The 66,611-nt window shown below is 51.4% G+C and overlaps 4 protein-coding genes across 4 annotated transcripts; 2 read left to right on the top strand and 2 right to left on the bottom strand.

The window, feature by feature from the left end:
* Window positions 1–865: 865 nt before the first annotated feature.
* On the bottom strand, window positions 866–1,717 carry LOC120658628 (MFP1 attachment factor 1-like). Its single transcript, XM_039936901.1, has one exon. It carries the CDS (start codon window positions 1,626–1,628, stop codon window positions 1,134–1,136), a length of 495 nt encoding a protein of 164 aa, XP_039792835.1. The 5' UTR covers window positions 1,629–1,717; the 3' UTR covers window positions 866–1,133.
* Window positions 1,718–53,252: 51,535 nt separating this feature from the next.
* LOC120658643 lies at window positions 53,253–53,836 on the top strand. Its single transcript, XM_039936914.1, has one exon. The coding sequence runs from the start codon at window positions 53,388–53,390 to the stop codon at window positions 53,652–53,654; it is 267 nt and encodes an 88-aa protein (XP_039792848.1). The 5' UTR covers window positions 53,253–53,387; the 3' UTR covers window positions 53,655–53,836.
* Window positions 53,837–54,501: 665 nt separating this feature from the next.
* LOC120658637 (zinc finger SWIM domain-containing protein 7-like) lies at window positions 54,502–55,718 on the top strand. Its single transcript, XM_039936909.1, has 4 exons — window positions 54,502–54,740; window positions 54,849–54,954; window positions 55,053–55,160; window positions 55,309–55,718. The coding sequence occupies exons 1-4, from the start codon at window positions 54,646–54,648 to the stop codon at window positions 55,408–55,410; spliced, it is 411 nt and encodes a 136-aa protein (XP_039792843.1). The 5' UTR covers window positions 54,502–54,645; the 3' UTR covers window positions 55,411–55,718.
* Window positions 55,719–57,149: 1,431 nt separating this feature from the next.
* LOC120658623 (zinc finger protein 7-like) lies at window positions 57,150–58,161 on the bottom strand. The gene has a single exon (XM_039936895.1). The coding sequence runs from the start codon at window positions 57,833–57,835 to the stop codon at window positions 57,299–57,301; it is 537 nt and encodes a 178-aa protein (XP_039792829.1). The 5' UTR covers window positions 57,836–58,161; the 3' UTR covers window positions 57,150–57,298.
* Window positions 58,162–66,611: the final 8,450 nt, after the last annotated feature.

The raw sequence follows: 66,611 nt of genomic DNA, 5'->3' as shown, positions 1-66,611 counted from the left end.
GTTTGTGTGATTGAAGGTGACAGTTACATCTGTAGTACTGGCATGGATATGATCTCCCCCCGACATACGCAATGCTTTAGCTAATACAAGGAAATGCATACCATGATTTTTCTGTCTATCAATAACTGCATTACAAAAGCAATGCTCTAACCTCTGAGCTAAGTGGGCTCACATAACAGAAATAGTGTAACAAATAGAAATATATATAGGGAATCTGTAAAATGTTAGATCTTAATTATTAATCTTAGTTTGAAGATTTGAAATGGTGTTCCACAAAGTACTACGAATTTCGTACACCTCATCTAGATTCTAGAAAGTCAAGTTTTAACTACAAATCATGAACTATGCAAATGCAGCTATCAAGTACTCCCTCCGTTCCAAATCAAATTATAGGTCACTTTGGCTTTTGTAGATACATAGCACTTGTTATGCACCTAGATATATACATTATGTCTAGATAAATAAGAAAACCTATGTATCTAGAAAAGCCAAAACAACCTATAATTCGGAACGGAGGGAGTATCAACTAATTGTCCTTGCAGTTAGGTATTCTTCATTGAAATGCCAGCTGGTGAATGTTAGCTATGTACTAGATCAAATAATACTGTTCTAACCCCCACAAGCATCATGTCCAATTCACAACAAAAGATTAACTTGTTTAGATAATAACTGCAACCTCCCTGTAATTGTGCGCTTGCAAAATAGATGTGGTTGGGTTTGATTTTGTAAATTAGAGGCAATATAGATTAACAAACCTGCGTTATTCATTGATCAAGAAAGCAATCACTCCTAGAGCCCAATAACTGATGCAGTTCAAGTATAGTCATAAATCCTAATGATGCAATCATTCTTGAGCATTAACCACTTCACAACCAGGAAACAGGAATAGATGAACTCATGCAAACATGCACGCACAACCTTTACATATGCAATGGCAAGGATTCACGGTTTATAGCTTAATATCATAGCAGCATACCAGGTCCATGAAACAAACACCAGTTCCTCCTCTCACGCGCATCTCTAATAGACAATGGATACTACTAGCCAGAGGCCCAGAGCAAACCACGGATAATTTCCATCGAAATGCCAAAATAACAGCAAACTTCGGTGGATCAAAGCGCGGGGCCAGCGCCTTACTCCTCGGAAGCGGCAGCCTCCGCGGGCGCCGCGGTCACCGACGATCCCTCCGACTCCTGAGCGCTAGCCTCGGCGGCAGGCGCCGCGGCGGCGGACCTGGACTTGGCGAGCTCGAGGAGGCGGCGGCTGACCTCCTTGGAGTACGCCTGGAGGACCTCTATCCCCTCCTCGACGGAGGCCGGGGACGCGCCGGCGGCGGACTCGGAGGCGGCGGCGAAGGCCTCGGCCTCGACGGCGGCGGCGGCGCGCTCGGCCTCGGGCTCCGGGACGGCGCCGTAGCGCTGGGAGAGGACGCTGGGCGCCGCGAGCGTCTGCACGAGGCGGCGCACGACGGCGTCGCGCGTGCGCTGCGACGGCGGCCAGATGCTGAGCGACGGGAGCAGCGCCTCCGCGGCCTTCGCGCCGGAGGCCGGTGGGGCGGCGTCGGCGGATCCCTCGGGGGGCGCGGGCTGGGTGCCCTCGGCCGCGGCGTTGGGGGCGTCCTCCGCCATGGCTGCGGAAGGGGGGAGATCTGTCTGTGGCGTGGAGAGGGGGATGAGAGAGACGATCACAGGACAAGAGTGTGTTGTGGTGTGTGGGGACTGGGGAGAGACTTGCAGGCGGGGTTTTGTTTGGTTCGGCTACGGCTCTAGGAAGCTCAGCAAGTGAGCACGCGCTCCGCACGGACGCGCGGTGGTGAGGGTTTATTTTGGGCTGTGGACATAGGCTAGGAGCCCGTCCAAGTTATGGCCCATTTTTGTTTTTTTTTTTTGCGAACGTGCCTGAGCACGTATTTCATTAAGAGGATAAAGAAAAAGAGAATACAACGACGAGATCATGAACCGCAGTTCATGGCAGGCCGAGAGTTCAGAAGTAGGCGATTACAAAGCAATTGTTAAGCGACCTACAAGCTAGGTAGGAAATAAACCACAACAAAGAAAAAAAGGTTCGAGAGACCTAAAACCCGCCTGCTGCCAGGACAAGGCTTCCTCAAAAATTAAGTTAACAACCTCAATCACCGAGCGAGAAGTATGATCAAAGGTTCTGCGATTCCGCTCTTTCCAAATAATCCAGAAGATGAGTATCACCAGGCTGTCAAAACTTTTACGTTCGACTTTGTCAAAATTTTTGCGACTTGTCAGCCACCAATCTGTGAAGTTGGTGGCCGGATGCTGTGGCGACACCGATTGCCATCGTCCGCGCAAAAGGACTCTATACCAGACTTGCCTTGAGAACGAGCAACCAACCAATAGATGTGAAATGGTTTCCGGTTCTTGACTGCAAAGGGCGCAGTGATCATCTTGTTGAAGATTGTGACGCATTCGTCTCTCTGCGGTCCAGCATCTATCATGCAGAGCGAGCCAGCCAAAAAATTTGCATTTCCCCGGTGCTCTAGCCTTCCAAAGAACCTTGGCGCCAGCAATCGAGGATTGACCAAGGAAGAAAGCACGATAGGCCGACGCAGTCGAGAAATTTTGATCGGGCGTCCACTTCCAGAGGAGCTTATCTTTAGTATCAGTGTGCAGTTCTGTGGCTTCCACCAAATCCCAAACCCTGAGGTAATCAAGAAGTACCTGAATGGTCAAAGCGCCGGTGATATCCTGCACCCAACTTCTGTGAGAGCAACCATCAGCCACGGTTCTTGAACGGCAAGTGCAAGCTCCAATGGCATTGTATAGACACGGTGCGAGCTCAGAAATAGAAAGTCCCTGCAACCATCTGTCCTCCCAGAACAAAGTGGTAGTGCCATCTCCAAGCTGCATAGAGGTAGAGGCATTAAACATTGCGACGACGATTGGCTCGTGTGCGACAGGTAGCTGCGACCATGGTCGGGAATTATCTGTTTTTTGCAGCCATAGCCATCTGATGCGAAGTGCATACCCAAAAATTTCCAAGTTGATGATGCCCAATCCCCCAAGCTCAGGTGGACGGCACACCTTAGGCCAGGAAAGTGTGCAGCATCCCCCTTTTGCTGAGGCGCTACCATTCCAAAGAAAAGAACGCCTTATCTTGTCGATGCATTTAACGACCCAGGGTGAGATGGCAATGGCCAATGAAGTGTGGATGGGGATGGCTGAGAGCTTGGCTTTAATCAGCACCGTCCGACCAGCCTTATTAAGAAGCGAAGCTTTCCAAGCCGGAAGACAATTAGCAACTTTGTCCACCAAAGGTTGCAGGTCCGATTTCTTCAATTTATTCGGGGCTAGTGGAATTCCCAAGTAGTTAACAGGGAAAGGGGCAAGCTTGCCAGGGAAAAAATGCAGCAGTGTTGCCGTGTCTTCCAGATCACAGTGTACTGGGGAGATGAGACATTTGTTGCCATTTACTCTGAGTCCAGTGGCTTGTCCAAAAATTTCCAAGATCCCTCGCACCAAGATGATATCCTGCTGTTTTGGTGCCAAAAAGATGACGACATCATCAGCATAGAAAAAGGCCCTCTCTTTAGCTTTGTCGTCCAAAGGAGTGAGAAGAACCCCACTGTCAGCAGCTCTAAGCATGGCGTTAAGTGCCTCCATCACAATGACAAATAAGAGTGGTGAGAGAGGATCGCCTTGGCGCAGCCCCCTAGCGTGACAGATGCGGCGACCAGGCATGCCATTAAGGATTATCTTGGTGCTGGCTGATGAGAGTAGCAAGGAAAGCCAATCAATCCAACGACGGGAGAAACCCATGTGGACGAGAAGTGAGAAAAGAAACGACCAGCTGACCGTGTCGAAAGCTTTCGCAATATCGACCTTGATCAGGGCACAAGGTTTCTTTTTGCGACATAAGAGTTTTGTGGTGAGCTGCACCGCACGGAAATTTTCATGGATCACACGACCCCGGATGAATGCACTCTGGTTTGGCCTAACCAAATGGTGCATGTATGGAGCCAGTCTTGTAGCCAGTACCTTGGTAAACAGTTTGGCAAAACTGTGAATGAGGCTGATTGGCCGATAATCAGTAATCTCCGAGGCATTTCCTTTCTTTTTGAGCAATACGATATAAGCTTGATTGATCAGGTAAAGGCTGCGACCATCAAGTGCCCAGAGTGCATGAAAGGCACGCATGATGTCCGGCTTGATAATGCTCCACGCAGTCCGGTAGAAAAGGCCGGTGAAGCCGTCAGGCCCCGGTGCACGATCGATCGGGAGGTCTTGAATGGTTTGCCACACCTCCTCCTCAGAGAAGCAGAAGTCAAGTGAAGATGTGTCAATAGCGGGTAGTCCCAGAAAATTAAAATCCAGATTGGCCTCACGAGTGCATTTAGAACCAAGCATGCTGTCAAAGTGCTGAAAGAAGGCATCAGCTTTCTCATCTTCATGAACCAGCCTCAAGTCGCCAACCTGAACAGATGCTATGTGGTTCTTACGGCTTCGGTGGCAGGCTTGCAAGTGAAATAATTTTGTATTTGCATCCCCTTCCGCCAAATAAGTGATACGTGAACGTTGCCGAATCAAGGTACGTTGCAGGGAGGCTAAACCCAAGCAATGGAGTTTTGCTTTGTGACGCAAAGCCAGCTCATGCGGCGCAAGAATATGCATCTCCTGAGCACAATCAAATCTTAGAACAATTTCCTTGGCAATAGCAAGCTGAAGTCGCACACTGCCGACATGCTTATCGCTCCAGCTTTTTAGAGCTTTAGCAGTGGCACGCAGCTTGATATCAAGTATCCTGAATGCATCAAGATCATTTCTCGGCAGAGGCGCGTTCCAGGCTTGAGCGACCGTATCAAGATAGCCGTCGAATTTCGGCCAGATGTTTTCAAATCTGAAGTGCTTGAAGTGAGGGATAGCACAGTCAGTACGGAGTAGCATAGGAGCGTGATCTGAGCATTCAGTAGAGAGCGCCGTGAGGTTATGGTCAGGGAAAGCAGTGAGCCAATCATCCGTGACGAGAATGCGATCCAGGCGCTCAAGAGTTGGGGTGCCTCGCTCGTTCGACCAAGTGAAATGACGACCATTGAGGTGAAGGTCTTGAAGCTCAATCTCGTCAATTGTCACACCCGGTTTTAAGGACAAAACCGAATGCATAACTATATGTATGCCAGGATCAAGTTTCATACATATAGAGACATTATGAGCGAATAATCAGCAACAGTATCACGAAAAAGAGATATACAACAAATAAAAGACTATCAGAGTTTACAGTTTATCCTGGAAACGAAGGCTCCAAACTTCACAGGCAAACGACTGGGGGTTGCGTACGCCTAGAACTCAGCATCATCTTCAAAATACTTCACAGCAACTTTCCCTTCTGAGCAGCAGTAAGCAAGGGTGAGTACACTTATGGTTGGTACTCAGCAAGGCCACAAGAAATAACCACAATGTGATTTCAATCCATCTTTAAGTTTATTAATCATGTGATGGTCCAAGCCGCTCTTGACCGTGAGCACGGCTAACCGGTTAGTTTTAACTCTGCAGAGGTTGTACACTTTCACCACAATTCGCGTAAAAGTTCTGAAGAACTTTGAACCCAACCACGCATATGTGTTGATCAGGCACAATACCACACTTCCGAGGTGTGATTGCATAGGGACGCTACGAGGCCTTTACAAAGAATTCCTATATGTATGTGTTGGTCCCTGCCGTGCGGTCCCTCAGAAGACGCAGCTTCCTTCACCCGCTCCACAACACAAACTCATAACCCCCAAGCGGAACAACCCCAACACAACATATAGTTCATCTAATTACTCAGCCAAGACCAGAGCCCATTAGTATTGTGGTTGTACGGTTTTCTTGGGTGGTTCTCCATGTTCCAATTAGATCATCATAATACTCTTGTAAATAAGCATAGACAGAAAGATGGTTAGGGTCACTTGCCTTTCTCCAACGAAAAGCTACTCTTACTGCTCTTCAGCTTTTTCTCACTTGGAACTCTTGATCTTCAACCTTCAAACAGCGATCCTTCTACTCGGAGTAAACATCGGGCAAACATACAAAGCAAACAACAAGATTCAACTAAGAACAATACACCAAAACAAAGAAAGGCTTTTAAAGAATGTACTAAAGGATAGGGGTCGCTGCTACGGTTACGAGAGCTCAAGAAACGCGAAAAACAGAACTAGGGTTACAAAAAACACTATCGGAAGTTTTGCGTTATAAAAGAAAATTAAAGAACTATAAACTTCATTTATTTTAATTAGAAACCACAGGTAAAATTTATTGAAAAAGAAATATTATTAATTTAATTAACTCATATTATATTATTTTTTTATTATTTGCAAAAGCGAAGTTAAACTTAATCAAATTTTATATATAGTTGTCTATGTAGAAATTAACTCTAATCAACAATTTAATTAAAGAATAAAATTTGTGAGAGCATCCAAACGCATAACTTTATATGATTTATGTTGAACTAACAAATTAAATTTAAAACATATTTGAGTTGATATTAATTAAGTTAACATTAACTATAAAATCCGGAGTAAAAACTTAAATTGATTTTAATTGAAAACACTAGATGAGAGAACATTATTCATATTAAATCTATATTTAATTTTTAAAACAGGAACTATGGCGCAACAACATTACTAAACGATAGCTTACGCTAAAACAAGGCTAACGCAAAAAGAACGAGTCGAAACGGATCTAAAACGCGGAAACTACGCATAAAACAAGATTGCAAGGATCTATATGCGATTAACCATAGGCGTGAAGGGCTAGCTGGAAACTTTTGCAAGACACAGAAAAAAAACAGCAGGGATTTCCTTTTTCTTCAGGGGCCTAAACGCAAAGCTACCTTCTTCTCCAGGAGGTTACGTACAGAAGTGCTTCCATGGCTAGATGCTTACTCCCATGGCTAAAATTGATGCGATTTAAACCACAATCGAGAGGAAAAGTGGGGGAAACTGAAGAGGAGGTCGAGGAGGTTCCGTTTTACCGCTTACCCATGGCGGGGACGGATCGAGGAGGTCGAATCGAAGCCGGAAGGTGGAGGAGGCATCCCTGTTCTGGGCGTACAGCAACTGGGCCTTCCTGGGCGCGTGCAGCTGACTCGGGCAACGCAGGGGCGACGCGGCATGCAGTGCTCGGCACTGACCGCTTGCGTGCTGGCTCCAGGGGCGGCGGCATGCGGTTGGCATAGGGCGGTGGCTGCCTGGTGTGCACAGGGCAGGCGCACGTGGTGGAGGCAGGTTGGGCAACGCAGGCTGGCGGCGCAGGGGTAGGCGCGCAGGCGGCGCAGGCTAGCGGTGCAGGGGCAGGGGCAGTGCGGAGCTGGCCTGGGCGGCGCGCCGCGCGGCGCTGGCCTCAGGGGCGACGGCGCTCAGGCACGCAGGCCTCAGGAGCGGCGGCGCGCAGGCACGCAGGGGCACGATGCTGCGTCCGGCGTTCCTGAAGAGAACCTCGCGAGCACAGCAAGGATCGAGGGCCGGCGATGCAGGGGAACAGGATGCCCCAGGGTTAGGGTTTGCACGACGGGTGATGGCGGAGGCTCGATGAGGGTCCGAGGGCAGCGGTGGCGCTTTTATAGAGACGCAGGCCGCGGCATGGGCCTTGGGCTGGGGCGGAGGCGGCGAAGCGGGTCTGCAAGGCAGTTGTTGGGCCGAACGCGCAAACGACTCTGGGCCGGGCTTGAGTTTATTTTTAAAACCAAAACAAATTCAATTTAAATTCAAATTTGAAGAATTCGAATTCAAATTGAACGGCAAACAATAAAACAATGCGAAGCTGCATGAGTGCACAACAAACAAAACAACCTTGTTTAATTTTATAAAAACAAACAATCTTTATTTATTTTTACTAAATTTCCTGGTAAAGAAAATAAATGTTGCGAAAATTTTAAAATCATGAGAAAATTGTTGTTTTATTTCTAATTTTAATCACATCTTGAAATCCAAAAATTTCAGGGTGTGACAGAACTACCCCCCTTAAAAGGAATCTCGTCCCGAGATTCAGAAAGCTAACAAGGGATAAAGGTTTAGGTAGGTCCCATGGACAAGAAGAGCATTATAGATATTGCACATAAGATGATGATATAAGGATAAATCATTAGAAAGACATGTTCACATCAGAAAGTGGTATATCACTTTAATAATTTAATTTCATACTGCGGTGTAATGACATAGTAATAATTTGATAATTAAATACTATACCATGGAATCAATACAAAACTAATTATTAATATGATACCAATCTGCAGTGTCCATATAATTCTAAAAAAATAATACTACAAGATGTTTGGGAGAAATTCAGTGGTGTGAATCAGGACTGATGGCTGAAGTTGAATGAAAAGAAAGCAAATTGATTAAATAATTGAATATGGAGGAACAAATCAAATATTGGTGGAAGCAATGGACTCGATGTGAATGATTCTGGTCAGCTGTTCAGGCTAGGCATGTTCATCGTGCAGGGAGTTTTACTTGCCTGTATGGACATAAGCATGCATGGCGATATACTCCTGCACCTGGTGTGCGTGATGGCCGGCGTGACTTATAATAGCATGGCACCCAAAAACTTATTAGCATGCTGTAGCGGCAGACGATATCAGCGGCAATAGCAAACATGAAGAGACGGTAGAGAGGAAGTGGAGGGAAAAGACATGGAGGGATTCTCACCGAGACGCTACCGAGAAAGGCACGAGTCGGAACTGTGGTCAGGATTGAGCAGACGGGTGGTGGCAGCACCGTGGGTGTTGGCATTCGGCGATGAAGGGACGACGAAGACCGGCAAAGCGGGTTCGGTTCGACGTGGGAGTCGCCATGGTGGCGCTGGATTGGTCCAGCGGCCAACGGGCACGGCGAATCGGCGATGAGCACCGGTCGGCAGTCGGCTTCGACGTGCTCCTGTCGAGCCCCTTGCAGTGACGGCGCCTCGTGCATGCGAGGGGAGCACGCTTTAGAGGGGAAACAAGGCAGGGGCGACAAAAGAGGAGGGATAGGGGGCAAAGATTCCATCAAGGAGGCAACAAGGGAAAACAACGGGTATCGATGAAAGGAGGTAATTAGGATTTGGATCTTCTTCCATTGCTTCCGATTGGATCGAGCAAGTGGCATTAGTCAAAGATTCATAAGTTGTGGAGATAGAAAGGAGATATAGGACAAAGAGAATTCATGAAGACAAACAAGGTAACAAGATAGGTATTGAGAAATTGAGAGGATTTGGACATGGTGTTCTTCACTCTATTTCAAGCAGATGCCATTGACGATCTGATCACTTGTTTTTTTTTGACCTGATTGAGTAGAAAGCGTGGACCAGAGATTTGCTAGGTTTGGCGATAGAAAAGAGAGATGAGAGGGCAGAGAGATTCCATCAAGGAGGCAGCAAGATAACAAGAAAGTTGTTGCAAGTAGGGGAGTTTGGATTCGGGTCTTCTTCACTTGCTATTGATGGAATTTAGCAAAACATATTGATGAGAGACTCGCATGATTTGGAGATAGAAAGGAGAGATAGGGCAAAGAGCTTTAGACTAGGGGTAAAACGAGATGATAAGATGAGAATCGAGAAAGGGGGAGAATTTAGGTACGAGTCTTCTGTGCTGACTTTTGCTTTAGAACAAGAAGATGGTGTTGATGAGAAAACTAAGGGGTGAATGATGCCATTGCAGGCACAAGTTCGGGCAATCTAACATTTGTAGCAAGAAGAAAAGAGAAAAACACTTTAGAATAAGAGATAAAGGGATTTCCAAAATGATCATATTTGAAAGTTAAGGAGGAGGTGAATTGGAACCAATGGATATAAGGTACTCAATCATGAGAGGACAAGTGGAGAAGGAAATTGGGAAATGTAAAAGCAATCAAAAGGAGGGGATATTAGGCCAAGATAAAGGAATTAGAGAGAAGTAGCATCAAGGATTCGGTAAATGAAGAAGGAATCAGAATAAACATCAAGGAAGTCAAGGATATGGTAAAATATATATATATATATATATTTAAAAAAACATGACTTAGATAAATCAAGGTAAAGGGAAGAATGGCATGGGGTAACAAAAGGAAAAAGAGCCTTCTTGGCTTCAGCTTGTTTCATGTGTCGACAACCGTAGATATTTGTAGGTTTCTACTGTTGATGTCAGTGTTACCTTCAACTTCTTTCTTGGTTATTGAGGCTGTCATCGGAGTCGGGTAGACTGAAGAATACGAATCTCCAAGGTGGCAAAGAAACCAAAGTAGGGTCTTCCGTTCTTTGACTTGCTTCTACCTGGACCGTGGTGGTGACGGTAGCTTCTGCTTGTGGATGTTGGTGTTGCCTTTAGTTTCTCCTTCTGATGTCCTCTAGTGGATTGGGTAAAAGGACGGCAGATAACAAGGAGGTGGGAGGTACAAAAAGAGGAACCCAACTAGTCAACTGATGTCATTGTAGGTAGATGACCCATAATACACCAACAATCATTACAAAGAAGCAAATCAGACAAGGTCATAAAGACAAAAATCATCACGCAAGCACTGAATTCCACTAATCAACAGTCAAGGAACGATGCTAAATGTTGTTAATAGTGTTAGAAGGGGACATCCTAAACATGGGGATATCTTCCTGCTTCAGCGTTGGTGGCATGTGCCTCCCTCATCTTGTTTATTGTTGCTCTTGATGAACTAGCAGCTCCATTCTTCAAATGACTTGGACAAGCATGAGGACACGGGGCACTGATCATCTAAATATTTTTTTTTGAATTAGAACATATACTTTGGAATCAAAAGTCAAGGGATGAATCCAAAGCGGCATTTATTTGGAAAGAAAGGAGAGACACTGAGCACATTGTGAATAAAGCAAAGGGGAGATAGGTCCAAAAAGGTAAGTTAAAAAGAATTTCAAGGAGCAACTTCACCAGCGTATCAAAAGGAGGTGAGCTGGATGAAATTTGGAAAATCATACATCAAGGGGGGAGGTATGATCGAATTCAGGAAGTGATCCACGAAAATAAATAAATAGACAGGTTGAGGATCTAACATTTGCAAAATAATGAAGTGCAAATGAAAAGATAGTCAGGAGAGAAAGGTGAGTTATCAAGGCTGACTGAGGAAAGAAAATGGTCAAAGAGTGAAATTATTCACCAAAGAGGTCAAGGGTAAAGTAGGAATTGCTTTTGTGACAAAATATACCTTAGGAAGCGACCATTGCTATCTAGGCTACGTCCTACAGTCGATACAGCTCTGATACCACTTCTGTCACACCCGGTTTTAAGGACAAAACCGAATGGATAACTATATGTATGCCAGGATCAAGTTTCATACATATAGAGACATTATGAGTGAATAATCAGCAACAATATCACGAAAAAGAGATATACAACAAATAAAAGACTATCAGAGTTTATAGTTTATCCTGGAAACGAAGGCTCCAAACTTCACAGGCAAACGACTGGGGGTTGCGTACGCCTAGAACTCAGCATCATCTTCAAAATACTTCACAGCAACTTTCCCTTCTGAGCAGCAGTAAGCAAGGGTGAGTACACTTATGGTTGGTACTCAGCAAGGCCACAAGAAATAACCACAATGTGATTTCAATCCATCTTTAAGTTTATTAATCATGTGAGGGTCCAAGCCGCTCTTAACCGTGAGCACGGCTAACCGGTTAGTTTTAACTCTGCAGAGGTTGTACACTTTCACCACAATTCGCGTAAAAGTTCCGAAGAACTTTGAACCCAACCACGCATATGTGCTGATCAGGCACAATACCACACTTCCGAAGTGTGATTGCATAGGGACGCTACGAGGCCTTTACAAAGAATTCCTATATGTATGTGTTGGTCCCTGCCGTGCGGTCCCTCAGAAGACGCAGCTTCCTTCACCCGCTCCACAACACAAACTCATAACCACCAAGCGGAACAACCCCAACACAACATATAGTTCATCTAATTACTCAGCCAAGACCAGAGCCCATTAGTATTGTGGTTGTACGGTTTTCTTGGGTGGTTCTCCATGTTCCAATTATATCATCATAATACTCTTGTAAATAAGTATAGACTGAAAGATGGTTAGGGTCACTTGCCTTTCTCCAACGAAAAGCTACTCTTACTGCTCTTCAGCTTTTTCTCACTTGGAACTCTTGATCTTCAACCTTCAAACAACGATCCTTCTACTCGGAGCAAACATCGGGCAAACATACAAAGCAAACAACAAGATTCAACTAAGAACAATACACCAAAACAAAGAAAGGCTTTTAAAGAATGTACTAAAGGATAGGGGTCGCTGCTACGGTTACGAGAGCTCAAGAAACGCGAAAAACAGAACTAGGGTTACAAAAAACACTATCGGAAGTTTTGCGTTATAAAAGAAAATTAAAGAACTATAAACTTCATTTATTTTAATTAGAAACCACAGGTAAAATTTATTGAAAAAGAAATATTATTAATTTAATTAACTCATATTATATTATTTTTTTATTATTTGCAAAAGCGAAGTTAAACTTAATCAAATTTTATATATAGTTGTCTATGTAGAAATTAACTCTAATCAACAATTTAATTAAAGAATAAAATTTGTGAGAGCATCCAAACGCATAACTTTATATGATTTATGTTGAACTAACAAATTAAATTTAAAACATATTTGAGTTGATATTAATTAAGTTAACATTAACTATAAAATCCGGAGTAAAAACTTAAATTGATTTTAATTGAAAACACTAGATGAGAGAACATTATTCATATTAAATCTATATTTAATTTTTAAAACAGGAACTATGGCGCAACAACATTACTAAACGATAGCTTACGCTAAAACAAGGCTAACGCAAAAAGAACGAGTCGAAACGGATCTAAAACGCGGAAACTACGCATAAAACAAGATTGCAAGGATCTATATGCGATTAACCATAGGCGTGAAGGGCTAGCTGGAAACTTTTGCAAGACACAGAAAAAAAACAGCAGGGATTTCCTTTTTCTTCAGGGGCCTAAACGCAAAGCTACCTTCTTCTCCAGGAGGTTACGTACAGAAGTGCTTCCATGGCTAGATGCTTACTCCCATGGCTAAAATTGATGCGATTTAAACCACAATCGAGAGGGAAAAGTGGGGGAAACTGAAGAGGAGGTCGAGGAGGTTCCGTTTTACCGCTTACCCATGGCGGGGATGGATCGAGGAGGTCGAATCGAAGCCGGAAGGTGGAGGAGGCATCCCTGTTCTGGGCGTACAGCAACTGGGCCTTCCTGGGCGCGTGCAGCTGACTCGGGCAACGCAGGGGCGACGCGGCATGCAGTGCTCGGCGCTGACCGCTTGCGTGCTGGCTCCAGGGGCGGCGGCATGCGGTTGGCATAGGGCGGTGGCTGCCTGGTGTGCACTGGGCAGGCGCACGTGGTGGCGGCAGGTTGGGCAACGCAGGCTGGCGGCGCAGGGGTAGGCGCGCAGGCGGCACAGGCTAGCGGTGCAGGGGCAGGGGCAGTGCGGAGCTGGCCTGGGCGGCGCGCCGCGCGGCGCTGGCCTCAGGGGCGATGGCGCTTAGGCACGCAGGCCTCAGGAGCGGCGGCGCGCAGGCACGCAGGGGCACGATGCTGCGTCCGGCGTTCCTGAAGAGAACCTCGCGAGCATAGCAAGGATCGAGGGCCGGCGATGCAGGGGAACAGGATGCCCCAGGGTTAGGGTTTGCGCGACGGGTGATGGCGGAGGCTCGATGAGGGTTCGAGGGCAGCGGTGGCGCTTTTATAGAGACGCAGGCCGCGGCATGGGCCTTGGGCTGGGGCGGAGGCGGCGAAGCGGGTCTGCAAGGCAGCTGTTGGGCCGAACGCGCAAACGACTCTGGGCCGGGCTTGGGTTTTTTTAAAAAAACCAAAACAAATTCAATTTAAATTCAAATTTGAAGAATTCGAATTCAAATTGAACGGCAAACAATAAAACAATGCGAAGTTGCATGAGTGCACAACAAACAAAACAACCTTGTTTAATTTTATAAAAACAAACAATCTTTATTTATTTTTACTAAATTTCCTGGTAAAGAAAATAAATGTTGCAAAAATTTTAAAATCATGAGAAAATTATTGTTTTATTTCTAAGTTTAATCACATCTTGAAATCCAAAAATTTCAGGGTGTAACATCAATGAGACGACGGAAACGTCCCATCATCCGGCGGTGAAGGCGACCATTGCTCTTATCAGTAGCTTTATAAATAATGTTGAAATCCCCACAAATCATCCACATCCTAGAGCAGGACTGACGCAGGGCTCTGAGTTCCTCTAGGAACTGGATTTTGTTCTGATCACCTTGGGGCCCGTAGACAACAGTTAGCCACCATGACTCCCCGGATGCCTTGAGAGTGATATGAGCAGAGATGGAGTGTGCACGAAAAATGGGAGTATTAGCCGACCAAATATCTCGATTCCAGGCAAGAAGAATACCTACGCAAGTATGCACCGCTGGAAGTGAGAAAAAAGTCAAAATTCATCCCCACCAGATCACGAACGATAGCATCAGTGCATGTATCGAGTTTGGTTTCTTGAAAACACACTAGCGACACATGTTGATCTGCAGCAAGATCTCTGACAACATTGCGGCGTGCTCTAGCATTGAGCCCACGTACATTCCAAATAAGTAAATTTTCAGTAGTCATGGATACACAGATAAGCGACCAAGAGACACTGGGGTACTCAAGCAACCGACACTGAGCTCGACAGGCGGGCGTGTGGAGCGCCGGCCGGCAGGAGTGTATCTAGCGCCTCACATTGCGAGGTAGAGAGCTGGGACGAGAAAGTATCCACATATTGGCGGAAGGCAGAGGCATCCGGCGGGTGAGTAGTAGAAGTAAGTCCCAGGCGCCGCATCATGACATTTTGCGCTTGGAGCTCCGGCTTCGTTGCGCGATGGCGGGATTTTCTTGCAAGACGCTCGCTGCGCCGGACTGAGATCTGTCCTTCCGGAGCTTTTGCTGTACGGCGCGGTGGAGAGGTGTGCAGCACGGGTGGCGGGTTTACACGGCAACATGCCGAGGCAAAGTGATTAGCGACCTCCTTGACCGGTGAGGCGACGCCCACCAGAATATCAGGCGGTAATGGTTGCCGCGAGCCTCTTGTCACAGTTACATTTCTTAGTGATGATGGTGGGGTAGGGAGCGAGCACGCCGGTGACCCATTGTCAAATCGTACCGATTCAAACTCCACCTCACTTGGTTCCGCGAACGCCGCGGGAGCACCCGGGTTTGAAAGGTGAGCAGATGGCCCAACAGCAACACAAGGAGGTTGGCCCTGGAAGTCAGCGACCGAAATGAAAGAGGCCTCAAAGGCCATTGGGTCCAACCCAACTGGGCCTGGCGGTCGCGCCCCCTGGGAGTCAGCGGAGGGGACCTTTCCCGAGTACCGCCAGCAGAGCAGCAGCGGCGGGGACCGAGCCGTAGCTCGGGTGGCGAGACCTCCGGGTGTGGAGGCCGCCGGTCACGGTTCGAGCGCGCTCGAACTTGTGATTTTCCCACCGGAACAGTAGTTCCCTGTTGTATAGTCTCCGCTTAGATGGATTCCAAGTGTTTACCTCTCACGCGTGGTGCCACAAAGAGACTGCAACGCGCCCGTTGCCTACGGAGCCTTGGAGGTTTCCGGTGATTCCCAGAAGGACGCGGTCTTCATATCTGTGTGTAGTTGTAGGTCTGCTTGTACACGTGTGGTGTGAGTGTGGTGTGCGTGTGTAGGGTGGTGCGTGCGTGCATGTATGAACAGATGCTACAGCTGTACCCAGATGAGAGGCGTTCAAAAAAAGCAGAGCAGCAGCGGCGTGCGAGAGAAGCCTCATCCCTCATTGGGTCACAACGGTCAACCCCAGGCTCAGAAATTGCAGGGCATGGCGTCGTCTGAGCCAGAGCCAATGCGGGGTCGTCACGGGGGCATGTAGCAAGCAGCCTCGAGCTATGCGCCTTGAACCCGCTCCCGAAGCGCAACGGGAAACGGGGCGACCGGTCGGAGTTAGGCACCCGTGGGGCCTCGCTAGGGTACCGTTGGCCATGCCGTTGCACGCCACGGTCGGAACGTGGCGGAGGCAAGCGACCAAACAGAAGGGATTCCAGGCCGGGCACCAGCGAGTCCGCTGCCGAACGACGACCATCCACGACGAGGCATTTCCCCCGACCACGAGCAGAAGGTTCGCCGGATGAGCGCCGGCCATGGTGGCTGTCGCCATTCATAGACCCGCCGGAAGAATGCCTGCTGTGGTTTCCGCCACCTGAGCTCGCCCCACCATCAAGCAAGCGAAAGACCGTGCGTCTCGGCCAAGGATGCGAGCGAGAGTAACACCGGACCCCAGGGTGCTCATCTTCACCATCGGACTCACTGTCCAAACGATCAGGCAGGTCGTATGGGCCATCAGAGGAATCGGAAGAATGATCCGTCCAGTCTTGTATCTCAATGATTTCCACTTCAATCCTGTGCCGGAGAAGGCGCTGTTGGTGGAAGATGATTTCCTCTGGCCGGAGGTATGGCTCCGCACCGATGTTCCTGTTGACCGGCTCCGGTATACGGATGGTGGCCAAGTTTGGAATGAGATCCGGGTCACTGCACCAAACCACCACATGGAAGCGCCGCAGATCTTCACGAGCTAAAGTGGCAGGGGTTGGCTCCGGACAGGCACAAGCATCACCAAGGATGCGCTGCGCCGTATCCGCCGACCAAGCATGGGAGGGGATGCCCCGCAATTCGACCAGCACTCGGTAATGCATGGAGTCGGCATCAGCAGAAGAGACGCGCCGCCATCGGCGGAACCGGAGGATTATGTCAGTAGAGGGGGGCGGGGGGGGGGGGGGGGCGGAGCACCCGCTCAAGAACTGCAGCTTGACGAAAGGTGATGAGGAAATCCTCCGGATGAAAGTGATGCAGGGAGAAATCATGCTCAGCGACCCCATAGTTGTCTTGGAGGAACCGACGCACGTCGGACACGGAAAAGAGCAGGCCGAGTACCTACGACCAGGGCGGTGAGCGCGACCTCCGAGAGGGTGTCGTCTTCGGACTGCAGCTCGGTGGAACGCGGGATGGTGCGTGTGACGTGCGCGGGCCGGCGAGAGGGGTGACCACGCGGTAGTGGCGGCGGAGGCGAGTCAGGAATTGACGGTGCCGGAGAGGGTTTGCAGATGGAAGGAGGACCCGAGTACTGGCGACCCGTAGAGGCAGACCCCGAAGATGCCGTGGTAGCAGTCGCCGGCGAGTGATGCGCATGGATGAGGAGCGACGCGGCCACGACGTCGCGGTAAGTCCTCATCCGGCGGGCGGGTTGCCCACGGCCCCGCGGCGGTGGTGGTGGCCTCGGGCGACCGTAGCGACAGTTCTTAGCGGAGTGGCCTTCCCGCTCACAGCAAAGACACTGCGAGGGAAAGGAGCAGCGCGCCGCGACATGGCCATAGGACAGGCAATTGAAGCACCTGCCTACCAGATCTGCAGGGACGGGCCGTCGAGGAGGTGGGGAGCGAGCACGTCGCGCCTCCCGCCGCAGACGGCGCTTGTTGACCACCTCACAGAAGCCATCAGCGTCCACAGGGGGGACGAGCGACCTGGGAGGCGGAACCTGGATCTCCGACCAATCCCTAACCTCCCCCCGCGGCTGCAGCCGCCTAGCATCTGCCATGAAACCACCAGATCTGCGACGAGGCGGGGAGGAGGCGCGACCAGCGGGCAAGGGCTCCTTGCCCTTCGAGGAGGGGCGTGGCGAGGACCACAGGAGCTCTTCCTCATCTTCCTCGGAGTCGGAGGGGATGCTGAAACAAATCCCCTCAGGTGAGCCACCAGGGGGGCGACTGGGCCCTGCGCCCAGCGAAGGGGAGAAAGGAGCCGCATTGGGGTTCAGGGAGCTCGGAATGGGAGGGGAGGAGGCTTGGGATGGGTGGCCGCCGACGCTGGAGTGGTCGTCGGCGGGCTGGGGCGAGGGGTGCTCGGGGGGAGGGGGCGGGTCACTCATCTCTGCAGCGTCTCCATTTGCAGCGGCGATTTCTTTCGCGCCTTGCAGTTGCAGGAATCGAATCGAATCGAAATCGAGTTCAAAGCCCCCATTTTTGTTTAAACGGGCTTGGTTAGCATCTTGAGTGATTGAAGTCCGTTTAGTTCGTTTTCATCTCGCACACGGTCACACATTAAGGGGGGGAGGGGCGTCTATTCCTAACCACGTGAATCGATCCAATCGTAGCAGCGAGCGCCCCCATCTTCCTCACCTCTTCCGGTGTTCTCCACCATCACCGATGTTAACCAAGTTCGTCACCGCAGCTCCCATTCACCGCCGCCGGCCACCGGCCGCGATCCCAATATTGTTTACAATTATAACTAAATAAACCCTGAATAATGATCGGTTCAATGTAAAAAATTAAATGAAGTTTGATGTAATATCCTCGATATTGTTTACAATTGTGACTAAACAAACCTTGAATAATGATCGGTTCGATGTAAAAAAAATACTAATAATTCCCTTCTAGTGCCACAACAACAATAAATGAAATTCACATGTACACAACACACCATGGTTAATAAAAATCCAAAATAAGCTTTTAGAGACAAACTACATCAAGAAGACCACTCAAGCGCAAATCATGCAGGAATTGAAGTAGCAGCAGCGCCATGGTCGTCGTCACCTGGCCTGCTGACGATCCCGGCGTGGAAGAGCAACGCCCAGAGAAGTGTTATCAGCTCTCCGCCTCGAGCAATGGCCTCCGAGTGCCCTTTCAGGTTGTCCGACGGCGCGACGTACTGGATCATCTCCGACCAGAACTCAGCCAGCAACTTCCATGCCATTTCCTCACCGTGGATCGCCTCCATCGCCAGCAGCTCCTTTCCGAGCTTCACGCCATTCTTGACCACCTCTTGCATTGAGTTGCGACTCAGCAATTCGACCACCCGCTGACACTCATCCTCCGGCGTCGACGACGACCCTGCCACAGTATGGTCAGCGAGGGCGCGCTCCGTGTCCTTCTTGACGGCCTCGTACAAGCTCTTGCTCCATGCACTGTTGTCGGGAAGTAGCTCCGGGGACATGGTCACAAGGTAGGCGCAGTACCGCGACAGGCCAGTGGCAGCAATCTTATGATTAGGGTTGGTAATCGGTGGAGAACCTTGTTCCTGATCGTGCTGGTATGGGTGCTTCACCTCAAGGATACATGTGGCGATGTGCCATACAAGTATGGTGTCAGATGTACCTTTGCCATCACAGGCCCAAAGAAAGCTTTCGCCCACTTGGTTTCGACGAAGAGAAGCTACACCATTACTCAATCTTCCACTGATGTTGTTGATGCTGCTTCTCAGCGCGTTAATGATGCAAACCTTGACAGCCGCTGGCACCTTGACCTTCCTCTTCTGGTCTGGCAAACGAAGGAGACGCCTGACAAGAACTAGTGGTGATGTTCTCTGCTGAGGTACCAGTACTGAGCATTGCCTCATTTCTTCATCCCAATGCTTCATTAGCTTGCATCTACTTTTTAACAAAAGTGTAACCCATTTCTGCACACGAAGGGAATGCTGCGAAGAAGCACGGATTACATAGCGGCAGATAAGGGTTACTTTGGTCCAGTTGGAGCAGATGTAGGAAGCCATGTCCCTCAACTCAGCTGCTATGACTACCACAAGAACCAAAAGAAGTGGCACCGCATCGAAGTTATAAATTGGAGGAATATAATTCAAGGATATCAAGGGTTGTTTAATGCACCACATGGAACAGAGAATTTCGTTTTCCGAAGTAGGAAATTCCAGTATGGCCATCACAGTGAAATAGATGCAGTAGCCTACGCTCAAGAGTGAGAGAAATATACTCAACATGGGCAGGCAGCTCTGTGAGTAGGAAATCGGGAGGGATGAGTAGTAATAGTCATGAAGAAAAGAAAGCTCATCCGCAATCACACGAAATGCCCTGTCATGTTCACCAACCTTGAGGAACAAGCTCCGGAAAAAGATAGAGCCCACATTAGTGAGCTTGTAACTTGCAAATCTACACCGCAGTAACTTGAACAATGCAAAAGAGAAGCAAAGATCTTTCTGTTCTTGTGGCCTTGGCATTGGAAGCATGTTGTCCAACTGCCAAACTCTGTGGATTGTCACCAAGCCAACGTTGCTGGCCAATGTTGTTCCCGGATCATCCTTGAATGCGTACCCGTAAGAGTGTTTCTCCACATGTTTTTCCTCCTCTCCCATAATCAAGAGCGCGGGAGGAGGTACATTATCCTCACCTACCGGCGGTTCACCACTTGGATTTGCTTGATCTCGTGCTTGTTGCTGCTGCATGTAAACAAAAATAAGTCCAGGATTGCGCCCAAGTGCATAGGACCGCCGCGCCTTTTCATATGCATAATATTTTAGTGCTATTTTGGAGCATAGGATAGCAAAAGGCAGGAATGACCGAGTGCAAAAATCCACCAGGCGGTCCGTGTCGGTCACATCAACAGTACCTCGCTCCTGCTTGAGGACGCTGAAACCAAGGTAAAGGGTCCAGAACCCCTGAACAAGCAGCTCGAAAGGTGGGCCTTTGCTTCGATCTTCTCTATCATCAACGGAGACTACCGTGCAGGTATTGATCATGGTGAGCTGAACAAGGAATGCCCATTGTACGACCCAGGTCGCGTGAGTGGATGCCTCGCAAATCGCGAGCATCGCTTGCAGGTCTTCAACCAGCTGGTAGTCTTTGTTAAGGGTCATCACGTAGCTAGGGTCGACGTTAAGTGTGGAGGCGACAGAGGATATGATGGGCAAGAAGAGTGTGGTTGCTCCAAGGAATATCAAGCGGGTGAAGGGGTGGTGGCGGTAGCGCTGGCCGTAGGCGCCTATCCCTACTATGACTACAGCCAGGACGGCGTTGACGAGTAGCAGTGCATCAACTCGCCAATACAGCTGCATTCTGATGCTCCTGTTGAAGGTTCTCCTCAAGTCGGAGGAGCAATTTGCTATGTGATAGGAGCATTCCGAAATTCCATCGTAGGAACAGTTGGCTGTGGACTTCCATGCATCCATGGTCCACCTGATTTCCTAATTAATTTCAAGGTTAGAACAAGCAGTTGGTACAAACGTACTGCGTGCAAGGGATTACTCATGCTCTAATCAATGGAAATCAGGTCGAGTAATAAGGAATTGTAAGGCGCGAACTTGGAAGAGGTGTGCATGCATATAAAAAACAAAGCATAAACGTACCAAGCATAAGTTTCTTGTTATTTTTCTTTTGATCGGAGACGACATTAGTTTCATCTTAATTCTAAGGGGAGACAATAAGAAGAGATTAAAGAAGTTACAGTAAGGTGATCAAAGGAGCTTACGGACGACTGTGTTCCAAGACGCGTTCCTTTCTTCTTAGTCCGGCCGCTCTTGTTCGAAATGTTTCCCTTGGATGGTTATATGTTGAGCGAGCGCCTGTGCCAACAAGATGCGCTCCTTTCTTCTTCCGCTCCAGCACACTAAGCTTTTTTCTAAAGGTGCTTGCTTGTGCCTATTTGTTTGCCTTTACAAATGTACATTGCTGGCCTTGAATGTGACCCTTGCTTATAGAGTTGCTCAGAGACAAACGTCATTAGTATTTCCTCTCACGTTTGTCCTGCTACAATGTCAGTTCGAACATTTAGCCCAAAAATAATTACAGTTTCAGTTTCTTTTGAGTGATTCAATTTATATTTGAGATAATAGGAAACTGATGAAGTATTTCAGATACGAGCAGCGAAACGTCACGCATGGTTCATGTGTGTGGATACTGGATACCTTGCTTGTTCGCCGTACGTTAATCTGGCAGTTTCCTACATGTGGATACCTTGCTTCTTCAACGAAAAAGCTAGTGAACCTGCCAGGCTTCCGCGACTTCTACTACGGCACCCCTGTCGCCCAGCTCCTCCCACCGCTGCCCCAGCTCCCGGTGGTCATCACCGTTGCACTGCCGGAGCTCCCTCCCGAGGACAACATACCACCTCCTCCACCGCCGCCGCCGCCGTCTCCCGCGCTCCAACCGGGAAGGGCGCACAGGACCCGCAGAACGGCGCCTCTGCCTGAGCCGCGTACGGGGAGCGAGCTCCTGGCGAGCGCTGCCGGTGGGCGCTTCATCTCCGTGGAAGCAAAGGCCATGCAGCTGAAAGCTCTGAAGAACGCTCTTGAGACTTGCTCCCGCAAGCTCAAGGAGGAGGTGCAGAAGAAGGGCCTGCTCTCGGGCATCTCCAAGCCGTTGAGCGCTGCTGCACTCCGCAAGCTCGTCAGCGCGGTGGGGATGGGATGCGCGGCGGAGAAGAGCATCGACACGGTGGTCGCTGAGCCAGAATGAGTTCGTCCCTACGCGGAATCGATCACGGCTTTCGAGTTGCTTTGCCACATTCTGTTACCAACCGGTCGGGTCCTGATCATCAGAAGCACGATGCTTCTGCCCCCCCCCCCCCCTAGTAGTCTGTCGCTTGTAGTCCGGCTTGCGTCCGTTGCTTGCCGCCTTATCCCCATCCTGCGTGATGGTTCGTCGTCCGGTGTCATTAGGTTCACCTGTCAGTTCCTCGATCGTGTGGCCGTAGCCGCATGTAAACCTGGGTGTTTAACGATTGAAAATGACAAGTGAAGTTTGTATCTTTAACCTTCTCTGCTGGAATGTTCGGGGTCTTGGCGATCGTGATAAATGTAACTCAATACGCGATCACGTTGCTAACTGCCACACCTCGATCGCCTGCTTTCAAGAGACAAAACTTGCCACCACTAGTTTTCTTAAAGCAAAAACCTTCCTCCCCACCTCCCTCTCGGAATTCCGATGCCTCGATGCATCGGGAAGCAGAGGAGGAGTACTAACTGCCTGGGATCCAAACGCCTTTTGCCTCGTATCGAGTTCAACCCAACAGTACTCCCTCACTACTACCTTAGCCTCCACCATGTCTGACTTCACCTTCTCCATCACGAATGTTTACGGCCCTGCCGTCCATGCTGACGCGCAGCACTTTGGACGCTTGGGTGGTCGCCGGGGATTTTAATCTGATCAGGGGGGAAGCTGACAAAAACAACAGCAATATAAACCATGCCTTATGCTTCCTGTTCAACAGCTCCATTGATGCTCTGGCACTCACTGAACTCCCTCTCCTTGACCGCCGTTGCACCTGGTCGAACGGCCGGGACGACCCTACCATGGAGCGTCTGGATCGAATCTTTTTCAACTCGGAGATGAGCATCCTCTTCCCCAACTCCTCCATCACCTCACAAACTCGTGACGTCTCTGACCACACGCCCCTCCTGGTCCACCTGTCCTTGAAAATTCCCAAAACCAGCACCTTCCATTTTGAGAACGCTTGGCTCCTGCATGCTGATTTCCTGCTGTCGGGTGCCACAATTAGGGACACCCTAATCGGGGTACTAAGAACGCTTTTAAAAACACAAACACCTGTTAAGTCAACTAGGCCCACGGCCTCCTTCCAATCCGGAAGAAAGGAAAAGACTCAATAAAGCCCAGCACGCGGCCCATTCACATCCCCCTCGAACCCGCGGAACAATCTCCGCCTCGCTCGAGGGTCCCTCCCGGGCCCGCTGGACAATCTCCGCCTCGCTCGAGGGTAGCGAATCTACCCTCGAGCGGGTGATTCATTCTCCGCCTCGCTCGAGGGCCCCCCCGGAACCCTCGACCGCGCAACACACTTCCGCCTCGCTCGAGGGTAGCGGATCTACCCTCGAGCGGGTAACTCATCTCCGCCTCGCTCGAGGCCGTCTCTCGGCACAAGGGACAAACGGCCCCGCCGCCCAACCACCCGCCGTACGAAGGCATTAAAGGCCAGCCACTCCGCCACGGCTCAAAGGACGAGCGGCGTCAGAACGCCACTCCCACAGTAGATGTGACCGGGGTCCCATCCGCTAACCCTGGTCATCACTCCGCCACCCCGGACGCTGTAGCAGCGCCTTGGGACCTGCGACGCGGGACAAGACAGGCTCGGTACTGCTCCCGCCGACCTTCCGGACCCGCCCCCCACTGAGGAAGGGGTCCGGCGACGTCACGTGTCCCCCGGACCTTCTAGTGTGCACACCCGCGCTCCGACAGGGGGTCCGGGGCCGACTCGCGCCATTACTACCGCCGGTGCACTGCAGGACGACCAGCGCCATCCCCGCAGGACCAAGGACGAAATCCAGGACAACAGCAACGCGCACCGCCTTCCCACAGTGTACTTCCTACAGTGTTCGACCACTGTACCCGCGATTCGTTGGAAAACGACGACTTCCGCGCCCTACACTCGTGTACGCCGCCCCCTCCTTGTGACTATAAAAGGAGGAGGCGGGCTTCCTTTAGACTCTCTCGCCAAAACTCTGGGCTCATCTGGACGCGAGACTCTAGCCTGCTGGTGTCTCTGGTTTCCATCTCCTAAGAGAACTCTCAGCCCTACTGAGCACTCATCTCAACCGACTCCACTTCTAGCAAGAGACTTGGGAGCTTTTCTCCCTCTCTCGCCTCGCTTGTACCCCCTACTACAAGCACCCCGGGTGCAAGATAATACAGTGCCCTCGCACACCCCCTTTGCTGGACGTACGGCCCCGCGGCCGGAACCAGGATAAAACTGTGCGTTACTGTGATTGCCTCTTGCATCATCATCTGGGACGAGGAAACACGCAGCATTTGCTAGTTGGGATCCAGGCCCCCGGGTCGGGACACCGACAGTTGGCGCGCCAGGTAGGGGGGTCTGCGTGATATTTTCTCTCTTTTTCCCATTTGATCTCTACGGATGGCAAGCAGATCCAACCCATACCCTATGGGTGTTTCGGATCCGTTCCCAGCGGGACGCGTGATCTCGTTCGGGAGTCTCGAGTTCAGGGCAACCGGCAACGGTTACCTTATGCAGCTCCTCTCTCCCGGACGCAACCCCATCGCTCCGACTTCGCCAGCCCGGCGCAACAGGCGCTCGGGTCAGCATTCGCGACAAGCACGCACGGAGCGGCGTCGTGCGGCACGCCACAGCTCCCCCACGTGGGTTGAGGCTGGCATGTCGCAACTCAGCATCACGGCCAACGGGGCCACCGTTTCGTCATCACGTACCTCGGCATCATCTGCACCGACATCGTCACCTGCTGCGGCACTAATGCCTCCCAGGGGGGCTTGACTTCGGCGTCGCCCTTCCCCTTCAGGATGCGCAACGCTGCCGCCCATGCCTCATCAACCAGCGCTAGCTTCATCGAGCGTGGGGATCTGCCGGGTCATCGTCTTCGGTCGATTGGCATCCCCATTGCGTCATCTCCTGACGAATCCTACCCCGAGACGGCGAGCTCGATCGCCGACGACATCGACTTCTTCATGAACAACTTCGTAGCCGAGGAGGCCGAAGACTACTCCGGGGTCCGCGACCCCGACGCTCTCCGCGCGTTCCAGCTGGCGACGGCCTACTGCTTCACCTGCTCCGAAGACTCCAGCGAGGGGGATTTCGATCCTTCCAGGGAATGCTTCATGGCGGACCTCGCGGACGATCAAGACGATAATGCTCCAGCCAACGACGAGGACGGCGGGGCGAACGTACGGGCAAAGCAACCGGTGGTCCCGCCTGCAGCCCCTTCCTCGTCAAGTTCAGCGGCGCGACAAGCTCAACTGGCGCAGCTCAACAAGCTTCAAGCCAAGCTCGACGAGCAGCGTCAACAAACCCAGGAGCTACGCGCCGCACTCGAGCAGCAGCGTACCGCGCCTGGTGCACACGCCCAGGCGGCGGGACGTGTTGCCCGGGAGTGCATCCTGGTCGACGACAACGTTGACAAATCTCCGGAACTGAAGACGGCGGGCGAGAAGCTCGTCGCTGCGGCTTACCTACTCCAAGCTATGCCCGAGCCATCGACACCTTTGGGCCGTAACCTGTGCCGCGAGGCACAGGAGCTCATCGAGCAAGCTGCCGTGCAGCAGGCCGAGAGTTATGCGTCTCGTATGCGCTCGAAGGCCGCGGAGCAGCGTGATGGGACTGCGCATCAGGACCATGAGGTTTCTGTGCACACACCCCCAGCGGGAAAGGGCAAGGCAGCCGTAGCTCCAGGCGTGAGGGCACCCTCGGTGCACGAGCGCATCAGAAGAGTTCCCGTAAGGGAGCGAATCCGTGATACTCGCGGGCACGCTGGCGACGGCGACGCCCGCAACGTCATCAACGGCAGGAGATACACCCCTCGACGGGGTGGACGCTTCGACCCTGAGCACGACAGGGGTGAGTCACCGGAGCCTCCGGGCACTCGGGTGTTCAGCCGGGAGATTCGAACAGCATCTTTTCCCCCGCGCTTTCGACAACCCAACACCCTCGTCAAATACTCGGGCGAGACTGATCCTGTAGTCTGGCTCAATGACTACCGCCTAGCGTGCCAGTTAGGCGGCGCAACGGAGGACGCGGTCATCATCCGCAACCTCCCTCTTCATCTTGCCGACGCCACACGAACGTGGCTTGAGCACCTGCCTGCGGATCAGATCCACAACTGGGCCGACTTGGTCCATATCTTCGTGGGCAATTTCCAGGGCACGTACGTGCGCCCTGGGAACTCCTGGGATCTCAAAGGATGTCGCCAGAAGCCCCACGAGTCCCTGCGTGACTACGTGCGACGTTTCTCCAAGCAGTGCACCGAGCTCCCTAGTGTCACCCACGTCGAGGTCATTAACGCTTTCCTCGAGGGTACGACCTGCAGGAACTTGGTGCATGAGCTTGCCAGAAGCCGACCCGTCAACACCAATGAGTTGTTCGACGCTGCCACCAACTACGCCGCCGGCGAGGAGGCTGTTGGTGCCATTTTCGACGACAAATCAAGCAAGCGCAAGGATGATGCGCCCGCGGAGGGCGGCAACGTCAAGCCCAACGCCCCCACCAAGAAACAGAAGCGGGGCGGGAAGGGAAAGAAGCCGGTCCCGCCGAACCAGCGCGGGTCGGGGCAGGCAGAGGACTCTGAGGAGGCCTTCGCAGCCGCCCCAGACCGCAAGGGACCTCGAGGCCCCCCTCGAGGCGGCGGTGGCTAGTTCGACGATATGCTTAAGAAGCCGTGCCCTTACCACAAGGGCCCGATCAATCATACCCTCGAGCAGTGCGAGATGTTCAAGAAGTACTATAACCGCGTCGCGCGTCGCGACGAAGACAAGAAGAAGGATGCGGGCGACAAAGGTGGAGATGACGAGTTCCCCCTAGTGGAGAACGCCTTCTTCATCTTTGGAGGAGCGACGACGAATATGACTCCTCGGCAGCGCAAGCGTGAGCGCCGCAAAGTCTTTTTCGTCACCAAAGCCACGCCATCCTACCTCGACTGGTTGAAGGATACCATTGCCTTCGGCCGCGAGGACCACCCCGACTACGTCCCGCATCCGGGACGGTATCCGCTCGTTGTCGACCCCATCATCGGCAACACCCGCTTCTCCAAGGTGCTCATGGACGGAGGCAGCAGCCTCAACATCATGTACGCTCCCACCTTGGAGCTCATGGGGATCGGACTGGACAAGCTTCGCCCCAGCAAGTCGCCATTCCATGGCGTTGCGCCGGGGAAGCGAGTCCAACCCCTCGGCCAGATCGATCTACCTGTGTGCTTCGGCACAGCAGCCAACTTCCGCAAGGAGGTACTCACTTTCGAGGTGGTGGGATTTCGAGGGTCCTATCATGCCATCCTTGGTCGTCCTTGCTACGCCAAGTTTATGGTCGTCCCCAACTACACCTACCTCAAGCTCAAAATGCCGGGTCCGAAGGGCATCATCACCATCGGCTCTTCGTTCGAGCACGCCTACGAGTGCGACGTCGAGTGCGTTGAGCACGCGGAAGCTCAAGCGGAGGACGAGGCCCTCACAGCCACCCTCGACAAAATGGCGAGCGAGGCCTTAGACTCCACGCACCGACACGCCGGGAGCTTCGAACCCGCCGAGGGTATCAAGAAGGTACCCCTCGACCCGAGCCACTCCGACGACAAGGCGGTGCAGATCAGCGCCACCCTCGACGACAAATAGGAAGTGGTGCTCATCGATTTCCTCTGCGCCAACGCAGATATCTTTGCGTGGAGCCCCTCGGACATGCCTGGCATACCGAGGGAGGTCGCCGAGCACTCTCTTGATGTCCGACCCAACTCCAAGCCGGTGAAGCAGCGCCTGCGACGCTTCGACGAGCTCAAGCGCCGGGCGATCGGCGAGGAGTTGCAGAAACTTCTAGCGGCCGGATTCATCAAAGAGGTATTCCATCCCGAGTGGCTAGCTAATCCAGTATTAGTAAAGAAAAAGAGTGGAAACTGGAGGATGTGTGTGGACTACACTAGTCTAAATAAGACATGTCCGAAGGTTCCCTTTCCTTTGCCACGAATCGATCAGATTGTAGATACTACTGCGGGATGTGAGCTCTTATCCTTTCTTGATGCTTACTCCGGTTACCACCAAATCAAGATGAAAGAGTCCGACCAGCTCGCGACCTCTTTTATCACACCTTTCGGCATGTACTGCTACGTTACGATGCCCTTTGGCCTCAGAAACGCCGGAGCTACCTATCAATGGTGTATGCTCCACATTTTCGGGGACCACCTCGGGCGGAGCGTAGAGGCATATGTCGATGATATCGTTGTAAAATCCAGGAAGGCGGACGACCTGGTTGTCGATCTGAGGATCGCATTCGATTGCCTACGGGCCAAAGGGGTAAAACTTAACCCCGAGAAGTGCGTATTTGGGGTGCCTCGAGGCATGCTATTGGGTTTCATTGTCTCCTAGCGGGGCATCGAACCCAACCCTGACAAAGTCTCGGCCATCACTCGGATGGGACCGATTCGAGACTTAAAGGGGTACAGAGGGTCATGGGATGCCTAGCGTCCCTTAGCCGTTTTATCTCGCGTCTCGGCGAGAAAGGCTTGCCCCTGTATCGACTCTTGAGGAAAACCGAGCGCTTCACATGGACCCCCGAAGCTCAAGAAGCCCTCGAAAGGCTGAAGGCATTGCTTACCCGTGCTCCCATTCTTACACCACCTACGGGCGGCGAGCCCCTCTATCTATACGTGGATGCGACGACCCAAGTGGTCAGCGCGGTGATCGTGGTTGAAAGACAAGAGGAGGGTCAGGCTCTGCCCATCCAGCGGCCGGTGTACTATATCAGCGAGGTGTTGTCTGAAACCAAGACACGCTATCCGCAGATTCAGAAGCTGCTTTACGCAGTAGTGTTGGCTCGACGCAAGCTGCGCCACTACTTCGAGGCCCACCCCGTCACCGTGGTCTCGTCTTTCCCTTTGGGAGAGATAGCCCGCAACCGGGAAGCCGAGGGTAGAATCGCCAAATGGTCTGTGGAGCTGATGGGAGAGACTCTCACCTACGCCCCCCGCAGAGCGATCAAGTCCCAAATCTTGACTGACTTCGTGGCTGAGTGGACGGACACTCAGCTACCCCCATCACAAATCCAGGGCGAATGCTGGACTATGTACTTCGACGGGTCGGTGATGAAAACTGGTGCCGGTGCCGGACTCCTCTTCATCTCGCCCCTCGGAGAACACATGCGATACGTGATCCGCTTGCATTTCCCTGCTTCGAACAATATGGCAGAGTATGAGGCCCTCCTCGGTGGCCTCCGCATCGCCATCGAGCTCGGCGTCAAACGCCTCGACGCGCGCGGTGACTCTCAGCTCGTCGTCGACCAAGTAATGAAGGAGTCTAGCTGTTACGACTCGAAGATGGAGGCATACTGCAACGCGGTGCGCCGCCTCGAAGACAAATTCGACGGCCTCGAGCTCAATCATGTCCCGCGCAGGTACAACGAGGACGCCGACGAACTGGCCAAAATAGCCTCGGGGCGGACCACCGTCCCCCCGAATATCTTCGCCCGCGACATCACCAAGCCATCCGCCGAATTCAAGGACCGGTCAGAGCCGGGCCCCTCGTCCACCGGGTCCCCCGACGGGAACCCCCCGGCGGACGGGGTCGAGCCCATGGACATTGACTTCGGGACCACCTCCGCGGATGAGGCCGAAGCAATGGAAGTCGACGAGGCCCCCACTTCGCGAGACTGGCGCATCCAGTACCTTGACTGGATGATTCGAGGGATCTTACCCTCGAACCGTGCTCAGGCGCGGCGCCTCGCCAGGAGGGCCAAGTCCTTCGTCCTAATCGACAATGAGCTACACAAGCGTGGCCCCTCGGGTGTCCTGCAACGATGCATCCCCATCCCCGAGGGCAAGGAGCTGATCCGCGACATCCATGCTGGCGTCTGCGGCCACCACGCCGCGCCACGCACCCTCGTGGGTAACGCGTTTCGGCAAGGCTTTTACTGGCCCACCGCGGTCACCGACGCCACTGACGTCGTGTGGACTTGCGAGGGTTGCCAGTTCTACGCTCGAAAAACACACCTCCTGGCCCATGCCCTGCAGACGATCCCCATCACATGGCCGTTTGCCGTGTGGGGACTGGACCTCGTCGGTCCGCTGAAGAAGGCGCCCGGGGGCTTCACCCACTTGCTGGTGGCGGTCGACAAGTTCTCCAAGTGGATCGAGGTTCGACCTATCGGCAAGATTAAATCCGAGCAAGCAGCTCTATTCTTCAACGACATCGTCTTCAGATTCGGGGTCCCGAACTCGATCATCACCGACAACGGCACCTAGTTCACAGGCAAGAAGTTCTTGGCGTTCTGCGACAGCTTCCACGTACGTGTGGACTGGTCGGCTGTGGCACACCCACAGACGAACGGGCAAGTGGAGCGTGCCAATGGTATGATTCTCCAAGGACTAAAGCCAAGAATCTTCAACAAGCTGAACAAGTTCGGCCGGAGGTGGCTCACGGAGCTACCCTCGGTCATCTGGAGCCTGAGGACGACCCCAAGCAGAGCTACGGGTTTCTCTCCGTTCTTCCTCGTCTATGGCGCCGAGGCCATCCTCCCCACTGACTTGGAGTATGGATCGCCGAGGCTTAAGGCGTATCAAGAACAACGAAACCAGCGAGCTCGCGAAGACTCGCTGGACCAAGTGGACGAGGCTCGAGACATGGCGCTCCTCCACTCTGCGCGCTACCAGCAATCCTTGCGATGGTATCAAGCGCAGAGGGTCCGGCACCGGGACCTCAACGAAGGGGACTTGGTGCTAAGGCTTCGACAGGACAATAGGAGCCGCCACAAGCTCTCACCTCCATGGGAAGGACCGTACATAATCGCCGAGGTGCTCAAGCCCGGCACGTACAATCTGGACAACGAAAAAGGCGAAGTCCTCACCAACGCTTGGAATATACAACAGCTACGTCGTTTCTATCCTTAGCATTTCAAGCTATTTCTATATTGTTTGTACTCGCATTTTAAATTTCCCAAAATAATAAGGAAGTACGCTTTACTTATTGCTTTTTGGGAACCTTCCGGACCCTCGAGGGCTCGGATGCGCACAAACACTGAGGTACGCCCGGCTTTACCCTCGGCAAAACCGAGCCTCCCTCGGGGGCTACTACGGGGGGAACCCCCGAACGTCCCTAAAAAGTCGCCAATGTTTTTCCGAAATATTTCCGTCTCGACCCTAAGCTTCTCGTATCCTTGGAAAAAAACGAACACGAGGCGTAAGCAACTACGGTACGGGGCTGGCCGAGTCGTGGGGCCGCCTACGCCTCTGGGATACGGCACCCCCCTCACCACCCTACGCCTACGTTGCTTATGAACGCGAACTTCCTCGCAGGTGTTTATCTAAGTCGCATACGAAGAACACGGAAATAAAGTAAAGAAACACAGGCTCGAACACACAAGGCCTCGACAGCCCACACATTCAAATTATGAAATAAAATCTTTTATATTCATAGGATGCGATTACAAAGCGTGACTACGATATAAACACTAATCTATTTACAACGGGCTTCGAGGCCCAGCTTTCCTACAGGCTACCATCCCCCCTTGCGGGCCCTCAGGGGCGTCGAACTTGGCGATGGGAGGGATGTCCGCTTTGAGCTTTTCGGCGAGGACGGCGGCGAACTCCTCCGCGGTTGCGTCAGCTTCATCCATGATGGCCGATGCGGCGTCCGCGTCAGCATCATCGGGAACGACGTACTCCGACGACACCCTCTGGAGATCCATGAGGTAATGCGTCGAGGCCACGGTGAGAGCCCGCAGGACACCGAGGCGGAAGGTGCTCTTGGCGTGTTCGGCAATCCGGCCGCCTAGCGCACATAGGCGGCTGATCACCAAACTGCCCGAGACGGCACCCTCCCCCTCGAGCTCTTGACACACGCTCACGGCGGTCTGCTCCAGCTCAGCAAACTCCATCTGTGCCGCCGTGAGCGCGGTATGGACCGCTTCCTTCGCCGCGGTCTCGTCCGCCGCCTTCTGTCTCAGCTCTGAGCAAAGGAAACCGACGTCAGTTACAAAAAGTAACAAATCAACGAAAAATCGAAGGTACTCACCCGTGATATTCTTCTGCGCCTCCTCCCTCTGGGTCCGGGCGGCCTCTTCGAGTGAGGACAGTGAGGCTTCCTTTTCTCTAAAGGCGGCCCCCATGTTCTGGAGGGCCACTTCCTTCCCCTCGAGGGCCTCGCCCTTTTCCCGGAGGGACCCGGCGAGCGCAATCACGGCCACCTCTTTATGGAGGAGCTCGGCCTTCTGCTGCTCGAGCGTCGCGCTGAGGCGCTGCAGCTCAGCGCTCTGCACCTCCGCCTCGCGAGCCCTCTCCTCGAGCGCCGTCCGAAGGCGCTGTAGCTCGGCAGCTTGTGCCTCGGCCTCGCGGGCCTTCTCCTCCGCTGCCGCCCTCTGGACGTCCCGCTCACCAGTAACCCGCGCCAGCTCCTCCTCCAACGCCTGCTTGCGCGCTCCCAGATCCGTCATCTTCGCGTTGGCGTCAATATTCTTGAGTACCAGCTCGGCGTTGTGCTGCCCGAGCTGGCTCAGCTGGGAGTACAGCCGGTTCATGTCAACGCTCTTTTCACGCGAGATTTCCCTCAGCTGCTGCAAAAGGGGAAGACGTGGGTGAAGAAGCGTGAAAACTAAAACCGAATCTGAGCAATTTTCGGGAGGGAAATACTTACTTGGCTGACCTGGTAATCCACATTCTGATGGAGCTGATAGGCGCGATCGAGGGCTTGCAAAATCTCCCGACCCACGCCTATCTGTTTATTCCAGGCCTCCTCTTCCTCTCGCTCCTTGCGGAGGAACTCCGAGGGGACCCCGGATGGAACGATCGCCCCGAGATGGCCCCCCTCGGACGTCCCCGCCTCGAGCGTGCCCGCGCCGGCCGATGCGAACTCGGCGATGTGCGCGGCAGCACTTGCCGCAGCAGCGGGGTCGATGTCCATCGAGTCCCCGTACTCCTCGCTGCTGTCTGGCAGCTCCACTACCGCCGTCGCGCCCTCCTGCGCCGTTGGCACGGGTACTACCGCAACGATACCCTCGTCCCGGGCCTCGGCGGTCTCCGAGATGGGAGCTCCTCCCACCCCTGGCGCCTCTTGCGCTGTCTCTTCCTCTACGACACCCTCGCCCTCAGCTCTCGAGGGCTCGTGGACGAGGGCATCCTCCTCTGCTTGGCCGTCAGGGCACTCCTGCTCGCCCCCGCCAGCTTCTCCTTCCGTATCCGGTCGGGCGGCGCTGGCCGCGTCGCCCTGACCGGCCTCGATGTCAATGGCCGCCTGGGCGGCGCCACCGGCACCGCCCCAGCCGGTCTCCTCGGCATCGTCGGCCTGAGCAGCCGCTTCGGCGCCACTCTAGCTGGCGTCGCCTTCCTCTTGTGCCCGAGCCTGCTGCGCCGCCCGGGCCCCTCGGGCCAGGGCCTCCCGTAGCCTCGCGGCCGCCGCCTCGAGATCCACAGCAGGCTGGGGATGCAGCGCCGTGTGCGGCGTGCTGCGCGCCCCGGTCTTGAGAGCCTTGGCCGGGGCGAGCTGCACCGCATCTTTGGGAACGGCCCCGGGGCTGGAAATCAAGAGACGTGAGTTGAGGACAACGGGATCAAGAGACCCACCGAACACGTAACAAAAACGAAATCCAAATTACTTTCCCAGATCGAGCACTCATGCTCCGTTTCCTCGAGGCGCTTCTTCGAGCCCGAGCCACTGTGGCGCCCCCCTCGTGTCGGCCTGACGGCTCGAAGCTGCCAGCGCAGACGACTCCTCGCCTGCCACAGCCTCGTTGCCGCGAATCAGCACTTGGGGCGCGGACGTCCCCTCGCCGGCCGCAGGCGGGGATGACTCCCGCTCCGCCCCCTCGAGGGTCGGGCGCGCCGAGGCCACGGCCCTCGTCTCTTCCGCCACCACCGGCTCCCCCTCGTCCTCGTCCCACAGGTAGAACGGTGGGGGGCTCGCGCACGCACCTTCCCCGTCGCTCCTCAGAGCATGGTCCTCGGCATCCGAGGCCTCCTCCTCATCCTCCTCCGAGGACTCAAGTGTGGCGGGCTGCGGCTTCCCCTCCGCGCGAGCGAGCTTGCACGCCTTGTCGTGCCTCGCCTTCCTCTTCCTTTTCCTTTCGGCCTTCGCCTCCGCCGCGTCTTTCCGCCTCTTCATCTTCTCCGCGTGGAGGCGATTGATCAGGCGCTGTTCTGGGACCGGGGGCCTCGAGGAGCCGCACCTCAACCCCTGTAGAACACGCCCGGAGATGGGGTCAGGAAAAGGACTATACGACGCACGACGAATTCAAAACCAAAGCTTACCAGAGAAATGTACCCCGGCTCGGGATGCATCTTGATCCTCCAAAGATCCTCAGGATTTTGGGGGAAATCCGCCACCGCATACTTCGCCCTCCGAGCGGCGTTGGTGTGGGAGAGAAGCTTGCTTGACGTCCTCGAGCCTTCAACCTTGCTCCTGGGGGTGAGCTCGAAAATCGGCAGGGCCCTCTCCACGAGAGGGATAACCCTCTGCCGGTGGAAGTTTGCAATGACGGCCGCTGCCGTCAGCCCCTTCTTCGCCAGATGCACCAGCGCGTCGGTGAGGCCCTCAAGTCTGTCCTGCTGCGCTGGGGGCGACACCCCCCAATCCCACTTCGGCGGTTGCTCACGAAGAACCCTGCCGGTGAACGCCAGGAGCGCGCCATTGAAGTTCCGAAGGTAGAACCACCCCCGGCTCCACCCAGCGTTGTTCGTCGTCATCCTGTTGTGGATGTAGAGGTTCCTCCGGGAGTGGCGCACGTGGAATGTCAGGCCGCCGGCGCGCGCGAACCGCCTCGGCTGGCCCCGACCGCTCTCGATGAAGAGCTCGCCGCGGAACAGATGGATCCAAAGATCACAATGCACCTCTATCCCCAGGTACCCCTCGCAGACGGCGACGAAGACCGCCGCCTGCGAGATGGCATTGGGGCTGAAATTGTGCAGCTCCACCTCGTAGTAGTCGCATAAGGCCCGCATGAACCTGCTGACGGGAACGCCGAAGCCCCGCTCGTGGAGGCGCACGAAGCTCACGACATAGCCTTGCGGAGGCCTCGGCTCGGTCTCGTCCGGGTGCGGGGAAATCCACGCCGGCGCCCCCAAGTCCGGGTTCCGTGGCAGCAGTCGGTCGGCGACCAGCTACTCCAGGACCGCCACGGTGGCGGAGGACTTCCCCCACGGCAAGGGCTCCTGAATGTCCGGCATTTCTTCAACTCAAAGGGTAATGTGGGAACGAAAGCTGTGGATGGCTAAGGTGCTTCTCTCTCTCTCTCTCTCTCTCTCTCTCTTCCTTCCGCTCTTGGCTGCGGGCTCAGGATGCAGGGATGCGGAGAAGGCGAAGCAGAGTAAAAGCAAATGGCCAGGTGAACCCGGAACCTCCCCTTTCTCTTTATATTTATTCACCATTACGGGCGCATCCGCAACCATGGCCCAAATCTACCGCATTGAAGGCGGTAGATTTTGCTATCGCTGACGGGTGGGTCCCACGACCGCGGAGTCTTCCACGCGCGCACGCGACAATAAATGCGGCACGGTAACCGGCGGGCACGGCGCAACTGTTGCACTATCCCATCCGTCAGCCGTCGCCCACGCCGCTTCGCTTGCCCGAGGCGGACGCCTGAAAAGGCGTGCCCACGCCGTGCCGCCCAAATCGGGCCACGTCGCCCGCTACCGGCGGAAGACCCGCGCGCGCGTGGCTCGCGGCTCTGCGACGTTTTCAGACCACGACGGAATATTCCTTCATAGGGGTCTCTCTACCCTCGAAGGAATCGCATTTCGAGGCCTTACTGATCAGGGGGTCGAAGCCTGGCCCTTCAGGGGGTTCGACAGGCACCCCAGATCACCAGAGTCAGGGACTGCGGGGATGTGCCGTACAAGCTACCCTCGAGCGTGGAGTTCGAGACATCCTACGCAGTGTTCAAGGCCAGTCGAGGGTGCCTAGAAGGGGGATCCCATCGAGGGAGAGCATCGAGCCCTCGAACCCTACCGAATGGGTTCGAGCCCCGCCTAGCGAACCCTCGCGAGTGCTTTATGAGACGTGTCTATGGACCACGAGCCGACCCCTATCGAACGGGGCACGGACGTCCGCTTGAACAACCCGCTAATAGCTCACTGAAGCAGCCATAGCTCGCGGCCCGGGCATGGGTAGCATGGTGCGCTTCACCCCTCCTCCCTGCGGAAGGGCGACGAGGGTCGTAGACGAAGTCGAAGGTTTCCCCTGAACGCCTTCACACGGGCCTAGGCTCGGGGGCTCCTCGCACACCACGGTTCAAAACCACACCCTCGAATAAATCGACAACCGTCACTTATGAAGCTCCATGCGTAAACCGAACCCGCCGCTATTATTAGCGTACGTTCCCCTAACGGCTAAAGCTGAACGCCGGATCGCTGTACCAGCACCGAGAGTGCCGAGGCCGGCTGAAAAAGTGCCGATGCCGGCTGAAAAAGACGCTGGACGGCCATCCCAGTAAAGCTACCCAGCGGGACAACGTTTATAGCCCTTGGACGAGCACAAACTCTCCTCCAAGGCCTCGGGGGCTACACCCGCGGGTGCGCTGACGCGCCCCCGCGAAGGTGACTTCACACATTCGAGGGTCGTAACTCTATGTACACCCCTATACCCTCGGTAATCCTCCCCGCAGAGGGGAAAGGGAACTTTATTGCTCAAATGCAAGTAAAGATTACAAAGGGTCAACGGCGCGAAGCCATCGAAAGATACAAACACGTTTCCACCTACGTGGCAATTTTCCCTGTCTTGGGGAGGAGCAAGCGACGAAGAAAGGCACTGATCCCCTAGCTGACGCAGCAGCGAGGCTGCTAGGGATGCGAGAAGCGGCCCCCAGACCTCACGGGTCCAGCGGGACGCTCTCCTCGCAAGCCTTCTCCTAGCGTCTCCTCCACCGAAGACCATGCGGGGGGTCGAGCTGGCGGACAGCGCCCTCTGCACCGTCTCCCCGAGAGCAACCTTGTCGCCGGGGGGGACGATGCGAAAAACAGCCGCCGGACCTGGCGCCACCGCCCCAGTCAGGCATCTCCATCCCCCTTCAGGCTAGGGGACATCGCGGAAGCATGACCCCACGGGCCCAATGCTCTTCTGCTGATCCCACTGAACCTGAGGGATGGAGCGCACGCCCACTCCGGTCTTCCCCAACCGCTCGCAAGCATTCTTCTAGCGCCAAAAGCCTAAAAAAGCCAGGCCACCCCACCTGGGGGCCGGTCACAAAAGGGCAGAGAAAACATTACAAAATTAGGGTGATACTGGAAGAAAGAGTCGGGAGGCTGGAGAAGAAGGGAAACCCCACGACCCCTATTTATAGCTGCGCCAGGCACAAAGCTTCAAGCTTATCAAAGAGCGGAGGCTTGTATCGCCCGTGACGAAGCGGCGCTCCACGAGCAAAGGATGTCCTCGGTCCCCGCGCCGAGACACGACCGAATGAAATAAAGCGGAGCTGAGCCCCTGAATGCTAAGCAGTGCAGCATCGGCTCTGGCCGGATGCCCTCGAACGGCGCGCCGTAAAGCAACCAGGAACGCCGGGGCCCAGGCCATACGGACGGGACAACGCGACGGAAGCACCAGCTGCCAAGCAGCGGGCGCTACCATCGCCCTGGCCCCCCTCAGCGCACGGACACGTCTTGTCCTTCAAACAAACAAACAAACAAAGAGGCGCGCGCCTCGAAGTACTCCCCCCTCGGGCGTACTACCCCGACCGGCGTGTTGTCACATCTGCTAGGCTGGCGCTTTGGCGCGTCTGGCGGGTGCGCGACATTGACTGATCACGTCGAAAGGGAAATCACCGAATCACCCTTTGGCCGAATCCATTGACTCGACCAAAGCCTCGGGGGCTACTGTCGGGTGCCACAATTAGGGACACCCTAATCGGGGTACTAAGACCGCTTTTAAAAACACAAACACCTGTTAAGTCAACTAGGCCCACGGCCTCCTTCCAATCCTGAAGAAAGGAAAAGACTCAATAAAGCCCAGCACGCGGCCCATTCACATCCCCCTCGAACCCGCGGAACGATCTCCGCCTCGCTCGAGGGTCCCCCCCGGGACCCTCGACCGCACAACACACTTCCGCCTCGCTCGAGGGTAGCGGATCTACCCTCGAGCGGGTAACTCATCTCCGCCTCGCTCGAGGCCGTCTCTCGGCACAAGGGACAAACGGCCTCGCCGCCCAACCACCCGCCGTACGAAGGCATTAAAGGCCAGCCACTCCGCCACAGCTCAAAGGATGGGCGGCGTCAGAACGCCACTCCCACAGTAGATGTGACCGGGGTCCCATCCGCTGACCCTGGTCATCACTCCGCCACCCCGGACGCTGTAGCAGCGCCTTGGGACCTGCGACGCCGGACAAGACAGGCTCGGTACTGCTCCCGCCGACCTTCCGGACCCGCCCCCCACTGAGGAAGGGGTCCGGCGACGTCACGTGTCCCCCGGACCTTCTAGTGTGCACACCCGCGCTCCGACAGGGGGTCCGGGGCCGACTCGCGCCATTACTACCGCCGGTGCACTGCAGGACGACCAGCGCCATCCCCGCGGGACCAAGGACGAAATCCAGGACAACAGCAACGCGCGCCGCCTTCCCACAGTGTACTTCCTACAGTGTTCGACCACTGTACCCGCGATTCGTTGGAAAACGACGACTTCCGCGCCCTACACTTGTGTACGCCGCCCCCTCCTTGTGACTATAAAAGGAGGAGGCGAGCTTCCTTTAGACTCTCTCGCCAAAACTCTGGGCTCATCTGGACGCGAGACTCTAGCCTGCTGGTGTCTCTGGTTTCTATCTCCTAAGAGAACTCTCAGCCCTACTGAGCACTCATCTCAACCGACTCCACTTCTAGCAAGAGACTTGGGAGCTTTCCTCCCTCTCTCGCCTCGCTTGTACCCCCTACTACAAGCACCCCGGGTGCAAGATAATACAGTGCCCTCGCACACCTCCTTTGCTGGACGTACGGCCCCGCGGCCGGAATCAGGATAAAACTGTGCGTTACTGTGATTGCCTCTTGCATCATCATCTGGGACGAGGAAACACGCAGCATTTGCTAGTTGGGATCCAGGCCCCCGGGTCGGGACACCGACACCTGCCCTTGGTGCTCCCTGCCTGGCAAAGCGCCACTACTCCTATCGACGCGGCGGGGGCTCTGGCCGCTTCACTTAAAGCGGTGCGTCGCGAGGCAAAGGTATGGTCCAGGGTAAAATGATCCCCCCATCTCCATCACAATTGCCGCTTCTTAATTTATCTACTTAACATCACGGAGGAAGGGTGTTGTTTGTCCGCAGGCGAACAGCTGCTCTGGCGCATCAGTCAAGAGTGCCTCGCCCTCGCTCTGCGCGAGTACGCGGCGTTCTGGAAGCAGCGAGGGAAGGTGCACGCGATCAAGGGGGCAGACAGCAACACAAAGTTCCATCATGCCTGTGCTAGCCAGCGACTACGCAAGAACCAAATCCGAATGATTGAGGTTACAGGGCAGCCGGTTACCGCGCACGACGCCAAAACTGCAGCCCTCACGGAACACTTTGTGCAGACCATGGGGGCCGCCGGAGAAGCTAACTGGGATTTTGCAGTGGAACCTCTCTATGCAGCACACAAGCGAGTGGAGGCTAGAGCACTCGTCGAACCATTCTCCAGTGCTAAAGCTCTTGTTGCAGTGCGGGGCATGAATTCAAATAGTGCCCCAGGCCCTGATGGGTTTGGACCCAGCTTCTACAAAGCAGCCTGGCCGACTATCCAGGACCGAGTGATGGCGTTCCTCGAGGCATTCCACAACCAAACCGTAGACCTTGAGAGGATCAACCGCTCCTACATCGTGCTCATCCCCAAGACACCGGCTGCGGTGACTGTGACTGCATTCAGACCAATCTGCCTTCAGAATTGTGACATCAAAATTGCTTCCAAAATCCTCACCTCTCGCCTGCAGCAGGAGCTACACGAGCTCATTGACTTGGACCAGACGGGCTTCCTCCACGGGCGATCCATTTCTGAAACCTTCATCTACGCCATGGAGCTGACTCAGTGCTGTTACAAAAGGAAAGCGCAGGCTCTGGTGCTGAAATTGGACTTCGCCAAAGCATTCGACATTGTGATCTGGAGCAGCTTGCAGAAAATCATGCTTGCACGCGGCTTTCCTGAGAAGTGGTGCGCCTGGATCCACTGCATGCTCAGCACATCCAAGTCCGCGGTCCTCGTTAATGGCACACTAGGGCCGTGGTTCACCTGCAGGAAAGGGCTGCGCCAAGGTGACCCACTGTCGCCCTACCTCTTTCTGCTCATTGCCGATGTTCTGCAGCGCATGATCCAGCATGACCGTGGGATACGGCACCCGTTAGCAGCAGATCACCCCTGCCCGGTGCTACAATATGCCGACGACACACTGATCCTTGTGAAGGCGGAACTCATCTCAGTTCAGAGACCTAAGAATGTCCTCGACTCCTTTGCAGCAGTCACAGGGCTAAAGATCAACTTCCACAAGAGCACTGTGGTGCCGATGCACGTCGAGGCAGACATCCTGCAACAATGCCGTGCCATTCTAGGCTGCAGGGAGGAACAATTCCCCAATCATACCTGGGGCTGCCATTGTCACATGAAAAACTGAGATTAAGCTCCTTTGCCCCGATGATCAGTACCTTGCAGGATGGAAAGCAGCACTACTAAGCACAATGGGGAGAGCAGTGCTTGCTGACTCGATGCTGGGAAGCTTACTGATCTATGCTATGGGTGCTCTGGAATTGCCAAAACGCACCTTGAAAGCCCTGGAGGGGAAGCGCCGAACATTTGTCTGGACGGGTGCTGAGCAGGCAAGTGGTGCAAAGTTCTAAGTGGCTTGGGAACAAGTCTGTCTGCCAAAGGAAAGTGGGGGGGGGGGGGGTGGGCTTGGCCTGAAAAACCTATCTGGGGGGGTGGGCTTGGCCTGAAAAACCTATCTATCTAGAATCAGTGCATGCTACTTAAGCTCATCCACCGCCTCCACCACCATGAAGCATCTTCCTAGGCACGTTGGGCACGGCAGCGCATCAACCTCGCCACTCTGACAGGTGACGTCCATGGAGCGCACTGGGATTCACTCCGAGAACTTCTCCCCTTGTAACGTGCCATCACAACAGTGGATATCAAAGATGGGACTTCGACGTCTTTCTGGAACGATTCCTGGCTGCCAGAGGGACCGCTATCGGAGCTCCTACCAGCCTTGCACAGCCACGCGACCTCGCCACATGCCACCGTCAGCGACATCCTGAGTACTGGGATTGATCACCACATACAACAACGCCAAACGCGAGCCGCAGTATAGGAGAAAGCCCAACTATCAGCGCTGATCGCCCACACTCACCTGACGGATGGAGGAGACATGAGAAACTGCATTTTCCAGGGAACAGAAGGCAAGTTTCAAACGTCCTTGCTGTACAAAGCGCTGATGGCGGCAACTGCCCCGCCGAGCGACTTTGCCAAGATGGTTTGGAACAACTGTGCACCGCCAAGAGTCAAGTTCTTCATATGGCTGCTAGTCCAAAATCGGATTCAGAGCCGCAGCAACCTGCTCAAGAAATTTATCATCACAGATGCTACCTGCGCCTTGTGTCACAACTGCGACGAGTCCGCTGACCACCTCATCTTCACTTGCCCCATGGCAGCAAGCTTGTGGCAACACGTGGGCATCGAAAGGAACAGCAGCACCACTGTCAACAACCTGGGCGCGCTGCAACGGCCAAATGCAATATCAGAAACGCATTTTCAGTCTTCATCTTCCTATGCTGTTGGAACATATGGAAGCACATGAATCGGGTGGTTTTCGACGCAGCAGAACCGTCGCTGCAATCTTTACTACGCAATTGCCAGGAAGAAGCACGGGTGTGGGCATGGAGAATGCCAAGAACTGACACAGCAATAGTTGAGATCTGGTGTTCATGTCTATCTCCAATGTAATAAACTCTGTTTATTTTTTGTACCCCCTGAAACCACTATCTGCTGCTATATCTGGCTAGTTGAGAGCCGAAATCAATGAAATATCAGGTGGGGAGCCCCCCGCCCCCGCCCCCCCTCGACCATCAAAAAAAATAAAAAGAAAAGGAATAAAGGCAACCCAACAACGAATCGATCCCTAATGGCAAGTGCTAAAACTTTGTTTCTTTAGGCCTTATAGGGCCCACTAGATGGCAAGCCCAACGAGGCCCGGTGCAAAATACAATATAAAACCCTTTACATTTAGATAATACAAATAATCAAAAGTAATGGTACCTTAAATTTAATGCTAAAACAATTAAAAATGAAATGTCCATACCTAAATCTTCTTTAACTTATGTTAAAAACCATGATTTGTCTAATGTTCTTTGATATAAAATCTTCAATTATATATTCTTATTTAATTTTCTCCAAAATATCATTTTCAAATGCAATTGTCCGCCAGTCCATTGAGCCTTTCTTGCTTCACAAGACAAGAGTGTGTGGTGTGTAGGGAGAGACTTGCAGGCGGGTTTTTGTTTGGTTCGGCTACGGCTCTGGGAAGCTCAGCAGCTTTTTTTTTAGAGAGAAGGAAGCTCGGCAGGTGAGCACGCGCTCCGCACGGACGCGTGGCTGGTGGGGGTTTATTTCGGGCTGTGGGCATAGGCTAGGAGGCCGTCCAAGTTATAGCCCACTTTTGTTTAAACAGGTTTGGTTAGCATCTTGTGATGGAAGCCCATCTATTATATTATTAAAGAAGTCATCACGTTCGTCGAGAAGGTCTAAAAATTTCCACGTTAATTTAAAAAAGAGAAGAATTTGCACCGTTGGATTTTATGAAGATCTAACGGTTCAAATTAACTCAAGAGTTCATATCAAATACGATTAATAAATAGCTAATTTCGAATTTAAAAAATTAAAGAAAATTAGGACATGGGAAGGAGTCCATGCCGAATACTATTAATAAATAGTTTAATTTGGAATTAAAAAAAGAAAATTAGGACTTAACCAAAGAGTCCATGTTGAATACAATTGCTAAATAGGAAAATTATGAATTATAAAATTAAAAAAACTAGCATTAGCACTCAACAAAAAATTAATATTAGCTAAATAGCTAAATTACTCTAAATTAACGAAGATCTAAATAGTATTTGTGTATAGGGTTTACACCATTCGATTTAATGAAGATCTAACGACCTAAATTGGACAAAAGAGTTCATGTCCAATTTAATGAGATGCAATATTCTAAACTACCCAAAAGTATCTGTATCCAATTAAAATTAAATGCAGAGTCCGCATGACATAAAAACTCACGTTACCATCTATGTCTCGCATTAACCCTCCTTAAAGATTAAAAAAATAGCAGCAACATAAGCGTGACAACACGACCATAGTTGTATTGTATCGGTACTATTGAAAGAGATAATTGCTTTGAAATTTTTTTGGAACGCCCTGCACTACGACGCAACCATAGTCTTTGCTCGAGATTCCGAATCACAACTTTTCGAGTCTCAAGAACGTCCTGCAGTACATGCAGTTGCATGAAGCACATTGGATTCTACTCAAAATCATTGCCGAACTCAATCAATCAATTTCTTCAGGAGCAACCAAGCGTAAAGATAGGGATGAAAAAGATAATGATGATGCGCAGTTTCAGATATTGCAATCTTTTGCAAGACCATCGACACCTTATGATTGTCAGTGTGGGCCAATGAATACGCAGGCGAATCAATGTGAGAGAAATATCCGCTGAAGAACCAATACTTTCTCCAAACAAGGATTATCATCATAAATGTTGCATATTCCTGAATAACTTTAGTTATACAAACTAATCTGATGGTGGTCAACAAAGAATCATGATTCTGTGGGCATATAAATAGTTCCATACAAATAACAATCGCTGGGATAAAGAGTAAAGCACCGAAACCTACAAATAAATGTGACTATTATTATCTCAATCTAAATAGATGCATGGGAAAATCAGAGAGTTAGTCGTGTGATGAATCAAATAGCATATATAATTCTTAACATTATTATACCCATCTAATCTTCTATAAGTACACACTAGGCACCAAACACAGATGTGATCTATACCTCTAAAGATGTATAAAGAAAGAGAAGAGAAAAGAATAAAGAAGCACCAAGGTTGAAAGGGTAAGGAAAGTAGAAAAAGGAGAATAGAAAAAGAAGGCAGGAAAAATGAGAAAATGAGAGCAAAAGAAAAGGACAAAAGTGAATTTATGGGTTTAGTCTATAATTAATATCATTAGTCAATAGTATGTTATTTCATCTGAAGTTATGTTATTACGAAATCATATTATAAATGAGAAAATATTAAATTATAGCCATGTCACGTTGGACATTTGACATCTTCCATATATTCATAAAAAAATAGGTTAAGCGGTTCTACCGAACGGTTTTCAAAACGGCTCTATATCTATAATAGAAGCTGCTCCATCAAAGAAGCCACAACTAGAGTTATTTTAGCCACAGCTACAGGCCTGAAGTCCTGCTAATCTATCCCAAATTCGATTGCCTACAATACAAAACTAATGATTCAAACAAATGTACGTTGTCGCTGCTCCTCTTCGCTTAGAAAAAAAAACCCTAAGGCACAATACTAAACAGAAAACTTCTCCATTAGATGCATCGGATGCGATACACACTAATCGATTTCAAATATACTGTCGTGGGCTTTTGGGGGTACCCACAGCCGGGTGGCGGAACGCACCCGCCTTTTCCCCGAGGGGGAGTACTCGGGGAAGTGCTAAGCTATTAGGCCGATCTAGCTTCCGGGGCAAGAACGCAAGAACACACGGATTTAGAGTGGTTCGGGCCGCCGGAGCGTAATACCCTACATCCACTGTGTGGTGTATTGCACTAGGAATGAATGAGTCTATCCTCTGCCCCCAAGTCTCCCCTTGGACTTAAACCTTCCTCTAACGGGCGCCCCCCTTTTAGAGATCAAGGGGTGCGGATACATCGGTCGTTGAGGCCCCGACAAGCGGGCCCAACGTGACTGTGTAGTATACTGCGCGGAGTACTTAAATGGCTATAGTAGTTGTGAGTCTTTTCTCTGATATGTTTCCATGCCCTGCTGCCCCTCTGACTCGGGGGGGGGGGTCTTCTCTTGTCCCGTCAGCAAGGTGCCCGTTGGGGGGACGTAGCTTGCGGCGTGGCCTGTTGAGGCTATTATGTAGGCATCATAATGGATGAAGCCGAGCCGTCGTGTCCATCTGTCATGGCAGACTGACAGGCACGGTGTGGGCGGCGCCAGCGGCTCCACCAGACGTCTTGGTAATACGCGATCAATAGTGTCCCATGGTCGAAGAATCGCCTCGGCTTCTGCTATATCAATGTGGACGTCTACCGCAATGAATGCAGTGGTAGGTGATCCTTAGTATGGAGACCAAAGGGGCCTTACACACGCGTCTATGCTTGCAGACACGTGGCAGCTCCGGACCTCCCCGGGGCGGGGCGTCAATCCCTTCCCTTAGCGAGGGGTCCGGTTACTATACAGGGGGTCCGGGACCCCATGGGGGGTCCGGGACTCCGCGGGGGTCCGAACCTCCACGGGAGGCCCGGAGCCCCCAGCTGTTCAGGCTGAGCGCCTGCTTCTTCCGGTAAACGTGGTGCTCCCAGACCTTTCCCAGCCGGGGGACGGGTCCGGGACCGTTGGGGGAACGGGGCTCCGGACCGCAGGGATCCGGCTGTTTGGACGTAGTCAAGGATAACCACAAGGCTCTTGCCTAGACACAGTAAGATGGGGTACCCCAGTTCTGGGGTACCGACAGTGGCCCCCGGGCCCACCTCGGGAGAGGTACGAACCCGCGGGTGGGGCCTACTATCGTGATGTGTTTTCACGCAAACTTGATTGCGTCGGTGTGCTTATGCAGAGAGCGGGCGCTCCGGACCCCTGAGGCCGGTACACCAGTTGCCAGGTTCAGGTACTAGAGTGCTCTCCACAGGGCGACGAAGGTGTAGGCTTAGGGTGCGGAACCAAGCTATGCAGCTACACAGACTTCGGATCGCTCAGGGAGAAAGCACCACTTCCCGGACCCGGCTCTTGGCGACCGTGGCGAGCGGTCTCCGCCGGAGCGGGCCACCGGAGTGGACTTGAGACAACCATGGCGAGCGGTCTCCGCCGGAGCGGGCCACCGGAGTGGACTTTGAGACGACCGTGGCGAGCGGTCTCCGCCGGAGCGGGCCACCGGAGTGGACTTGAGCGACCGTGGCGAGTGGTCTCCGCCGGAGCGGGCCACCGGAGTGGACTTTGAGACGACCGTGGCGAGCGGTCTCCGCCGGAGCGGGCCACCGGAGTGGACTTGGAGCGTTGCTGACGATCCCATGAATTACGTCACCGGGCCTTGCAGCAAGGTGTAGGAAACCAGGCCTTATACTAGAAAGGAGCCCGGGACCTCTAGGGACAGCAGACTCGGATACTAGGGGACTCGTAACAGGGTAGTGAAGTACGTAGGCTTAGGGTTCATTACCAGGCTAAGCTACGCAGAACTTCTCTACCCCAGGATACGAGCACCACTTCTCCTGAGCAGGTCCCTAGGGGTCCGAACTGCCTTCCAACTAGAAGGGGTGTCCCAACCTGACCACAAGCTAGCAACTCAATTTGGATTGTTAGCAACTAAAAGAAAAAACTCTGTGCAGAAGAAAGAAACATGCAAGTTGAACAAACAAGTGCTATTAGGTTAAAGTAAAGACAGGACTGAGGAAGCAAATCTCCTTTGTTGCTTGACTCGTGGTGTACATCAGAGGTCGGAATTACGAGGGCGGTCCTCTACCGCTCTGGACCACTTGCTGGTGTCACCTGTTTGTGCAATGATGCCAGAGGCCGGGTTTACAAGGGCGGACCTTTACCACTCTGGATCACACGTAGGCACCAAATCGTTACAAAGGAGAAACACACTCAATCCTATCTTAGTGATAACCTATAGCCGTCGCCCCGTAAGGCGTGCACGTTGCTGGTCGTAGTGGAGCTGCCATCTTGGGGGCTCTTCTGAGTCATTGGGGCGATGGCGCCCTGGACGTGCTTGTACAGCATCATCCAGCATCACCTCGGGTGCTCGGGGGACCACTACTTGCCTAAGAGCTGTCATATGCTTAGGTAGCATGAGACAAATTCTTTGGCTTTGAATGGGAGAGGCCCCCTGCCGTCGCCAGCTGCCGACGGAAGCCGGCCTGATGGCCGCTCATAGTGAGCTGAAGCCAGTTCGACGCCCTTGCGTAGCAGAAGGACCGGTACGAAGCGCGGAGAGGTGCGGTTGTTCGCCGGCTTGTCCTTGGTGCTAGCGCCAGGGCCCCCCGCGCTTGGTGGCGGGGCCCTGTCTGCAGCAGCACCAAGCACCTCGGGTGGTGCTAGCGACGATGCGACGACACGGCCAACTTCCTCCGGGATGGCCGTTGGCTCCAGGCTCCATGTTGAGAGAAAGCCTTGAGCCGACGCCATGCCACCGCAGATGAAGCGTGGCCGTTGCTTGAGAGAAAACCTTGAGTCGATGGAGGGGCGGCAGCGCCCAGCGGTGCCTCCGCTGTGCGCCGCCGCGCCGACTCTGGGGTGTCGCAGTGGCGACGCACAGTAGGCGCCGCTGCCGTGCACCACCGCACCGAGGGCGCTGGTGCCTCAACGCAGTGACATGCGGCGTAGGTGCCACCATGCCTCTCTTCATCTTCTCGCTGCTGTCGCAGAGGATGAGCTCAGCCTCGAAAGCTTGGAGATCTAGCCAATGCCTGCATCCTCCCCACGGATGGCGCCAAATGTCGTGGGCTTTTGGGGGTACCCACAGCCGGGTGGGGAACGCACCCGCCTTTTCCCCGAGGGGGAGTACTCGGGGAAGTGCTAAGCTATTAGGCCGATCTAGCTTCCGGGGCAAGAACGCAAGAACACACGGATTTAGAGTGGTTCGGGCCGCCGGAGCGTAATACCCTACATCCACTGTGTGGTGTATTGCACTAGGAATGAATGAGTCTATCCTCTGCCCCCAAGTCTCCCCTTGGACTTAAACCTTCCTCTAACGGGCGCCCCCCTTTTATAGATCAAGGGGTGCAGATACATCGGTCGTTGAGGCCCCGACAAGCGGGCCCAACGTGACTGTGTAGTATACTGCGCAGAGTACTTAAATGACTACAGTAGTTGTGAGTCTTTTCTCTGATATGTTTCCATGCCCTGCTGCCCCTCTGACTCAAGGGGGGTCTTCTCTTGTCCCGTCAGCAAGGTGCCCGTTGGGGGGACGTAGCTTGCGGTGTGGCCTGTTGAGGCTATTATGTAGGCGTCATAATGGATGAAGCCGAGCCGTCGTGTCCATCTGTCATGCCAGACTGACAGGCGCGGCGTGGGCGGCGCCAGCGGCTCCACCAGACGTCTTGGTAATACGCGATCAATAGTGTCCCTTGGTCGAAGAATCGCCTCTGCTTCTGCTATATCAATGTGGACGTCTACCGCAATGAATGCAGTGGTAGGTGATCCTTAGTATGGAGACCAAAGGGGCCTTACACACACGTCTGTGCTTGCAGACACGTGGCAGCTCCGGACCTCCCCTGGGCGGGGCGTCAATCCCTTCCCTTAGCGAGGGGTCCGGTTACTATACAGGGGTCCGGGACCCCATGGGGGTCCGGGACTCCGCGGGGGTCCGGACCTCCACAGGAGGCCCGGAGCCCCCAGCTGTTCAGGCTGAGCGCCTGCTTCTTCCGGTACATGTGGTGCTCCCAGACCTTTCCCAGCCGGGGGATGGGTCCGGGACCGTTGGGGGAACGGGGCTCCGGACTGCAGGGATCTGGCTGTTTGGACGTAGTCAAGGATAACCACGAGGCTCTTGCCTAGACACAGAAAGATGGGGTACCCCAGTTCTGGGGTACCGACATATACCAAGGAATAAAATAGAAGACGGAGAAATCAATAAAAATTGCTAGAGAAAATGGAAGATAAAGAAAAGAGTTAAAAACAACAGCAAAGATATATATATATATATATATATATATATATATATATATATATATATATATATATATATATATATATGGAACTATCTATCACCGAGATGACAAAACTCTAAAGTAGGCCAATTATGCATATGGGCTAAAAAGTAATAAATTGTACAGTAACCAAAGTGAGAAAAATAATAATAGGTTCGGTTAAATAAAAAATTTAAAATTTATATGCATTAACATAGCACGCGTATATATAAGTTTTGCATAACATTTATTTACCAAAGCCAGCAGGATGCCCCAACTTATTTTTAACATAACTTTTTTTGTTTAATCCATGATCATTTTTATTTCGCTCCCATGATGAGTCAGATCTAGATCTGCTAGATGCTACTTAAGTGCTCTAACAACTACACTAGATATATTTTTGTTAAATAATAATCAAAATATTGCAAGATACAAATCGAACTCCAACATCTAAGTTACAGATTGTTGGCAAACATAACTAACAAATACATATAAATATATTTCATAATTATAAAAAACTTTATATGAATACAAATATGTACAATATGCATCCATATTCAAGGTGACCCAAAATTGAATTCAATCCTCAAATTTAGATTTTGCAGGTTTAAGTACTAAAATATGCAACTATAATATAGAACAAAGCAACATAAAAAGTGAGATTGATATGAAGTCCTATGCATAGAAAGCTGCAGGTAGTATTCAACAAGAGCAAACGAGAGGTAAATAAATTACCAAATACATCTCTTATGTCAATATAAATATTTAAAAAATAAAAAAACTAGCTACTCGTGCTATTAGTGCAGGCCACCTTGCTAATTTAGTATACTTAGCCCGGTTACGCGGTCACGCTCCTTAATTGGGTGGGTGGGTGGTGGCTGTCTGTTTCTCGCCGCGTGCGATTGGATCGTAGCATCGAGCGCCCCTGCCTCCCTCGCCTGCCCAGTATCCTTCACCACCATGGACGTTAACCAAACTTGCTGCCGCGCCATCCGTACACCACCGCCGGTCGCTGTCCATTGGATGTCCGGCCCCGCCGCGACCGGCGATAGAAGCCTCAGCAACCCCAGAACCTTAAAGACTCCATCACCTCGACCACCACCCCGGCCACCAGTTATCTCGCTGGCGGTCGCTCCACCCATCTACCACCCCTGGCCACCCACTCCCCATTTCCTAGGTCGCTCCACCCATCTACCACCCCTGGCCACCCACTCCCCATTTCCTAGCTTGCCGGCGGCCGCTCCCTCCTCCCCTGGTTTGGGGAAGAAGATTAACAGTGGATCCACTGGCCCACTGCAGTGTTCTTCAACACTCTCATCGAAACAACAAAAGTGAGTGATGATCCGTCCGATAACAAGCCAAGCCGAACGACAAAGGGAAGCAGTTATTTCGGAGAACCTGAAACCCACCGTCTAGGCATTAGTACCGCCGGACCCGGACCCGGACCCTGGATGCCTGACCGAGATCAACCGTGGATGGCGCCTATATGGAGCAGAACGTTGATGCTGGTCAGCTGGTGTTTGGGTGCTGATGATCAGGGATCATTTTGGCAAGGCGCTGCTAACAGCTCGGCCAGCTCCCTATATCTGAGGCATGGTAGTACGGAGGAAGACAGGAAGTAGAGGCCTACGTGGCTACGTGCAGAGAACGGCTCCTCCCTGCCCCTGGAATGACTCCACATCATGATATCCTGGAGACAGATTGTGCTAGCTTACGAGTTACGACTGTCTAATACGGAGTATCTAGCTAGCCAAGCCAAGGTTAAAAAGGTCGGCCTGATGCTTTGTTTGTCCAGAAACTGGAGTTCGCCAAGAAGACCCCAAAGATTGCGTTCGTCCATGAAACGATAGAGCAGAATATGATTGCACGGAGCATGGTAAGGTAAGTTGCTAGCTAGCCTTGCCAAACGGTTGTACCTTGCAGAATGGCAAGGTATGTTTGTGTTGTGTTCAACAGCTGGTCGAGCAGGAATGTAAGACTTCTATAAGCCTCGTAAAGCTCCCTCTTTATTTAAAACCACACATACTGACACACAGCAAGTTTTTTTTCGAGAATACGCAGGAGACGTATCATATTGCATTAAGAAGAAAAGAAATGAGTATTTTTACAATGCGGGTCATAAAGGGCGCACGCACACCTCAACAAGCAAGAATAAGACTATACGGCACTACATTACAACCGAGAGGCTCGTGAAAAAGCAGCCCAGCCAGGAACAAAACTACTCGTCCTCAACTGGTGAGGCCAACCTACCCCCGCAAGCTTGCTTGCACCAACTCGAATCCAATTGCTTCCCTCTTCGAGAATTCCTTGAACAAGCTGACTCAAGCTCTGCTGGGTGACATTGAAGACCATGGCGTTGCGCTCTTTCCAAATCATCCAAGACACTAGCATTACAGCAGTGTTTAGCCCCTTCTTATATTCTTTCGACAGCCCTTGCCGCAGGAGGAGCCACCACTCCAAAAGGTTGAGGCCGGTAGGAGACGGTGAGTTTTGGATCCCAAGAACCAAGAGCAGGGTATGCCAAACCTGTCAGATAAAGCTGCAGGTGCAGAGCAAATGGTCAGCCGTCTCCTCTTGTTGGTCGCACAGCCGGCACGTTGTAGATGACGTCTCCTGTCCGAGGTCCGGATGCGATGTCTGACACACAGCAAGTGAGTACTGATCCTCATGGAGCATCATACTATTCAGCAGAGCGCTGCAACATGACTCGACAATCCAGATTCCCGTCCCCATGTCTGATGGCTCCGCTCCGCTCCGACAATGGAGACTCGGAGCAGTTGGAGAACCGCAGCAGCAAAAGCCCCGGCCCTGTCCCATGCCACCGGAAAGCTGAGCCACGGAGACAGTGTAGAGGCAGCCAAGGCACCGCCGCGGCCACGGTCACGGCCGCAGGGGCGGCAGCCGCGACGCGACAGTGCACGCACGCAGCACAGCACGCCGCTGCCGCCGCGCTTTCTCCGGTCCGGCCAGAGGAGAGAAAAAGAAGCCCCCCGGCGCTGCACGCAGCGGCAGCGCGCATAGGCTTTGGTGCCTCGAGGCCTTCCTTTCTCCTCGTGGAAAGCTGTGTCCCCTGTTTCCCGGGCCATTTTCACCTGCTCCATTTACTTAATCATAATCACACCGCCATCTTCCGCTAACCTCCGATTCTCGCTAACTAACCTCCCCACCTAAAAGCATCTCGAGAGAAAGGAACCCAGCACGACACCCAATTTGAAACCACACCAGAGATGGCTCATTTTTTGCAGATTAAGTGGTTTCTGAATATTCGGCCTGCAAAGGGGGCGGAGCGGGGTGCTCCTGATGCTGATCCGCTGCCCCATTTCATCAAAGACAGGGTCAAGTGTCAACCCGCCCCTCCTTCCATTTGGCCAGAGATGATCCGTGGAGCACCACGGATTGAACCTCCCTAGCTAGCTGGCTAGTCTAGCAAGTCATAGTGCACATGCAAAAACAAAACTTAACAGAGCGGGAGGGCTAATGGTTGATTAACTCTCAGCACTAGTGACCTCTTTGATGCATGCATATACTTGCTCAATGATTAAACAACAGAGAAATTGCAAGGAGCAGGAATGGCTCACGGAACCAGGCTGCGGCAAGAAGCATTTAAGAGTGGAGGTTCGACCCTAGGGTCTCCGGGGGTCAATAGGATAATGACCCTGCCGCTCCTCTTTTTCTTAGGGTCAGTCCGCTTTGATCAATCGGCTGATTCGAGGAGCGGGGCGACGTTGGAAAAGGTTTGACCCGGTCCCCTTGCAGCCCGACTGAATATTGCATAAGCTACACAATGATAGAGCCGGGGGGAACTTTCAGCTACACAGCATGTCTCCCTTTTGAATTGCTGCTGTTCCTGTTGCAAATGATTCAGAGTTTGCTAAGCATTGTTGATTTTAGATTCCCATGGTAGAAAAGGTTCACTTTGCGAATGATTGCGTGCCAGCAGCCCCTACCTTGTTAGGCCACAAAAGGCCTTTTCAACTTTTAATTCAGCTTTGACTCTCGCATGCATGTCCCATTGTTCTGTTACATTAGGACAGCAGGGCTGTTTGGTTTCACGCCTAAGGCGCCACAGCCTAACCTTAGGCGTGCCAAACATTTTTAGGTAGGTGTTTGGTGTTCTCCTAACGTTAGGCTGTCACATTTTTTTAGACGCGAATACAGGAGTCCGTCACACAAAAATTCGCCGCAGGTGCGGCGCTTGATTCGGACGCCACACATGTGGCAAACTGCTAACCTTAGGCGTGGCGTCTTAGGTAAGAAACCAAACACGCCCTGAAACACAAGAAGCTCCTCTCAAGCACAGGTAGAGTACAGAGACTGTCCACTCTCCCACTCTACCCTACTCCATGCACGAGATGGGCAGTCAAAGGCTCCTGCTTCTCCTGGCTCTGCTCCTTCTGACGATGCTCGCGGCGGTGGTCGCCGGAGAAGGCGACGGCGTTTCTGCAACCGGCACGGACGGAGCGAATGCCACCACCGGCGCGGGGCCACCGGCCGGCGGGACGCTCGACGTGCGGGCGAGGAAGTGGTGGCGGTTCCCGGCGACGGAAGGCCTCGTCACGGGCAGCGAGCGGAGGGTGCCCAACTCGTCGGACCCCCTCCACAACCGCTGAGGCGCTGATGCCATTGGTGCATGCATTCCTTCGTGCTGCTTCAACTTCTGTTGGTAGTTACTTCTGGTCTGATGCTTTTAGGCTGCATAATGTGGCTTAGTGTTCAGAGTTCAGAGAATTGAATTGCTTATACAAGTAAGTGTAGCTGATTTTGGTTTGGCTGGTTTGACAGCTCGAGAGCTTTGTTGTAACCACAAATTCATCGGCAGTTTGCGCCATGTGTATATAAGTTTCCTTCGATTTGTCTATGGTTGAATCATCTGAAGTGAGTGCAGTTCATAGAGGAGTTCAGGATGATTGATTGTATCATCTGAATTCTGAAGTGTGTGCAGTTCGTAGATGAGATCAGGATGATTAATTGTATCATCTGAAGTAAGTGCAGTTCATAGATGAGATCAAGATGATTGATTGTATCATCTGAAGTAAGGGGTGTGTTTAGTTTGTGAAAAAGTTTGAGTTTTAGTACCGTAGCACATTTCGTTGTTACTTGACAAATAATATCTAATTATAAACTAATTAGATTTAAAAGATTCATCTCATGCTAATCAGTTAGACTATATAATTGGATTCGATGTGACGGGTACTGCAGAAAATTTTTCACCAACTAAATAGGGCCTAAGTGCAGTTCATAGAGGAGTTCAGGATGCTTGATTTTATCAGGCGCATTTCAATTCTACAGTTCTTCTATTAATGCAAGGAGCTTGGAAAGTCTGCAACTCTGCACAGTGCATGTTCCGTACATTTTTTTCTTATCCAGGTCATTTCTGCTAAATTTAATACGGCTCGTCGCACAAAAAAAATTGGAGAAAAGGCAAACGGGGCCGGGACCCACTTGTTAGCCTCACTACGCAACCCCGGTCCGGTGGCCGGGTTCCTCCTCCACTCTCGCTGCGTCAAAACGTCGAACAGCTCGCGCGCGCGACGCAGCCACCACAACCCCACCCCACTTGCCGTTAACCAGCAGCAGTCGTCGCCGACTCGCCGCCGTCCAATGTCCGCCGCCACCAGCATCTCCCTCGCCGTCGCCGACGCCATCTGGGATGAGATCAAGTCCGCGGGCCGCGCATCCGACGAGCACCTATCCATGTAAGTAACACCGAACCGCCCTCGCTGCCTCCCCGTCTCGCGCGATGTTGTACCCGCGGTCCCGCGCATGCTTCACTCGGATCATTGACGTGATCGCGCTCTCCGCAGCCTCGAGACGCTGTTCGGCAAGAACATGCTTCGCTCCTGCAAGATCGTCGACGAGCGCGGCGTCCGCCGCGTCACCGGCGCGCCCAGCGGCCGCTCGCTCTTCCTGGTGGGCGGCTCCCCCGTCGTTTGATCCCTTCGGATATCTCGTGCTCCAACCAAACCAGCGAGGAGCCACTTGACCTTTGGCTTGTGTTTCGACTGCAGGTGATGGGGGAGTCGAAGAGGAAGGAGGAGTACCTCTGTTTCCCAGAGCACCTCTGCACCTGCTGCTCCTTCTTCTACGACATTGTAGGGCGCGGCGAGCAGCTCTGCGTAAGTGTCCTTTCTGCAGCTACTGTGTCATGAACAACAAAGTTGTGCAAATTATGGAATGGTTCGATGGATTAGCATTCGTCAGTTGTTAGCTCGTGGCTGCTGAAGTAATAGTTGAAATATTTTGATATCATTTTCGTATTTGCAGTGTAAGCACCAATTAGCGGCGCGGCTTGCAGAGGCTGTAGGTGAACACCAAGAGATGGAAGTAACAGATGAGGAGCTCGCACAAATGCTTGCAAAACTCTGAGAGTGTGAAAGTTTGAATTCTTCAGAATGCACAAAACACTTATGAAATGTTTCTTACTTTCGTCTCCTTGCCCAGTAACACTGATGCAAAGTATTTATGCATCCAGACTACAATAGGAAGATGGCGTGCCAGAAAACTCGATGGAGTCGGCATTGCATCATCATCCTTTTTTAGTTTATATTGAACAAATAACTTATAAGAATGTGGCCTGATGTATGCATAGTCATGTGAACTACTTGATGAATTTAGATGAGCATAATGTGTTCGGTGTTCACTTGCTATTGAGTTAGCTTCATGTGCTTCTTTTATCTATTGCCTTCTTTTGATAATATATTGTTCTTTCCCTCGTTTCTATGATGCCTTATTGTAGCAATGCTTGAGTAACAGTGGAAAGAAGATACTATATCACAGGGTGAAGTGTGGTTGAAAAATCCAAGATTTATCCAACCTGAAGATGTTGGCACATATGCCTCTTCATGAATACATATATTTCACAGTAAAATATAGTTAATTTAATTCTGCAAGAGAGCATCAGAATGACAACTAGAGCATTGGAAATAGTGAATACCTTTGTTTTTAGTGTCTTGAGAATTGAAATCCTAAGTTTACTCATAATTAATATTTTGAAAATAGTTCCAGTGGCCTATGATGCTTGTTTACAGTGTTGATTTTGATGCTTGTTTCAAACTGATTTGAGGTTTGTCTATGATAGAAGAATATACTGAATTGCATAAGCTCTGCATAAGCTCAGAACATTGTGATCAGCTAATTTTTTTATTTGTCAGTAAAATTTAAAATCGTATACAACCAGGGGATGCTTCCCAGAGGACTGTAACTTGCTTCCATAAAATTTGTTTCTGTTCCCACACGCAATGTCTTTGCTGATACATGCGGTGTAACCACTGGAAGGACTGCAGTGAAAATATTGCAATTCAATTGTTTGTTTTGTTTTGCTCTTTTACTCATGATACAACCTGGTGACTTTCCAAATATTTCTCATGGCATCTCACTTATCACATATTTACCCTTAGCTCACTTTCTTCTTATGCTTTCACTAGAGAATTCTAGTGCTAAGCACTTCCTTTTCAACTGAAAAAGAATGTGTTCTTGTTCTTTCCATGTATACTTTACTTCATTGATATGTCAAGGTGTTATCACTCTTTTTCATATTCTTTCGCATTACTTTGATGGATTCATTGGTAGCTGCACTTTGATGATACAATTTTGGTCATATCAATTGGCTACAATATATGTTTTTGTAGATGCTAGCTGCTTTGTTAGATATTTGCAAGACTAATATGATAAGCCAAATAGTATTGCATGATAGGCTTGAAGTCTCAAACAATCATGACAATTAAATATTTTCCAGCATATAAATATTAATTATTGCTAAAGAGGCAAATTTCTTGCAGATGGTTTATCTCTTATAACAGTGTTTGCCAATGAAACAAATGTATGAATGTGAACTGGACTAAAAAAAATAACCTATTTACCACAAAGATGCAGAGTGCAAGCTAAGGTGACTTACTTTTTGGTTTGGTCTGTGTCTCTACAGAAACAGAAATATCAATTTATCATGACAAAAAATCCATAAAGATGTGACTTGGGCTTGACTGAGTTGATTAGATCTTTAACCAGTTTTAAGTATGCAGCTGCAGATTGGTTGAAACTGATCCAATATAACCAGGTTCATATGGCCTATGGGACAGCATGATGCAAGAAACTACAGAGCAGATAAATGTGCAGTTGCTGAATGTGCACAGGGGCAGGTTTAAAATTTTCATTCTCACTGTACACTTTATACTTGTTCACCCAACAGAAATTGTTAAAAAAGATTGCACTTCTCAGAAAATGCTTATATATAATGGCCTATCTGTGAATAACAAATTTACAAGCGCAAGGTCAGGTCAAGATTTTTCTCTGTTTGCGTCTTGGACTCCTGTGAACTTGCTGTGAAGCTCCCCGGCCATACCAACCCTCCAGCTTCTTCAATTGCAAAAGGCATCCAGGCACTCATCTGGCCTCCTTCAAATCTTGCTACGACAACAGCAGCTCTATCACCATGCTCCTTCAGAACTGTGGAGTGGGAGTTCACTCTCAAAGGTTGGAGAATGGAAGCAGCTGGAGGGAGGCCCATCATCATTTGAAACCTGTGTGACTTCCTTGCTGCACACCTCTCCCTCTTGTGTGCATTCTGGTGTCCACCAAGGGCCTGCGAGCTGAAGAACTTTCTCATGCAGTAGTTGCAGGAGAAAGTCCTATGTGGAGTGGCCGCCGATTTGACCTCCGGAGGCTTAGCTTCTTCACCTTTTGGCGCATCAAGACCCAACTTCAGCCATGGTACTGAGGTATTATCATTGGCCTGGCCACCTTCATCAACTTGGTTTGCTGACTTCTGCTCTCCCACCCTAGGTACTCTCTCCATTCCTCCCTTTGTTGGAAGTAAATGAGGAGAGGGTTGCTCAGGGTTTGTGCTATCGTGGTTCGCTCTGCTTTGCTATAAAAAGAAGCTGGGGTCTGCAGGTGGCAATAATTCAACGAAGAAGGCAAGTTATTGGTACTTTGAAGTGGACCAGGATATGCTAGTTTGCAGTAGTGGCAAACATGTTGGTTCTTGTAATTCTGCAAGACGATATGCCTGTCATGTATAGTGACCGGCTACAACAAACTTCAGTTTCATGTCCAGCTCATTCCTGATCAGATCTGCACCTGCTTTGGATAGCAGCGTTATACATTTCTATCAGGTACAGTCCTATAACCCCATACAGGGCCACGATTGGTTAGTTTTCCTATTTTGTGTGCTTGTCATCTCAGGATGCTTGCACTTTGAATTGTCCTTTTCTAGAGAAGTATTGGAGTATATGCTGAAAAAGAAGTCTTCTAAGTTCCCTCTTTTTGTGTGAGGAAGTCTTCTAAGTTCCCTTTTTTTGTGTGAGGAAGTCTTCTAAGCTCTAACTAGCAAAGTAAAAATTACCAATAAAAATAATACTTGACCTACAAATTACTCATATTCCTTGGAATGGCAATGTTTTCGTCTAGGTGGACTGATGACTGAAACCAGTTCTTTCCAGGGTCATTTGTTTAGCTGACAAATAGCATGCTTTACTGAGACGTGCTATGATCAATCAGTGCTTCGCTACTCATCTTTGAGCTTATCCTTAACACTCTCTGTCTCTTCAGGCTCAGGCACGGACGCTTGGCAATGGCATTATTCAACACTAAAGCCTAGCTCAGCCTCCTCAAGCTACATCACCACATCGGTGGCTTTCAAATGACTTCAGGTGAGTGACTGAGTGCAGCTACCACTCCTCCCGCTAGCCAAAGCCTACACGCCATTAGCACTGGACAATCTCCGGGCTAAAGAACAGAGGCTTTCCGCTGAGAAGCGAGTGGATGATGCACTCACAGCGCAAATGATTGTGCTTTTTCCCTGTGCAGCGATATGGGTGTCTGCTCTTACCTGCCCTGGTGGTATATGCGGCTGGATTTGGGGGAGGGCGAGACAGCCAGAACTGTATTCTGATGATGGGGAACCCTACGGGAAATAGACACCTGCTGCTCTCTTTTGGACTAGTCAGAGAAGAAAAAATCCTGATGCTGATATGGTGTTAGTGGAATGGTAACTCCGGGCGGCGGCTTGATCCGGAGGTGGCGGCGATCGAGCAGAGCAGGCCTTGGTCTATCGGCGATCGCTGTAGGCAGGTGACGCCTGCCATGTCGCTTTGTTGATTGCTATCATAAGCAGCTTTCACTTCTTGTCTTCCTTCGTGTTACAGTTGCGCAGTGTTGAGGTGAGGTTGATTGATCGATCGCCAGTGGTGAACTCAAGTGGGCTGGGGGTTTGTTCCTTGTGCTCTTTGGCGTGGCATCGTCTTGGGTGGGCGACACCTTTGGCAGGGAACAGATTCTGGCGCGGGAAGCCAGGAAGAATGGGGGTACTTGTACTGGGATCCTTGTGATTCTTCCAAGCAGATCCCATCTTCTATGATTTCCATTCGGATTTGCGGTCACAATCTATGATCATGATCTGCGTATTATGCTCTTGCAATATATGTCTTGGAGCCCCTCGAAACTCGAATTATTTGGTCCTTCAAAAAGGAAACTCGAATTATTTGCTGGAGAACCCTGTACTATCCTGGCCAACAGTGTGTGTATGATCCTGAGCTGTGTGTATAATATAAGTGTATATAAATCCCGTGCTGAAATTGCTGGGTGGACGACGATTCCGGACAGAAACGACAAACGAGATCCTACAAGCACAGAGGCGAAGCGGGGCAGAAATGGTGAGGACTGTTGCGGAGGAGTTGGCCCATGGGCTGCGCAGGGAACAAAGAAGGCGGGCCGCTACTGTACCCGGCGAGCCCGCCACAGCACCAGACCAACCAACAACTCACCCAACACACACCACACGCAATCGAACGCCTTCTCCTCATTGGTCATGGGCTGTGACTTCTATGGGCTGCACTGCCTGGCTCGTAGCGCGGTTTTTTTATTTTTTTTATTTTTTATTTCTGTTTTTTACAAAAATATATTATCGAGTTGGAAATTTACAGAAATATACCCCGGCCGCACCGCTGCCAGGCTAATCTGCAAAAAAAAAGAAAACTAAATTGCGGACAGGTCCCTGGGAACCGGCCGCCCGGCTGGATATAAGGGTGTTGGTTGCCCCTCCCCCCTCATTTGCCTTACTAAAAATCTAGAAAAAAGAAAAAAGAGGGAGGGAGGGAGAGGAGGGGTGAGGGAGAGGCAAAGCGGCAAAGCCTTGTCGGATTTTCAAGCCGGCGACTTTAGGTAACTAAAATTTTCCACATTTTATAAATAGATTATGTTGTAATTATTTTTTTGAAACAGTAGATTACCAATCAGTTCAATTATTGTTAGGAGTGATTAGTGGTACATTTAGATGCATTTACTTATAGTGATTAGCGTTGATATAGTACATTAAGTGTTAGATTTAGTATTAGAAAATACTAGAAAATTGTTAGAGAAGTATTAGAAAATGCAAGATAATATTATAAAATTGTAGAAAATGTTAGAAAATTGTAGAACATGTTAGAAAATTGTAGATAATTATAGAAAATTGTAGAGAATGTTAGAAAATTGTAGAGAATGTTAGAAAATTGTAGAGAATGTTAGAAAATTATAAAAAATTATAGAAAATTATAATAATTATTTTAATTATTATTAGGACTGATTAGTGGTACATTTAGGTGTAGTTAATTGTAGTGATTAGCGTTGATATAGTACATTAGCAATCTAATTAATTAATCTTAAAAATTGCAAGATAATATTAGAAAATTTCTAAAATGTTACAAAATATTAGGAATTATTATTAATGGTTAGAAAATCTTATAAATTATTTAGGAAATATAAGGAAATATTAGAAATATTTAGATGTGTGTGATTGTATTGTATTGTATTGTTTTGATCTTACGTGGTAGGTATGGCCGGGGTTACTCCTGCGTTGCTGGACCCAACAATAGACTCGGGTCACCGGTCCTTCCTTGCGAAGGTTCAGCACCAAGAACTAAACGTGCTGCATCCACGTCCACCTGCAGAGTTGGTTGCTGTAGACCCACGATGGGTGCCCAGGTGATATGTCGTATATTTTCTGTTTTTATCTGTTATACATTTCGTTATATAATGTATTAACATTTGAGCACTGTATGATGCAGGCTGAGCGAGGCAGGTCTTCTCACAGTGGCTCGTCTTGCTGAGAGTGCTTTGGTGAAGCTAGACAGGTCTCTACTTTCAGCTCTCGTTGACAGATGGAGACCTGAGACACACACGTTCCACCTCCCTTGTGGGGAGATGGCACCGACCCTGCAGGACGTTACGATGCTGCTTGGTCTTCCTATCACCGGAGACGCTGTCGGGCCCCGCGTGGTACCTTTTACATGGCTGGAGGATCTTGAGGAACGTTTTGCAGGTGTTGCCACCACAATTGATCCTGAAGATTTCAATGAGCACCCACAGTCGAAAGGCCCTTCCAAGTCATGGCTCCTACAGTTTCAGGTACAATTTCGTACAAAACGATGTGTTGATATATTTGATGGCTTTGAAATAACTCATGTGTTTCTTATTCTCAATGTTCGTACTTCATTGCAGCTGGATCTGTTGGCAGCCAATGCAGTGCTGTGAGTCTGCATGCACTTAGATGCTCTGCATGCACAGAGATGCATCGAGTAGTCAGTTCGATAATTGAATCTAGCCTTTTCAGTGTTCGGTCAGCTAGTCTCTTCACTGTGTTTTCATGTAGGCTTTTCAGGTCCATTTACACTCCACACTCCGGGTATCAAACCTTTGTGCGCCTATAAATACTCCGAAGTTTGTGAACTCCCAGCAGCACTCAAACAACAAAGCTCATTGTATACCCAATGTCTGGAGGTGGGTCTAGCGGGAAGAATTACTACGGTTTTGGGAAAGGAAAAGGGGGAAGAAAGGGAGACCCCATAATATGGGAGGGGCCTCTTGGACCTGATTCCTTTCCGGAACCAGTGTTTGAGTTTTCGCCACAGCACAAGAGTGATTTTACCAATGAAACTCCTCTACGACAATACGATAACCGTAGAGAACCGTGGCCAAAATGCAGACATGGTTAGGACTGCTTAGGGCAGATGTGCACCGACGAGATGGATGGCGGTCGGCGTTTCTTCAAATGCCCACACGCATGAGTAATACTCGATTGTTTTATTTCTTTATCTTCGTTGAGAGACCTTACATGAAATTTATTTTGCTGTCTTCAGATGCTCCAGAAAACTGTGGTTTTACCAGATGGGTCGATCCTGCACCAATTGATTCAGTTCAGGAGTTCATCGAGTACCTCCAGATAAAGATCTTTGATCTGGAATGCAAGGTAAACCATTACGAGGAATTGAGCGAGGGTAACAAAGACGACGAAGATGATGATACCAGCAATGCTGCCGCTTCACAGGATGAACCATGCACTATTCCTTATTGCAACTGCCCTTGTCACAAGAAGAAGGGCACTGCCCCTCCGGCACCACCACCACCACCTGCACCACCTGCAATGGGTGGATACTGCGGAGAAGGCTCAACGCAGTTTGCTACGTGGGGGTACGGCTACTAGGACTATCTATTGCTAGTCACATGCTGCATCGTTGTGCTTGTTGTGTTTTTCTAAATTACCTAAGGCATGTTAGCTTATTTCAGAATCTGTTTACCGTAGTTGCAACGGGTTCTGCCATGCTACTACATGTTTGATGTGTGTTTCATTAACGTTGTATTATGATGTAATTCCTATGATTTATATTGTGTAATGCAGTTTTTAGTTCTTAATTCTTACCGTTATATTTGATGTGTGGTTCACAGTATTCTAGTCTCTTGAAAATGTCCGAAAATATTAAAGTCAAGTTCGAAGATTCACTAGATTGCTTGTGCGTGCGTGGCACCTCGGCGCCATGATCTGTGGCGTCAAGACGTGTTATCTCGGCGCCACATATTACAGCGCCCCACCCCCAGGGTCTATTTCTGCAAAAAGTTACAAAAAGGGCACATATGTTCAATTATTTCGCGAAAAGGGCTAAATTGCAAAAAAAAATGCCGGCCGCCCCGCTGCCGGGCGGCCGGTTCCCAGGGACCTGTCCGCAATTTTGTTTCCTCTTTTTTTTTGCAGATTAGCCCCTGCCGCCCGGCAGCAGGGCGGCCGGGGTATATTTCTGTAAATTTCCAACTCGAAAATATATTTTTGTAAAAAACAGAAATAAAAAATATAAAAATAAAAAAACTATGTGAGCCGTGGGCCTTGCCGTGCAAATCCTCCCTGTAGCACGCGAGCATTCCGCCACAGTGCGCTTATCGTAACCTCTGTGCTGAACTGCTGATCAAGTTTCGCTGCAGCAACAGCTTGTCGCAGAAGAAGGGCGCGATACCTGTCGAGTCAAACCAGCATCTTCCATTCTTCCTCGCCATCATGGCATGACGACGCCACAGCCCACAGGGATCTTCGCCCCACCCACAACAAAAGGCACGGCCACTGCTCTCTACAGCTCTGCACCGCCAGCCAGCCTCTTCCTCACCCATCACTCCATCAGGCCATGGCCATCGCCCTTGGAGTGGACGGACAACTTGGCAACCGGCCGGACCAACGGTCCTCGTGCGCCATGATGGGTCGTCGTCCGTTAGGTAAACACACGACTCGGACGGATCGACCGCACGATATGGGCGCGATTGGGGCATGGCAGAAAGAGAGGCCGCCTGCTTCCGCCCGCTCTTGCCATGCTACCACCCCCCCTGCATGCATGTGCCGTGTCTGCCTGTCTGCTCGCCTTGTCGCGCCACCAAGCCAATCCCTTTTGCTTCCCCCACCCCCACTCGCCCGTGCGTGTGCGTGCGTGCATACGAGCCAGTACATGCCATCGATACATGCATGCACACTGTCGACCTGCCGCTGCTGGTGATTTCCCTCCACCATGGCGCCTTTCTTTCCTCACACCTTTTGATTCCCCGCCTGCAAAGAAAGGCTAGCTACGAGCTACGAACGCTGTCTAGTCTAGCTAGATAGTGGAGCTCGCCGTTGCATGTCTCCGATTGATTAAGCTTGTGCCATGCCGGCCGGCGCTTAGAGTTAGAGTAGACGGGCTGTGAACAATCAAATCCGGAAAAGGGAATCCACGATCCGGCCGGCCGGCCGGGCTCACCGTCGTCCGCCAAGTCCGGCCAGGCGGTCGCCGGTCGTGGGTCGTGCAATGTCTCGCACGGTGGAGATGCCGTCAGAAAAGGTTGCATTGTGTCGCGAGGCGAGGCTCGAGTCGTAGTGTCGACCAACTCACTAGCAATTGAAAGAAGGTTCCAGCGGGGCGGGGGGTGTTGACTGTAACACTCTGCTCAGATACTCCTGCCGTAGGCCCAGATACTCCGGATATGGAGTTTCTAAGTCATCTAAGTTTTTTCATCTGGGCCCCACAATCATTAAAACTAACTCATCTCTCTCACAACTCACTCTCACTCACTCTCTCCTTACTCTCTCTCCCTCTCACTCCCTCAAGAGCCCTCTCTCTCTCCAAACTCTAGAACTCAAAAATCCCCATCCCAAATCAATCCCAAGACCAAGGAAGCTCCAATCAGCGTGGGAGATCTTCTCCAGGTATTCCAACATGGGGTGGCTTCGTTTTTTAGTTTTCTTGCAAGGAGAGCTTGCTCAAGGTACTAAGAGCTAGGGCAAAAAGGGATTGATCGATCTAGGGTGTTTAAAGCGATTTTTTTGGGGTCAATCGTCTCCCTATGAACCATTCTATTAGGGCCTGAAAGGGTTTCAAATTTTATGGGTTGGTTTTGCCAAAATCAAGATTTCAGTTTTTGGGGCGAAAATGGTGTGAAGCCCGGAGACTCCGGGTATAAGCCCGGATACTTCGGATTTGGAACACTCTGGGGGAAACTCCGGGAATAAGCCCGGATACTACGAACATTGGAACACTCAGGGAGAAACTCCGGGTATAGACCCGAAAACTCCGGACTTGGGAGTCCGGATACTCCGAGCAGGTGTCCGGATACTCCGGGTTTTTGGGTATTTTTGGGTGGACAAGAGCAATTGGGGTAGATCTTTAGTAGTTGTACTCGGTCGATGGTTAATTGTAATTATAAAATTGTATTTGCATTAACTCATATCATATGCATACGTGTAGCAGCCGCGGCAGAGGAGGTGGTATACGAAGTGGTTGCGAAGCCACATGAACCCCAGGGGCAAGCCCCGCGGCAGGAGGCTCGCGAGGAGTCGGCCCAAGGCCCAACTCACCCTAGTGCTGAGCAGCAGACTCAAGGCAAGCCCCGGTGCACATCCTACTATTTTAAATTGTGACACCTATATATGTCTCTAATAATTGTGCATTAGGTTTAGGAATTGTTTGAAACCTTAGTTGCATGATCCCTAGGTTTTCCTGGGCCTCATACTAGTATGAATATGTCGTTAGCACTGCTATGCTTAATAGGGCTCGATAGAAGTCGAGTGATAATTCTGTCACTCGCGAGATATAGGATGTCTTTATATTACAGTATATGAATTATTATATTCAAGATGGAAGGTATGGGGTGGGAGACCGGATGGGGAAGGCATTGCCCCATCTGTGTTGATTAAGGACCGTTCCGTTGTCGGCTGTGCTGACCGGGATTGAATTGTACTAACCGCATGCCGGGAGTAGGAGGTAGTCGAAACTGGCAAGCCGAGTACTGCCTCGCTTCGAAAGTACAGAACTTCATCATCACCCCTTAGGGCGAGTCGAGTAGTCGCGGAGAACTGGGATACATGTATTTACTTTTGGTGGTCTCACGTTGAGCTCGACTGACTATATGTAGGTCGGGCGGTTCTGTAGTTCGAGGCGGGGAGGGGAAATGTTGGTGCGTGGGGTCCGACGGGACTTTTGCGTGCCGTGTTGGTTAGGTCCACCTTGCAAAGTTAAATCGAATCGATTCACCATGTCTCGCGGTTATGAGAGCCTTGATCTCTTGGTCACATCGTAGAAAGGAAAAAATGGAATAGAAAGGAGATAAGATGCAATGAGGGTTGTGATATTAAATTATGATTGCTCACCTTGAGTGTTGTAGAGTTGCAAATCATAGATGATTATTAAATTTATTGTTATAAATGGGAGCAAAAATTTGGAAGACAAGGACTCACTTTTAGCGTTTTTCTGCAAAACCAACCACCAGCCGAAAAGCCGTGCATGTCTAGGTATGTGGGCTAAGTTATACTCACTGGTCGGGTAAGTCTTGCTGAGTATTAGTTTCTCAGGGTTTGTTGCCACACATTTTTGTTACAGGACACCCGGACGTTGACTTCTGCCCCTACTCGTTAAATTCATCCGCCGAGATGCAGAGGGGTGGGAAGTGGTGGAGAGAGACCCTTAGATTAGGGATTTGGCAGGTTGCACACTTGAGGGCAAGGTGTGCAGCCCTCAGTTTTGTTTCGACCGGTCAGTGGACCGGTCTGACCGGTGGTTGGTTAGGCCAGGTAGCACCGGTCTGACCGGTGAGACGTACCGGTCTGACCGGTGGTGTTAGAACTGAACCAGTGAAGTAATGTAGTTGTATGTTTTCTTTTCCATTTGAGCTTGGCTACGCTATGTAAAAATTGTAAATTATGTAATTTATGTAAATTACGTGAGCTTGTGTTTTGAACTAAATTTATAAAACTCTCATTATCGGTTGTCATCCTTGTATATTTTCAAGTATTTTGTCGTGTTTGT

The sequence above is a fragment of the Panicum virgatum genome, chromosome 2N (assembly GCF_016808335.1).
Source record: "Panicum virgatum strain AP13 chromosome 2N, P.virgatum_v5, whole genome shotgun sequence".
Taxonomy (NCBI): domain Eukaryota; kingdom Viridiplantae; phylum Streptophyta; class Magnoliopsida; order Poales; family Poaceae; genus Panicum; species Panicum virgatum.
Note: the sequence above shows the minus strand (reverse complement) of the source record. Positions and strands in the feature narration are given on the sequence as shown.

Excerpts from the sequence above, each read along its gene's own strand:
- LOC120658628 (XM_039936901.1), bottom strand. The coding sequence starts at position 1,628 with ATGGCGGAGGACGCCCCCAACGCCGCGGCCGAGGGCACCCAGCCCGCG.
- LOC120658643 (XM_039936914.1), top strand. The coding sequence starts at position 53,388 with ATGCACGAGATGGGCAGTCAAAGGCTCCTGCTTCTCCTGGCTCTGCTC.
- LOC120658637 (XM_039936909.1), top strand. The coding sequence starts at position 54,646 with ATGTCCGCCGCCACCAGCATCTCCCTCGCCGTCGCCGACGCCATCTGG. Across the intron at positions 54,741-54,848 it reads TCCGACGAGCACCTATCCAT|CCTCGAGACGCTGTTCGGCA; the intron begins GTAAGTAACACC and ends CGCTCTCCGCAG. Across the intron at positions 55,161-55,308 it reads GGCGCGGCGAGCAGCTCTGC|TGTAAGCACCAATTAGCGGC; the intron begins GTAAGTGTCCTT and ends TCGTATTTGCAG.
- LOC120658623 (XM_039936895.1), bottom strand. The coding sequence starts at position 57,835 with ATGGAGAGAGTACCTAGGGTGGGAGAGCAGAAGTCAGCAAACCAAGTT.